Genomic DNA, 71,797 nt, shown 5'->3' on the forward strand with positions numbered 1-71,797 from the left:
AGTCAAAGGGGATCACCAAACTGTTTCTGCCTGGGAAGATACTGGTGAGAGGGAGAAGGGGTCATTAATCGGCTACTGCCATCAACCATGACATCACTCTCCCCAGTAGGTTTCTTCATTCATGGCACTTCATACCCTCCCACACCTATTCTAGCTTTGGGGTAATCCACTTGTAATCTGATAAGATGGTGTGGTTTCAAGTTCCAGAAACCGACTGTAATTATTTTGAATGAAAAGGGAACTTACTGGAAGAGTGCCCTGACATTTCAGGGCATTACTTTGGAAAGGGCAGAGCCTAGTGATAATCGTGGGTCCTTCCTTTCTTCAGCATGATGCCCTTAGTGTCACACAGTGGTTGGGGAGGGTGTGCATGTGGGGAGTCGTTGAATGCAGCACTTTACTCTCTGTCTCTGGGACACTAGACATGTTCATGGTTATGGTTAAGCGCTCCTTTTATTTAGCCAACTTCCAATTTGCCCTGTCTCTTCTTCTGGCCTTGAACGCCAACCTCCCCCCTGCCCCCCACCCTCGCCTTGAGTACCCCTTGTCTATACCTGTAGATACCTACTTTTCAGGGTTATTGCTCCTTGCTTTGGCCACAGAGCACATTTCCTTTGGTGTGACTGAGGATATGGAGTGAAGTCAAATGCTCCATACTCAGGGAGCCACCAAGTCTGAGGGAGGAGGCACTGGCTCTGGCTGGAGCCTTTGCTTTGGACCTGAAGAGGGATAGGAGGGAAGGCCTCCTGGAAGCCCCTCAGAGGCTGAAGTCGGGGCTCAGGCAGCTGGAAGGTCAGCTCAGTTCTGGGGGGCTGAAGAGTTCTGCAGACCCCGGGGGTTTCTGTCTTCTTGGTAAGTTAGGCTTCCCTAAAACTGTCAGTGGGTGAGAAGTGGGAGAGACTATGGGGCCCAGCCATAGATAGAGGCCAGAGTCTCTGAGGCTCCTCTTACCCAATCTGTACTTGAAACAAAACTCAATGTTTCCATGGTGTCTTAGAGTGGCTTCTTTTCACAATACCACTTTTCTGACATTATCTCCTCTGGGAATAATCAGAATAGTGTTATCTGTCTGCCTGCCTGCCTGCCTGCCTGCCTGCCTGCCTGCCTGCCTATCTATCTATCTATCTATCTATCTATCTATCTATCTATCTATCTATCTATCTATCTATCTATCCAGCCATCTATCATCTACCTTCATCTATCTATCTATCTATCTATCTATCTATCTATCTATCTATCTATCTATCTATATGTATTAGAGATTAGTTCTTTTTCTATTATCTAGGCTTGGCCTTGACCTTCAGGGCTTAAGTGATCCTCTTGTCTCATCCTCTCAAGTAGCTGAGACTACAGGTACATAAATGCATCAGGGTATATTCTCTCTCTCTCTCTCTCTCTCTCTCTCTCTCTCTCTCTCTCTCTCTCTCTCTCTCTCTCTCTCTCTCTCCACTCTCTCCATAATTTGCAATCATTAGAGAAAGCCTGAGCACACAGGAACCTGGCTAAGTCATTCAAGGTCACACTCAGATCCTGCCATCAGTTGCTGTTGTCTCTCATTCCCTGATGACTCTTTCCTGTCAGTGTGCCTGCACCTAATGCATGACTTTGCATCTCATTCCCTAAGTGCTTGGTCCCTGGGTCACAACAGTGTTCTTCTGCAGCGGTAGGGCAGGTCCCATCTGTGATGTCTAGTTGCATCTCTGTTCTGTCTGCTCGGGTATGCTCTTTCCCACCTCTGCCTGACTGATGCCCATCCCAAGCCACCGGGGGCCTCACTCATGCTGGGTCTGGCTTCACACCAGCTCTTTGCTTCCCTTCTGGGTTTGCTTGTATTCAGTAGGAGCAGAACTTGCTCTCTGAGGTGCCAGTCTGGCATGGGCTCTTGCTGCTCTGCACTAAGGCCTTTATGGGGCTTACTGGCTAAGGCTCTTTTCCTTGTGGAGAGTTGTCTTCCCATGGATGCATTCTGGTGCCTACCACAGGGTCTCTCACAGCCCATCCAGTAGGTGACTTTCAGTGGCATTGTACAGGGCTCTCAGCCCTCCTTATTCCATGGTCAGCTCACGGCTCTTTTGAACTTTTCCCATGAGGCCCCGCTGCAGGCTGACTGTCCATCACAAATTCATAGCTGCTTATTCCTGCAGGCCTTTACTCTCTCTTTCTGGAACCTAAGCCCTGACACTGGGACCTCACAGGGAGCACTGAGTGGGATGTCCTCATCAGTGCAGCCTTGGTAAGCTGGTCTCTGAGCCGCCATCTTGAACAGGGCTCTGGCTCTGCCTGTGTCTGGTGCAGCTGTCTTGACAGCCTTAGTTATCCTTCCAATGTCTTCATTCCCAGTTCAGCTAGAGACCGCATGCGATTCCCATCACCCTCAGCTCAAGAGTTCATTCCGTTCTGCTGTGAGATCCAGGGTAGGTGTTACCTCAACCTTCCCACTGAATGCTCTGCTCTCACTCCAGCCTCCCCAGGTCCTCCCAACCATCACTGTCAGGACCGCCCTCCATCATCTCCTCACCCAATCACAGTCAGGCTTTTACTCCAACTTCATCTCCTCACCCAGTCAGTGTCAGGGCCTCTCTCACTCTCTCACTTCCTTCCTTGCTGGTGTTTGCCTCAGCCTGAGGGTTCTCTCTCTCTCTGATACTCCTATTTAGCTCCCTGCCTACCAGATGTCACCTTGACATCAATTCTCTCCTGAAATGCCATTCTAAGTCCTGTGTCCATGTTTTTTTTTGTGATGAAACAGGTCACGTACATGTGTGTTTTTTTTTTGGGGGGGGCAGTTTAACTCTTCTCCATAGATGACAGTGATTTTAACTGAATCAACTCGCAGGGGCTTCTTTCCCAGAATCTCAAATGGGGAGGCCCAAGGAGGCAGGAGCTAGAGACAGCTGGTCACACTGTATCTCCAGGCAGGGCGCAAAGGGAGACGATGCCATGCTAGTGTCCAGTTAGCTTTCTCCATTTTATGTAGCACACCATGTCCACCTACCGCCACTGAATCCATGAACGACAGCCAGCACAAACCCTTTATCTTAAGTTGCTTTTGTCAGAGTATTACTACAACAGGAAATTAAGATAATTGTGAGACACATTTCTTGTATTTGCCTCCAATGGCCTTGAACTCCCATTTACCCTGCATGCAGCAAGTGGTTGAGGAAGAGGTGGAGTCAGTTAAGCCACACCCCTTGAGGGCCATGCATGATTGCTTATAAGTCCCTCTCTCTGATCTTTGGGGGTCACAGAGCTGGAAGAAATGGCTAGAGTCTGGTCTCATCACCTAATATATTCAGTTCAACTTCCAGTTTTCTCTAACATTGAGAATTAAGTAAAATGAAAATGGCAGGCTGGTGTTTGGGAGAAGAGCCATCATGCAGAGGCCTTTAACATTCCTCTGTGACTGGACATCTCACAACTCTAAGAAGATTTAAAAAAGAACAAAACATTCAGATGGTGCTCCAGACTGGGTGCACCATAACTTGTATTTACTGGGGGGAAACTACTGTTTTATAAAGTACTGTGGTGGTGTACACCTTTAATCCCAGCACTCAGGAGGCAGAGGCAGGCAGATCTCTGAGTTCGAGGTCAGCCTGGTCAACAGAGCGAGTTCCAGAAAAGCCAGGGCTACACAGAGAAAATCTGTCTTAAAAAAACGACACAAACGCCGGGTGTGGTGGTGCACACCTTTAATCCCAGCACTCAGGAGTCAGAAGGAGGTGGATCGCTGAGTTAGAGGGCAGCCTGGTCTACAAAGAGAGTCCAGGATAGCCAAGGCTACACAGAGAAACCCTGTCTCAAAAAACCAAAACCAAACAAAACCAAAACCACAAAACTAAATAAGAAAGTACTTTTAATAGGGCTAGAGAGATGGCTTGGTGGTTAAAAAGACTGGCTTCTCTTCCAGAGGACCAGGGTTCAATTCCCAGCACCCACATGGCAGTTTATAATCTTCTGGAATTTCAGTGCCAGAGAATCCAAGGTAAGACACCACCCTACACATAATGTAAGCAAAATAAAGTACTTTTGGGGTGTTTTTTGGTATGTGGCTTTGGGTATGTTATCTTCAGCTCCTAAGTCAAGCAACCAACCAACAGCTTCTGTAGGAGTGGCTCCCCTCTGCCGTAATGAGGCTGAGGAGGTTTGCCCAGGGAGGAGGGCAGGCCTGTGAACAGTGCTCAGGATCTGTGGGTTAGAGGGGAGCCCCGGCCATTTGCTCACTGCTGTGCTCTAAGTCACCACGACGGTCCCAAAACATGGCACACACTACTCAAGTATTTGTTGACTAAGTTGGTGGCAAAACATTCATATCAGCTGTGCTCTCTTCCTGGTTCTTAAGTGTGCAGCCCCACCAGCCCCCCAACCCCCAGCACACAGTGGGAGACTGTCACACCTCACAGGCTGTTTTTGTGCTGTTGTTTCTTCCTTTTGAAAAGAGCAGATGGTGCTTTATGATTTTTTCTAATAACTGAAAATGATGATTTAAAAATTTTTAATGAATAATCTATAATAGGTAAATGAATTAACAACAAAAGAAAACAAAAACCCTTTACATTATTTTCTCCCTCCCCCCTAAGTATGCCAATGGTTTCTAATGCCATTGTTAAAATTTTCTTGATGACAAGGGAGAGTCTTGGTCTGGGACAGCGTCGGACACCTGTAAGACATAAACATGCAATATATGAATCAATGAAGGGCAGCCATTTGTTGAAGAAAGCTAAGTAGTGGTCAGACAACGTGATCTCCCATGAACCCCACTCCTCAGAAACTGGCATCCAGCCATGAGCTCAGTGAACAAGGGTGAGGGGATCCAGCCTGGTAGAAACAGCACACGTGCAGCACAGTGGTGACTTGTGCCTGTAAACCACTGTCTGGGAGACTGAGGCATCAGACGGTAAGGTCAAGGACAACTGGGCTGTGAAACAAGACCCTCCCTTCTTGAAACTCAAACCTGGAAACAAAAGGTAACGACTTACACTTTGTGAGTGACTAACAGTGAAGCGATTCTGATGAGGTAATGAATGGATCTCTAATACCATTGTAAACTTGGCAATCGTTCTTATTAATTCCACATTTTGTGGCTTTGTTAGGAATAGTTACAGCAGGCACACACAAGAAGTAAAACAAGGCTAGAAATAACAGATTTACATACTTTACATAATTTGCAAAATTTAAGGCTTTTTTCCCTTAGAGAAAACAAGATTGGTCTATTTGTCTGTCTGTCTGTCTGTCTGTCTGTCTGCTTGCCTGTCTGCATACTGCTTTATTTATATAGTGATCAGAAGTAGGTAAGCCATTTCAGGCAAACTCTTGCCTTTATTAATTAGAGAAATAGAGACCTTTAATCCCAGCACTTGGGAGGCAGAAGCAAGTGGATCTCTGTGAGTTTGAGGCCAACCTGGTCTGCAGAGTGAGTTCCAGGAGAGCCAAAGCTACACAGAGAAACCCTGTCTCAAAAAACCAACAAAACAAAACAACAACAACAACAAAAAAACCAAAAAACAAAAAACAAAAAACAAAAAAACCCCAAAACCCAGACATTTGAGACTTATGGAAGTGTGAAGTGAGGGGCTGGGGACAGCTCAGTGAACAAAGCACCTACTATGCAAGTCTCCATCCCTGGCTCCCATATAAAACCCAAGATAGCACTGCGGCCAGCCTGTAATCCCAGTGCTAGGGAGGCAGGGACCCAGGATCCCAGGGCAGCCGCTATCTCTAGGTTCAGTGAGAGATCCTGCCTCAGTAAATGAAGTGGAGATGAACCAAGGAAGAGTCCCTCCACAGGCATGCACACACAGCTATAAGCACCCCTACACACATGAACATCCACATGTACATATATGAAGTTTGAAGTGATATTCATTAGAACTAGAGACATTTAATTTACAAATACTTCTTAGGAAAATCCAAGCATAGCAACTCTGTTGTTGCAACTACACACAGAAGCCACATTTTTTTTCTCTCTCTCTCCCTCCCTCCTTCCTTTCCTCCCTCTTTCCCTCCATTTTTCCAGATGGTGTTTCACTATATAGCTCTATTTGCCCTGGAACTCACTATGTAGACCAAGATGGCCTCAAATCAGATACCTCTGCCTCTCAAATTCTGGGATTAAAGGTGTGTGCCACTTTAATATGTGCCAAAAGCCATATTTCATACTTTTAGACCAATGGGCGCTCTCTCTCCTCTCCACTCCTCCCTCCCTCCCTCTCTCTCTCTCTCTCTCTCTCTCTCTCTCTCTCTCTCTCTCTTTCTCTCTCTCTCCCTCTCTCTCCCTCTCCCTCTCTCTCTCTCTCTCTCTCTCTCTCTCTCTCTCTCCTCTCTTTTTGAGACAGAATTTTTCTATGTAGCCTTGGCTGTCCTACAATTCACTCTGTAGATCAGGCTGACCTCAAACTCAGAGATCTGTCTAACCCCGAGTTCTGAGCTTAAAGGTGTGCACCCCTGCCTGGCTGGAATGTATCTCTTAAAGGCGTGCACCCCTGCCTGGCTGGAATGTATCTCTTAAACAGAAACCCAGATTGGCCTCTTCCTTTCCTTAAATTCATTCTTTAGATATTCTGACCTAGAAATGGGGGAAAGAAACTGGATAATCTAGGGTCCCTTTTCAACCTCCATCACATTATCTCTTTGCAAAGTCTCCTTTTCCATGAGCTCTCATAGTCACAGATTCTGAGGATCACAAAATAGCTTTGAGGGACTCTGTTCACAGAAGTTTCTTCTTTGGAGCAGTTATATGGCAGAAAACAAAAGGACAACTCTCTCCCAAATGACATATTAAATACAGCAGGCACTAAATAAACCCAAAACACCAAAACAAAACAAAACAAAAAACAAAATGGAAAATCCCCACAGCCACTAAGGATTTCCTGCTGAAACTGGCAGCCTTGACACGCACTCATGGAGAATATGATCTTCCTCTTATATTCTGGCAGACTATTATTCCTCAAGAGCTGCTGCTGCCAATCACCACCATGGTCCTACTCCTCATCCTGTTCCTCTTAGTTCCTGCCTGTTGTTCGTCCTCCGCCTGTGCTTCACCTGTATTCTACAGCTGTCCACTTGTGGCTGTCTCCACTCTCCCAACCTCTGAGGTTTCATCTCATCCTTTCTCTTCTTCATCGCTCAATGTCCCGGAACCAACCTTGTGTCTCTTGCCCAAACACTTGTCACTGAGCAGTTTACTTCCTCATGTATGGACTGTTTTCCCACACCTCAAACCCATCAGGGTCCAAGATGGCAGCTGCTATCTTCCTTCCCTTGCAAGCTAGTTGCTGCTGTCACTGTCATCAACACCCTGTTCTTTAATATCCCACTGTCTCTGCTCACAGCAGGGATGGAACTTGGCTGTCCCCAAGTGTCAGCATATCACTGAGGGTGGGACCCAGGTCCTTTCTGATCACTGCCATCATCTCAGAAACCAGAGGGGACATTCCCAGCTTGAGGTGAGCGCACACACACACACACTTAAGGCACCACAGACAGCGAGCTGCCTCTGTACCTGATGTGCCTTTTGTTCTGGCACACAGAGTTTTAGGGAAAAAATGTTTAAAGCACAAAGTAACCAGCACTTGCTTTTTGCTTCTGAAACTACAAGGTCATCTGACTGGCGTCTGTTTTACTGACCGTGAGGCTTCAGAAAGGAGAGGACACACTGTCACATCTCCACTCCTGTAGTGCAAAGTCAGACACGTTTAGAACCCAGTTTATTCACCAGAATTTAGCTTTGTCTCCCTATCTTGTCTCATAAATGACCATATTTCCTTTCCTTCCACTGTGTCTCTGGTCCTGGCATTTGGCAGCACCTTACCCTTGCAGAGCCTTACCCTTGTGCCTCAACAATCTGAATGTTACCAAATTAGCCTTCTTCTTTCCATTCTTCTCCAAAATTTTATAGATTTGCTATAATTATCCATAAAAAGTATAAATATGATGCCATTTCCTGCTCAAGATCTATCCCAAGTGTCTCTAGAAATGTCAGTCAACAACACAAAAGAGAACAAAATGATTTTTTCTACTACTCACGAGGACGAGTGAAACAAAAACAACTTGAGTCCATATACATTTTCAATTAGTCATTATGAAGTAGCCAATCTTTGAAAGAACTGCTACTTCTACACTTAGCTATTTGAAAAATACAACTCATCAAATGGATCCATTTAGCTGTGTAGTGGACTAACAAAATCTGTAAGTTGCTTAGATCTAGTTAGTCTAAAGAGGCAGCAGTTCTTATGATAAAAATTAGCATTTCTAACCATATACAGTGTTCTGTAATAGTCTGCATAATCCATCAGAGATAATACTGGCATATTCCTAGGCCTTGTGGAGATAAAACCATAGTATTTTATGACTTTGCTGTTTGGATAATGCAGGCCACGTCTATGACACTGGCGGATGCCGTGTTTGCACACTGGTGTTGGATTCTTATGATGTGACTGCAATCTCAGCATGGTGGTTGCCTGGCCTGCATCTCTGGGCTCATGAATGTTTTTAATGTAGTTCTCTTATGGTCAGATCTCAGAACTTAACCCTTAAAGTATCATTTGTTCTTGGAGAGCCTCAGTTACCTTCGTTCCTGCCTATGACCTCGGGATAATAATGTTCCATTCAAACTTTAAAAACAACATAGCCTGGCGTAGCTCTACAAGGATAAGAAATGAAACTCCTCAGCTACGTGAGTGAGCTCAGCTCAGCATTGTGAAAAACGCTCCGAGTCCCTGTCACGCAGGGGAGTGTCTGAACCTCTATGGACCGCCCTAAAGGAGTCAGGGTATGGGTGAGAAGCCGCATTTGGTTTCTCCCATGGGTTACAGTGGCTTCAGTTATAATCTGAAAGGGCCTGCTGAGATACTGTTGGATGCCAAGGGTTAAAGCCTGCCATGGTAAGGTGGTAGCCTGGTGGCATCGTCTGTTTAGGAACTCAGTGCTCTGTTTGCCCTTTGTTTGGATTATATTTAGAGAAGATAAATGATTGTGAAACAAAGAACAAAACAACAGATGTCAGTGTGAGAATTTCACTTTTATCACTGGCTGATGAAATCACTTTGTTCTACATGGAGTGCTCACATTATTGGACAGGCTGGACCCCAGAAGGGCGTTGGCAGCAATTTTGACCATCCAGAGAGCTGTTTCCTTGTTCCCCTTAGATGAAATCTTAGACAGATTCTACAACTTTTTTGGTTATTTAAAAATTATGGTAAAAAGCATAAATAAATAAACACAAAAGATACACATAAAAAACACAAACAGCACACCCAACTCTCATCTGGCTAGAATCCCTTCTCCATCAGCCAGCTGCAGCCAGGTGTTGCCTACCCTTCCTCTTTCTGCTTCGCTGTAGATGCCTGCTATTTCTCACCGCGGATGCCAGTGGGCCAGAGGGAGGGACAATCTGCCATCAAGTTCCTTTAGGTAAGGTGGTAGGCATACCACAATCTTGGCTCTTGGCTCAAAGACAATGTCTGGAACTCTGTGCATTGTCCTGGCTCTTCCTGTTGGGAAGGCACTGTCTGCCCGAAGCAGTGGGGGAGAAGGCAGGGCAGGGTGAAGCCTGTTCAAGAGCTGCCAGTGTTCTGTGCCTTGTCCAGCCACGGGAAGCTTCAAGGGTAGTGCTAAGTGTGGGACAAGACACAGCTGTGTATCTTTTGGCCCCATGAGCCTCGGCTCCTGCGGGGAGCTGGCTGAGGCTCTTTTGAATCGCTCACTGATGTCTGCTCTGACACTAGCAGCTGGGGACCTAGTCCCTTTGGCTACCAGGGCTGATGAATTTCATGTGGTACCACTGCTGGCCCCTTGGCGCAGCAGCCAGCTCTGCCATAGTGCCCATGCTATTTCCTGAGAGATGGCCAAAGCCACTAGGGGACCATGGGAAACAGGAGGTAGCTGTGTGAGACAGAGCAGCTGAGAGGCCCTGCTGTGGAATGTCCTGAATGACTGCTGTACCGTGGTGCCTGGCCACTTCTTACCCAGTACATAGAGCCATTGCTTATTGTTGGGCAGCACTTTAAGCCTTTGTAATAAACATGTTTAAGGCAAGGAACTGCGACTGCAGAGGATTAGGTCAGACCCCTAAGCACTGTCCTTGAAGCCTCTCCCACCTGGACACTGCTCAATACACAGACACTCCTGCACAGGCCGTACCCTGCTTTCCATCTCTCCTGCTGCCTCAGGTCGCCAGTGCCTTCCTGTAGGACAGGGCAGCACAAAGCACACAGCTGCATGGTGCTTGGCCTCTGGGACCTTTGAGAAGGTAGCCTCATCTAAACGCCTGGAGACATGACTGTCACGGGGATGGAGAACCCAGTAGTGGTATGCAAACACCTTTACAGCACTGAGCAACTTGGTTCATTCCAGCAAGGTGACTAAAAAGGGGGGCATGAGTTAACTGAAAAATTGTTTTTGAGGAGCTGGAGTGATGGCTCAGAGGGTGGGAGCACTGACTGCTCTTCCAGAGGTCCTGAGTTCGGTTCTCAGCAACCACATGGTGGCTCACAACCATCTGTCATCTAATGCCCTTTTCTGTTGTTCAGGCAAACATGCAGGCAGAGAATTGTATACATAATAAATAAATAAATCTTAAAGATTTTGTTTTTGAAAGAACTTTAAGATATGAAGTGACGTGTGAAATAGACCGTTTAGTAGTAGTAGTATTGGTATCGAGGCACGGTCACACCTAGGCCAGGGCTGCCTAGATGGCACTAAGTTGCTGAGGATGACTTTGAACTTCTGATCCCACACTACATCTACTTTATCCAGTGTGGGGAATCAAACCCAGCGCCTAATGCCTGTTAGGTAAGCACTCTACAGACTGAGTGACCCATTTCAAAGGAGAGCAAATTCAAGGAGAATCAAAGTCATGGGAAGGACTTGAGAACCAGGCAGACACAACAGAACTATGAAGCAAAAAGTAAGCGAAATGGGCATTTGAGCAGCTGTCATTTGTAAGCTAAAAATGAGATTAGTGCAGGAAGCTAGAAGCCCTTGTTACCTGCAGACCAAGAAGCTAGGAAAACACAGAAACAAATGAATTAAGGTCTGACCACAGTAAGGTCAACATCACCTGGCTAACCCTCCTTTCGTTTACTCATTCAACATTATAGATCCCTTTTGTGTGGATACTGTGAATTCAAACAAAACGCGTCTTGGTCCTCTTGGGCCTCACAGGCTAGTGAAACTGGTAAGAACTGGCAGATAAATGTTGATAACATCATGGAACAGACTACTGGGAGTGGACTTAAGGCCCTGAAACTGAGCAGGTCACGCCCATCTTGTGAGGATGCCACAGGGTGCCCTGTAGCAGCCCATTCTCATGGTCTCTGGGAAGCCAGCTATATTCAGCTTCACACACTAGTGTCCACTAAAGGAAGAATGGCCACTGGCTGTTTCTTCTGGCTCTACATGGTTGTCCCTTGGGCCCACTGTGGCCAAGCAACCTCCTTTGTCATGGCAGGATCTTCTGCTGGAATATGGAAGACCCCTCCATTCTAGGAGTGGCTTCTTTCTTGGTTCTATGGACCCCATGGCTAGTGAGACATCCAGTGGATTGGACTGGCCACTTGTGACTCAGGGCCAGTCAGGGGAGTGTCCGTCCTGCCAGGTTGGATATGGGTCAACATCAGTGGCGAGGAAGAAAAACCAGCTTGCCAAACAAGGAGTAAAAAAGAAGGCTGGACGAGGCCGCACAGACATCCTGGATGGCTGTGACCACACAATTTCAGGATCTCAGTGCCAAATGAAACACAGTGCCCCTGACTAAAGAATAAGAATTTTAAGACACTGGCACATTGTTGCACACCTTTGATTTCAGCACACGGGAGGCAGAGGCAAGCATATCTCTGTGAGTTTAAGGCCAGCCTGGTCTACAGAGTGAATTCCAGTACATCTAGGGCTACAAAGAAAAACCCTTTCTTAAAAAAAAAAAAAAAGAATTTTAAGACAATAATATAGAACAGTAAGGTTTGTTGAGAACCCTTACGAATACTGGATTCTATGTGGTTCTGCAGGTCACATACCTAGGAGGCTAGATCTCTGAGCTGTGTGAAAAAAAAAAAGTAAATTAAATGGCCATTGTGTGCAATCTTCAAACATCAATAGGAAACAAAACGTGAAATATGACATGAGATAAAAGCCTGGACATGTACAAATCGTGGAGTTGGACCCACAGGTAACAGTCAACTGAGGGATGTAACAGGCCCTGTGGTCACGGTCTGTCTGCCATGGAGCGCAGCTTTACAGCTACGAAAGGCCTAGTTGACGGGACATCTAGGAATGTGGCCTACCTACTTTGGATCTGGGGCTGAACAATGAGCTCAGAGTCAGCTTCTCCAGGACTCATCCTCTGCAGATGTGCGGTCCAGCGATGGGGCAGGTGGGCTAGCCTCTGCTCCACAGGTGCTGCTGTAGCCACCAGCCTGAAGCAGTCAAATAAACACAGGCGGAATTCACCAGGAGCTGTTTCACAGCTACAGCCACAACGCTTGTTGTCCCAAGACTTGACTGTGGCAAAGCAGGGATGATCGTGTCCTCCGAAGGGTGCAGGACCAAAGTGCCTCTCCTGGAATCAAAAAGGCCTGGCTCTGTTCAGCCATAGCCACTGACTGCGGAAGTGAGGAAACTATCCGTGTGTCTGTTCTTTCTGTAACCAGTTTTCCTTCTCCCCATGAGCAGGAAGGCTTCACAGAGTAGCAGTCCTTGAGCTCAGTGGACGATGGGAGGCTGGCCCTGCTTTTCAGTTGTAGAATACCAATTGGTTCTTTCTTTAATGCTGAGATTATTTTCTTTCTTTTCTTTTGTTTTCTTTCTTTTTTCTTTTCTTCCTTTCTTTTTAGGTTTTTCGAGATAGGGTTTCTCTGTGTAACAGCGCTGGCTGTGCTGGAACTCACTCTGTAGACCAGGGTGGCCCTGAACTCACTGAGATCTGCCTGCCTCTGCCTCCTGAGTGCTGGGATTAAAGGTGTGCACCACCACCACCCAGATAACACTGAGATTTCTTATTTTTCACTTCATTTTGTTTCTAATAGCTGTTTAAAAGTCACCATTGCAAAAAAGCCAAAAAACAAAAACAAAGAAAGTCACCATTGCTAGTTCCAGGAGCTGGTACTTATTGGCATAGGATGCGTTTTTTTTTCCTTCAGAATATATCTTCAGAATATATCCTTTGACAGGTAAGTTTATGTCTTATTGACATTAAATTACATATCTATGGGAGGTGGTATGATAACTTGATACACATACATGATCTGTAATGATCACATTAATAATTAATATTTCTATATCCTTAAACATTTAGCATACCTTTGTGTTGGAAGCTTTTAACTAACTTTATTATTATATATATTTTTTAATATTTTGGGGCTGGAGAGATGGCTCAGAGGTTAAGAGCACTGTCTGCTCTTCCAGAGCATGGTGGCTCACAACCATCTATAATGTGATCTAATGCCCTCTTCTAGCATACAGGTATACATGCAGACAGAGCACTCATATACAATAAATAAATGTCTAATAAACTGTTACAATCTATAATTTCCCAACTGTGCTGTGTGAACCCTAAAAATCCCCACAGCTGTAGTTGGTATCCAATAGCCAGCCTTTCTCCCTCCTGCCCCTTTATCCTTCCGACCCCCCAATAACCCTGGTAGGGTCGCTTCATTTAGGAGATTAAAACTTCAACTTCTTTATCTTGAAGACATGTACATATCTTCCTGAGCCTGGTTGCATGTAACATGGTACCTCTAATACTATCCATGTGACAGGGTTTCATTCTTTGTGTGGCTGAATACTATGACATTATGCATAAAAACCCTATTTAAAGAATCCCTTCTTCCTTCAGTGGGCCCCTAGGTTGCCTTGGCATCTTGCCTACTGTGAGGAGGGCTATAATAGGGGTGCAGGTGATTCGTTTAAGATTCACCTCATCAGGCTGGAGAGAGGGCTCAGAGGTTAAGAGCACCATCTGCTCTTCCAAAGGCCCTGGGTTCAATTCCCAGCAACCACATGGTGGCTCACAACCATCTATAATGAGATCTGGCATGCAGGCACACATGCAGGCCGAATACTGTATAAATAATAAATAAATGCATCTTAAAAATTTTGGATGAATACCCAGTGTCAGATTGCTGGCTCATCAGGTAGATCTGTTTCCCCTCCCCCTCTTCCCCCCCCTCCCCCCGTGGATCCTCCAGTCTCTTCCTATAACATCTGTAATAGCTTACCTCCTCAGCAAGAGTGCACAAGAGCTTCCTTCTGGTTCTCTCCTCTGCCAGCACTTATCTCTGTCTTTTGGTAAGGGTCACCTTACTGGAGTAAAGTGCCACCTTACTGTGGTTTGGATTTGCATTGCGCTGATCATTAGTGGTGCTGAGCATTTTAGTAAATGTGTTGGCTAACACAACCCCCCAAATGTTGTGCATGGCAACATTTTTTTAATATTTATTTATTATTATGTATACAGTGTTCCTGCCTGCATGTACACCCACAGGCCAGAAGAAGGCATCACATCACATTACAGATGGTGTGAACCACCATGTGGTTGCTGGGAATTGAACTCAGGACCTTTGGCAGAGCAGGTGGTGCTTTTAACCACTGAGCCATCTCTCCAGCCCCCATGGGAACGTTCTAAGACTGTAAACTCAAGAGTGAACTCCTGCAGGGGTCTGTCACAGCGATGGAGTCTGTCAGCAGTCTACAGTTGGTAGAACTGCTCCAGCTTGGGCTTGGTATCAGTTTTTGTGCCGTTTTTCATGCTTTTACCTTCAACTTATTTGTGTCTGGATTTCAGGTCTTTCCTAGGCATGCACCTTAGACAGAGACTGCCCAAGTGTGTCAGATTAGGGCTCTTATAGACAGTATGGTTGATTTACCCTATTTTATACTCTGCTGGTTGTTGCCTTCTAACTGGGGTGTTTAAATCACTGATTGGTCATGACTTCCGCTGCCATTCTGCTGTTTCCCTCAGGTCTTAGCATTTTTATGCTTCTATTTCCCTGTTATTGCCCCTTTTGCATTAACTTCGTGTCTTCCAGGACACAACACAATACTTTGCTTCCTTTTTACTATTCTCTTTAAATATTATTTTCTTAGTGGCTGCTCTGGAGATTGCAGCCCACATTTTAATTGAATGTAATCTACTTCAGATTAATACAGGCTGAATTTTAATAGCATAGCACATGTTCCTCTGAATCATCCTGTTTCTCCACCTATCTATTGCTAATCTTGACCCATTAGGGGGCCACTGGTAGTTTTATGGTGACTGCTTTATCATGCAGTTTCTTTTCTTTCTTTTTTTCGCCTTGATTCTGGTTTCTCTGTGTAGTCCTGGCTATCCTGCAATTCACTCTGTAGACCAGGCTGGCCACAAACTCACAGTGATCCACCTGCCTCTGCCTCCTGAGTGCTGGGATTAAAGGCATGCGCCACCACGCCTGGTTTATTGATACTTTTTATTTGTGTGCATCTGAGTTACTATCTGTTCATTTTAGCATTAATATTTCTTACAGGGTAGGGCTACTAGTCACAGCTCTTTTGTGAGCATGTGCGTACATATGTGCAGTGTGTCCATGTGGTGTGTTGGGACTGATCAATTTTTTACTATCCGGCAATGTTTTTGTTTGTCTTGTTCATCTTCAAGTGCAGTTTCACTGTCCTTTAGACAGAATTCTTGACTCCCAGTCTTTATCTCTCGGAATACACCCATGCCTTCCCTGCCCTCTGACCCACATGACTATACTGTGAAGTCAGTTGATACTCAGAGGAGCACACGCACATGAGTCATGTCCGCCTTGCTTCCTTCACCATTTCCTTGGTCTCCTGGAAGTTTACGGCACATCGGCACACGATGTCTCGTCTATGGAGAGGTCACCAAGCCTCTTAGATGTGGGGAAACCCAGTACTTTCTACCACGTGTAAGGTTTTAGCCATGTGCCTTCTGGACTCTTTCTCTTCCGTCTGGTAGTCCCTGTTCACATCTTGGTATGCCTGATGGTCTTGCTCAAGTCTCCCAGATTGTTTATTTTCCTTCACTCATCTTTCTTCCTGTTCCTCAGAGTGGATTTATTTTATTTGGCATAATTTCAGCTTCAGAGATTCTTTATTTGCAGATCAAACCAAGACTTGAAGAAAAGTTTTGATTTCAGTGTCTGTATTTTTGAACACCAGAATTTCCTTGTTCTTGTTTCTGACTATTTATTTTTTAAGATTTCATTTTTATTTTCTGTGTTTTGCTTTCATGTACCTCTGTATACCACATGTGTGCCTGTTGTCTGAAGGGGCCAGAAGGTGGCATCAGATCCCGTGGGACTGGTGTTGCAGCCCACTGTGAGACACCATGTGGTTAGCTGGCACTGAACTGTGGGCCCTGAAGAGCAGCCAGCACTGTTAACCTCGGCACCATCGCTCCAGCACCACTGCTTCTGACTTCTCCCTAAGTTTACGTGCTGAGCCCACACTCTCATGCTTTAGTTCTTCAGGGTCTCCTCCAGCTCTGTGAACATGTAGACAATTCAAGCATTTTTTTCTGGTGACCTAAAATCTGGACTTCCTCCCACAATTTCTGCAGGTAGACCAGATCTTTGGTTTTTTGTTGTTGTTTTTTTTTTTTTTTTCTTTTCGTTTGTCTTTTTTTTTCTTTTTGTTTGTCTTTGTTTTTGAAGGATATACTTTGCTGTTTTTGTATGTTTTGTTAATTTGGAGGGTGAGTAATGGACATTTTGAGTAAGGATAATGTAATATTTTGCAAGACAGATTCTTGTCCCACCTTTACTTTTGCATTTTTGTTGCATTAAAATTTTTTAAAATTATTTTTTATAATAACCTTCCTGCAAAAATGCTGTCAAATTCTCTAATGTATGGCCACTGGGGTCTATTGAGTAAAGTTAGTGGGTCAGCAGTTAGAATACATATTAAATTATTCCTGTCAAAGATATTTCTAATTCTTATATAAGTGTGTGCGTGCGTGTGTGTGTGTGCATGTGTGTAGAGGAGTGCATAAGGGAGGTCAGAAGACAACATGCAGAAGTTAGTACCCTCCCTCCACTAGGTGGGTCTTGGGGAACTGAACTCAGGTCACATGCTTGGTGCAAGTGGCTTTACCCACCAACCCCTGGAGACTTTCTTCCACCGTCTGCTGAGAGCCTCTGCACGGGCTGGAGCATGCCTTCAATTCCTACTTGTGTCAGTCCTCAAGGTCAGTCATGGATGAGTGATCCTTGCCATCTCATGTCTTTCCTGGGCATGCACAGTCGCCCAAAGCTCCCCGTGGGCATCTCCTCACGTGCTCTTTGCCCTCTTACTGCTCCTGCTGCTGTCTCCATCTTAGGTAAATGTCATGCTACACTCACTGCAGTTAATTTACTTAACAACAATGCCCGGGTGTTAGAGCCTTTGTCAATGAGCAAACCCTGAGTCAAATCAAATAAAGTCAGGCCCTAAAAAATGGGCTTTTCCAGGGAGCTGACCCAAAGTCAAATAGTGACAAGTGTCTTTGGAATGTGGCTTTGAGGGACACTGAACCTATTTTGCTCCCTTCAGTGGCTGCTAGGCTACTGAGTCTGCTGGTCTCCATGACCGCAGGGCTGAAACAAGACTGAGACAGGGAAAATGCCATCGAGTTTGCTGTTTCCAATGACAAGCAGGCCCACTGCTGCAAGTCTTCCATTACAGTCCAGTCTTTCAAAGACGTTGCTGTGGGTTAGTTTTGCCCGCCTGCTACCATCGCTTTTGTGGAGGAGCAGGTTTTGAGAGGTCCTTATACCAGCATTTGAGGTGGTGGTGGTGGGCTGCCCTCCACATGTGGTAATTCCTGTCCTGTGCTGTGTAAAGGTATGTTTAGGGCCAGCTGAAGAATGTTTTGTTATAATTATATAAATACATACCACTACATATATTATACTTTAAGACATATCTCCCCATGCCTTTTCTCTTGCGACTTGTGGCTCTATGGCTTGCTCATAGCAAACACTCTCCCTTGCATGTCACTGTCTTTAATCTGCTATGGCGTTATTACTGAGAGCTATCTGTTAGAGTGCCACTAGGGTTCATGGCTCTGTGTGCGGAACTTACTCAGGATGATTTTGGCCGTCTCGCTATGTTATAGACTGGTGGTCCTCAACCTTTCTGACACTGCAGCTCTTTAATACAGTTCTTCATGTTGTGGTAACCCCCAACCATAATATTATTTTTGTTGCTACCTCGTAATTGTAATTTTCTACTGTTATGAATCACAATGTAAACACCTATGTTTTCCAATGGTCTTAGGTGACCCCTGTGGAAGGGTCACGACAGGCTGAGAACCACTGTTCTAGATGCTCTGTTTGTAAATAGTGGAGCTAGAGGATGCGAGTTGGTGCTATCTAAATCATGAGAATAAGAGTCTTAGAGTACTCCTTAGTGCGCTAGGTTAAAGCTACAACAGCACCTGGCTCAGACACTTGAGAGGAGCGTGGATAAGTGCGAGTCTCCTGGCTGTAGTTACAAGTAGAGAGCGAGAGGCTGCAAAGCTGTAGGAAGAGAAACTGGGAAGAGTGATATCTCAGAGAACACTCAAGGACAAAAGAAATTTCCTAGGATCTATGAACATGCTGACACAACCAAACTAAGGTGAGAAATGGGAAGGCTTTAAACATGTTATATTTAGTGTACATGTGTCTGTGTGCATGCACACATCACAGTACCTATGTGGAGGTCAGAGGACAACTTGTAGGAGTCATCTCTCTCCTACTGTGTGGGTCTCAGAGTTTGAACTCAAGAGTCTTAGGCTTGATGGCAGGTGCCTTGACCTGGGCTTTGGGATAGCTTTTAATATTTTATGAGAGAACTCCTCATGACAAATGTCAAGAGTAAATAATTGACTAAGCATTTACAACTGCCTAGGCCAGGAGACACAGAACTGAATAGGAAGGAACTGTTTTCTAGCTCGTGAAAAAAAAAAAGCGAATAAAGAAAGATTAGGGTTCGTGAGGTAACTCTGGATGTTAAGGTGCCTGCCACCAAGTCCCTGGGACTCACAAGGTGAAGGGAAAGAAATGACTCCTGTAAGCTGTGCTCTGACCTCCACACAGGTGCCCACGGCACACCCTATACATGTGGTAATTCAAAGAGAGTAGCTGACTAGAATGGCCATCTGTTAAGGATCCAGCATCTGGGCGTGGTGGCGCACGCCTTCAATCCCAGCACTCGGAGGCAGAGGCAGGCGGATCTGTGAGTATGAGGCCAGCCTGGTCTACAGGGCCAGCTGCAGGACTGTCTCGGAAAATAAACAAAACCAAACCAGGATCAGGGAAAGACTGAGGTTAGTGAGTACAGCAGAAGTCCAGTCTACAATAATCATTGTAAGAGTGAGTCTGTCACCCCAACAGAGCAGGCAGAGAACATTAGAGTAAGCTAAGTATTCAATGCAAGTCTGGGTCTCCAAGGACCGCAATGTGTTTTAAAATGATTTTCCTACAAGTTACTAAATCAGCAAACAAAACTGTGGGGCTCATCGCGGTCTTTTCAAACATTTATGTCTTCGTACACTGTTCTTACTCACTCTTCCTACACTCTCCTCCCCTTGTCCCGCTTTGCTGGTCTCCTCCTTCCCACAGATAGTGTCTGTCCTCTTCTGCAGTCACCTCTCACACATCCTATCACTCTTTCCTCACTCCTGAACCTCTCTTAAAATCACTTCCTTGCCTCTCAGTGCCTTTTCTACAGACACGCACGTGCGCGCGCACACACCCACACCCACAGGTAGATACACACATACACAGACTTAGATGCACATACAAATTTAAAGTAAGAGAAAACCCCCAGCATCTGACTTTCTGAGCCTGTCTTATTTTCCTAACAGAGTAATATCAACCAGCTGCATCCCTTTTCCTACTGCTGTGATGATTCCGTCTCTCTCTATGGCTGAATCATGTGGTTCATTACACAATGACATTTTATTGTGTACTAAGCTTTCTTATGGACTTATGAAGTTGAGCTCAAGTTAACGTTGGCACAGGGCTTTACTGGCCCCTAGTGGTAAATATGAATATTAATATAATCTAAACTGTTAGAAGACTATAATTAACACACATTAAAATGCTTATTTTCTAAAATCCACAAATCAAAATATCGACAAATATTTGTTTTGAACTCTACTTTCAAAGCTGAGTAGAATGGTGAGACTCTGACTCACTCTAGGCAGCAGGTAGGAAGCACTGGTGCTGATTATTGGCTCCATCAGTGAGGAACTGACACCCAAGCACAGGCTCTGCAGAGGCCCTGACATGGCTACTGAGCTACAGCACACACATAAAATGGGTAAGGGAGAGCACATGAAACTTCCTATCAGAGGCAGAGCACATGGAATCAAAATTAGATAAAAATGGCTGAAGTGGTTGATGTTTTGCCAACATAAGAAATTGAACCTTTGCTGGGGTAGAAGGAATAGGTACATGCCATTTTGGTGTGTGTAAAAGTATCCCTTTCTCAGCTGTGACCCCTCATTGTGGCTTTAAAAGGAATCCTATGCTTCAAATCCTATGTTTCTCCTTAACATTTAACAGAAGGCTAACAAACGAGTTCTTTGCCCCATTTTACAAAGGAAAACTCTGGGAAAAGGAAAAGTCTCTCTCTGGGGTGAGGGTTAGTTCCTTGCAGAAGGCCTGGATTGAGCCATTTTACACCCTGCAAGTTCTTGGAGGGACTCTCAGACCATGTTAGTCTCCCGCACATAGCTCAAACCTAATGGTGCTGAGTAGAGGAAAATGAAATTGTAGCTTGTCTCTGTTTGCTTATGTGGGAATTAACGCCGAGACCCCAGTCTCTGCATGGTGAGCGTACATTTACCACCACCTCAGTGCCGGCTGACAGAGGGGGAAGACGGGTTCATTCAAGGAGCGTAAGCAAATGTTGGTCAAGCCAGTGGCTGAAGGTGTCCACTCATCCACCATTTGTGCAGCTGCTTATGGTTCTGGTGAGTTTGAGCTTGGTCCTTGTCCTCAGAGTACCCTGCATGCGCCTGAGGTAAGTCTTCATGAACTTGACAGAAAGGCAAACTTTTCACTTAAAACATTTGTTTCCAGACTATATAAACCTATTTTCTTTTTCTGTCAGGTACAATACTTGACCTCTCACTTACCTTGTTTCTCCCTAGGATGGAACAGGGTGATAACAAGGATAAGACTATCTCAATGTGGGGTCTCTGGATCTACATATATTTCAATAAATTATGGAATTATACAGCATACCTTGTATGTCTAGCAAAACATCTGCAAAGCAGTCAAAGGCACGTGGCGGGAAGTCATAAGCCCTAGAAGGGACTGACTACTGTTTCTTAGTTGAACCAGCAGTGTTGTACTGTCTTTGTTTATGCCCACAGACGAGACAAAGGGCACTCAAGCTTTATCAGAGAAGCCTCTCTCTGCAGAGAGTGAAGTAACTCTGGACTGCTCAGGGGCTGAGAATAACTGACGGTCGAGAGCTCAGGCCTGAACAAGACATTATACCACGCCAAAGGCTCAGAGGCCTTACAGAAAAGGGGCAGAACGAGCGGAGGAGCTGGAGGACAGACAAAGGCTGTGACATGCCACCTTCTGGGCACAACACCGCTATCCTAACAGCTGCACGGAGGCTGCACAGGACTGGCTGGCCCTGTCAGCAGTCACGGAGACCCCAACTGGCTACCGAGAGACTCTGGAAGCAGGGAAGTTATTTCTTCAGTTGTACCCAATGCTGAGCCCATCAGGCTCCAACTGACAGTTCCAAACCCACGGCCACCCAGTGCCCTTGATAACCTCTGCCTCACTAAACAAAACAGACGTGAATTTGGGAGGAATTTATAGGGAAGAAGAGAGGGCTGACGGGGTGGGAGGGAGATAAAAGAGAGTGAGAAGTATTGCTAATTATAATGAATTATATACAAGTACGAAATTGTCAAATGTTGCAAAATGTTGCATAGCCTAGATTTTATAAAGGACAGCAACCTTTGTAGAAAGCAATTAGCCTTAATTTTAAATTAGCTGTAAATATTTTAAAATTAGTAATAAATTTTAAATTATAAAAATAAAATAGTTTTGTATTTACAATTAAATTTACTTAATTTCTACCAAGAAGAGACTTGATACCCTCTGAGCATATAAAGGGGGAGGAAGTCCCTCACAGTCACAGTCATAGGGGAGGGGAGTAAGGGGAAAATGGGAAGGAGGGAGGAATGGGAGGATACAAGGGATGGGCTAACCAATGAGATGTAATAAAAATAAATTAATAAAATAAAAATTTAAAAAATTTACTTAATTTAATTGCATATTTTATTAGAAACAGCCCTAATCAAAGTTTTTGGGTTTTTTGCTATAATCAGTATGTTATAAATTTTAGAATGATAATAAAGACTGTTTAACATGGCTAAACTAACCCAGAGGGGGAAAGCAAGTGTGACTTGAATGTTTAAAGTTTTACAGAGCACCAACTCACTTAAATTTGCAGCCTGTGCCCCACAAGGGCAGAGGTAAGAGAAGGATGCTTATCAGGTTAGGGCCCTGGCTAGGGTTCTGGTAACAGTCTTGTAACTACACTTGTTGCCTGCTGCAAAGCCACTCTATATTTCCTAGCTCTGGAATCCTCACTTTTAGCATGTACTGAAGTCAGCTGCATTACTAGACTGCGAGAAAGCGAGTGTGTCTTATTCAGGACTGTTTACCCTAAAGTCTGTGTGTCTCACTTGGTACCCAACACATAGCAGGTTCCTGCTCATGTCTGCTGGCTGACTAAAGGAAGACGGAGATATAAACATGATCACATGACAGTATTGTGATGTAATGCGTGGGCAGCTGGGTACACTCGTTTTATATTTATAATCACATACACACTCTTGTACTGGTCCTAAGAAGTGACAGTGGATATGCAAATAAGTCATGACTGCTGATTCTCTCCTCCAGCGTTCTAAGGCTAGATTGAACGCCTGCATGGTGACTCCGACTTCAGCTACTGCCAGTAGTCACGGGATTGAGATGCTCACCTGTGCTCCTCACTACTGCAGGAAATGGTCTCACAGAGCTAAGAGTCAAGAGTGACTCCCTTGGACACCACAGCCATCTACAAGACCTGACATCTTGCCACACTTTTAAGAGACAAGCAATTTATGTAAACTAGTATGGAAACAAGGCGTACTACTTGGTAAAGAATAAAATTTGTAAGCACATATTTATTAGTTACAAAGTAAAAGTTTATATTTTCTAAGTGTGGAAGCATGCATGAGCCTAAATGCCCACAAAAGGCCTGGGCACTTCCAGCCAGCTGACAGAGGTTGTGTGTGGTGGATGGAGATGGCTTTTATTTTTATTGGTGCTGTCTGAAAAATTTTCATGGGTGAAATTGGAAAAAAGAGAGCTGCAAGAAGGTAGCCTGTGCAGAGCAGTGAGCAGGCCTTTGTCAGATGCTGGTGCTGGAGGGGTGGCTATTCAATTTTATACAAACAAGGACTCAGTGTTTGCTCCTTACAGGGGGTGGCACCTTGGCCTTCAGTAACACTTAGGTACTCCTTACCGAGTGAGTAGGCTAGTGTACTACAGAGAAGACAAGCTTATTGGCTGACAGCACTATTAGCTAACATGAGACATGAGACTTAGCAAAAAGGAATTAATCCACAAAATGAGAAGGATTAAGAAAAGATACACTTACTAGTTATAAATGACAGTAATGGGAAATGAGTGACTAGGCAAGAATCTTATTAGTATGACAATATGGCCTTTGGATATTGTTAAATAAATGAAAAGTGTCATTTTTATTAGCTTTATTTTTTTTTTAATCATAATTGATTTGTTCAGCCAATTAGACAAAAAGATTTGGTGTCTAAATATCACATAATTTCTAAAGTCTGGCTCACGTGCACCAGTGCCCTACTTGTGTTACTACTGACCAGATGCTGAGTGGCTCCCTGGCTCCCATGATCCTTCTGGTTGTGGCAGCTCCTCCCCTATAGACTCCTTCAGTTCTGCTTGGACACTCTGCCAAGAAGCAGTCCTCTCTTCCACGGGCTTCCTTTCTTGGGTTGGTATTTTCTGTGAGGAGTCTGTGTCTATAAGTGGCTTCTGGGTGTGGGATGCGGTTGGCTCCTGTAATTCTAAACTCACCGAGGGATCTGTCAGGGTGTCAGGACCACTGAGCACATCATCCGACCTCAGAGAGGGCTGTGTGTCCTCCTTACGCTCGTAACTATTTAGCCTTCTTTCAACAACTTCACGGATCAACACTGAAAAGTTCAGAGGTCAGTGTGAGTTTCCATACTTTCCTGCTGGATGAGCAGAAGCATCACCTAGGCCTCTCCCCTTCCCATTGGCCTTCATAAATTTAGCATATACAACAATTATCAATCAATGCTCTCAACAGGTTACAGTTTTTAACCCTTTAAAGAGAATGCCATGGACAAAGCAACAATAGAAGACATTATACGATGAAATCACAGGAAAACCAGAACAGCAGAGGGTGAAAACCGTACCCGTGTTACTACAGCTGATGTCCTCAAAGCTTAAGAGCCATCACTGACACCAGCGTTTTCTCCCCACTGAGCTTTTACATAAAATAACTTACTGTCAAGCACGGTTCTTCCCACCATGCTGTGCTCCATGGTCTTTTCAACTTCATTCATTAGCCATGGAAAGAATCCGATCTCAATGTCTGCAATAAAGAAGCTCATTAAGTCATCTCTGCAGATCCTCCAGACAGAATGTGCTTCCGCTAAGGCAACGCTGCGCAGCAGCACTGTCTCCTCTACACAGAACCTCAAACAGCCTCACGGTGCAATCTCTGCCACCACATTCTTTACATACGTGCTGCTCCACTTCCCTTCTACTGCAGCAGAAGCAGCTTTTCCACTGAGTCGAAACAGAGCTGGGCCACAAGGGAGGGAGGGAGGGCAGAGAGAAGGTGCTGCTCTGGGAAAACTCTGCTCAAGTGGGATGCAAGCCTGGGGAAAACTAGTGGGGTGCACTGCTGGGAAAAAGAACACCTCCCTTGCTGCAGAAGGCAGATGGACATCGATCAGCCGAAAGGGTATCTGAGAAGGGGCCATCTGGAGAGCACCGCTGATGAAGTAGGTGCCTCTATTAGTAGAGACTTTCTCCTGCTCCAGTGGAGCATCGCTGTGCAAGCCCTTTAGCAAGACTGCCCACAGGGATCTACACTGTTTTTAGGGGCAGGCACCACATGGTTACTGAATAGGGGGATAGTGGAGAGTGAGGAATATTGTATTTCCTATTATATATGACACATATCAGGTAAGATTTTCATTTTCAAGTTTTAAACTATGTAACATAAACATTATTGTTCTCTGTGACCAATAGTAAGATGTCTACTATTATGGTTTGGATCTTAACTAAAGATCCCCCAAAGCTGACGTGCAGACAGTATGTTGGGGGTGGGGCCTGGTTGAGGAAGTACATTATTGGGGGTGTGTCCTCTTGATGGGCATGCTGGGAGCTGTCCCTTTTATTTACTGAAACAGCCCTGACTTCCCAGGTGGTCCTCATCCAGGTCCAGAAACAATGGCGTTAAATGGCTACCTTTGGTTATGTATTGAGATTCCTGAAACCTTGAGCTAAACTCAATCTTTTACCCCTTTAAGCTGACTGTTCCAGCCTTTTGTCACAGTGACACCTAGCTAGAACACAAGCTAGAATGGCAGCAGAGCAATGGCGCTGCACCTCATGTCAGCCTGAGACCTGGACATATCTGTGCTGGCTGTTCTTGGTTGTCAACTTGACTACATCTGGAATAAGCAAGAGCAGAAGCAGTGGGCACACTTGAGAGGGGTTTTTTTCTTGACTGGATCATTTGCGGTGGGAAGACTCACCTTAAATCTGGGCCACACCTTCTGGAGGCAACACATTCAGAAGATATGGAAGGCAGAAGCTTTTGCTTTTTTGCCTGCCCTCCTTCCCATGGCAAGTGCATCCCTTCACGGGTATTAGAGCCTATTTCAGGATTCCAGTGTATACTGAAGACAGCTGAGACATCCAGCTCAGTGGACCAAACTACTTATTGGATTCTTGGACTTTCCACCAGGAGACAGCCAACTGTTGGAATAGCCAGACCACACCCTATAGCCACTCTTAATAAATCCCATTTCTATATACATAGATGCATCCTACTCATCAGTTCTGCTTCTCTAGAGAACCCTGACTAATACAGATTTTGGTACCTGGAGTGGGGTGACTACTTCTGCGAAGGGTGGAGACTTTCTCAGGTGAGATAAATGCTTGAGTTCTAAGTTCTCAGCCTCAGTAGCTTCCTCCCACACATCTCCATCCCAAATTACAGGATGTTATTCTTTACCCATTAATGCCTGTGTTTTAGCCATCAACACCCTGAAGCTGAGACCTGAATTTTTGCTGAGTTCAGTGAATCTTATAATGAGGGCTTCCATTTGATTTTCTGCAGCTTGAGCTCTGTGGCTGCTGGAGAAAAGCTTAGAAATCTCTAGACTTTTATACATATCTGGATCCAGTCATTTTTATCAGAGCCAATCAATTTTTTTAAATTCATTGTTATCCTTTATCACCGGAGATGCTAGCAGTTGGTTAATCTTATCATGGAACTCATTGTTTTCTTTTGTCAGTTTATCCAGAGATGCTAGAAGCAACCAACCAGCATAGTTATTTTTCTTATTTTCCACAAATTGTCAAAGTTTTACGTGGAGAGTAACTAAAATCCTTGTTTTCTCACAGTAGGTCAATCAAGAGACTCAGATGCATTTGTCTAAATAAGTTTGTCAAGTAGTTCACACCACAAGTTTTATTGCTCTCCATCTTCTAGGAGAGCATTTAGTAACCTTGGGGGTGGGGTTAAGGACAGAGCTTTTCTTGTGTAGCTCTGGCTGTCCTTAAACTCAATCTGTAAACCAGGCTGGCTTCGAACTCAGAGACATGCCTGCCTCTGCCTCTTGAGTACTGGATTAAAGGTGTGTGCCACCACTGCCTGGAATGTTCCAGATCCTTAAAAACATTCATCTTTATACTTTTGTTGCTCTAGAACTACACCTAATGCCAAAATATGTGATGGCCAGGTTCTCTAGAGAAACAACTGGTAAAATGAATCTATACATATAACATTCCATGTTACTTTATGATCTAATTTCTAAAAAATTCGTTTCAAATATGAGGAAACTGGACCTAAACTCATGTTTTTGACAGCCAGTCTTTCTATTATAGTCCTGCTTATCAAGAAAGAGATGCTAATATCCTAAATTAATTATAATACACTGCTTTAAATATTTAAACTTTTGATATCTAATAATAGTAATATTTAGAATGCATGATACTTATTATAAACAATACTAAGGGGGCTGGAGAGATGGCTCAGAGGTTAAGAGTAATGACTACTCTTCCATAGGTCCTGAGTTCAATTTCCAGAAACCACATGGTGGCTTATAACTGAGATCTGGTGCCCTCTTCTGGTGTAAACATAGTAAATAAATAAATCTTTAAAAAATGAAATGTTGGGCTGGAGAGATGGCTCAGTGGTTAAGAGCACTGGCTGCTCTTCCAGAGGTCATGAGTTCAATTCCCAGCAACCACATGGTGGCTCACAACCATCTATAATGTGATCTGGTTCCCTCTTCTGGCCTGCAGGTGTACATGCAGACAGAGCACTGTATACATAATTAAAAAAATGAAATGTTTAAAAAAACAGTACTTAACTACAATTGTCTTTTTGTTTCAGAAATATAAAAGTTCTAATTTGAAATAAAAATTGCCAGGAGATAGGGCATGGTGGTACATACTTGTATTTCCAGCACCCAGGAGGAGGAGGAGGAGGCGGCAGAAGAAGGATCATGAGTTTGTGGCTGGCCTGGCCTAGAAAAAAAAGTTAGGGCAGTGATCCCACATGTGAAATATATTTGAACCAGCTAGAACATGCTCACTATAAAAGAATGAATCTAGCAAAAGTTTCCACACACCTCTTTCAACTGGGTCATAGAAGTAGCCGCTAGTCCTGAGACTGTCAAAGACGGATGGGAGAAGATCAGCCAGGTACCGCTGAGCAAACGCACGAGCCGAGATCTTTTGTGCTGTCTCGTTGTGCTTATGCACGATTTCCCACTGCTGTTTCTTCCGGCGTTCCTGCCAAGAGAAAGATGTCATTGCATATGGAGATCTGAGGACTTTGTCCTTCAGCACTGGAACTAGTGAGGCTGAGTATGTGGACGAGTCGGCAGATGCAAAACCACGGTTAGCAAAGTGTCTGTCAAGGATTCGCCATGATGTAATATGCTTAAGCAATTAGTGGGCATCGAGTTTATGAAGAAATAAAGGAGCCTAAGGTGAAACTCCTTACTCATTTTCAAGTAAAATAATTTCTTTGCTTAACTGCAGGAATGCCATAAAAAAGATAATGGCAGCTGAATTCCTGTACTTGAAAGACTGAGGCAGGAGAACGGCAGGTTAGATGCTATCCTGTGTTACATGGGAGGCCTTGTCTAAAAAGCCATGCTAGATAATGACATGTATGTTTTATTAGTGACATCATAAAGTAGTATTTATACAAAATTATTTCTTATGTATCTTCCATCAAAGAACACAGACTAGTGATTTGGCTTGTTTTTAGTAACTCTGACTTAATAAAGCTGAATGGCTTTGGAGACAATGAAAGCTTATTTTTTGTGTGTGTTTGTCTCCGTTAGGTCACGTAACATCTATAAAACTGATGAATGCTTTTCTATATGCCCATATAGAAGTGGAAACATTAACATATTTTTCAAACAACGTTTAAAAACTTCAAGGTTTAAAAACTAATATGAACCTAGATAACTTATATTCTAGGTTTTTCCCCATGATCTGCTTCCTGACAGAAAAGATTTTTATTGATTATTTCAACAGAGCTTCTGCAGGCAGTGTCTATTTTATATGTAAGTAAAGACCTACACAGGAATGTTTCTCACTAGGAGCAGTGTGTTCTTACATTAACAATTATTAATTTTGGAGGGAAGTATAAAATCCAGTAGATTACTATTGTAGTTTCAACAAATACACATTTCCTTTTCAGTAATTTGAGCTCTGTGGAAAATCATTCCCACTGGTTGAAGTGTTCTGGCACTACTTTTTGTTTATCCAGTGTAAAAGAAAGAGTGACAGCCATTGTTAGTACCAGAAAGACCCTTTAATATGATCAAGTGTAGCCTGTTCCAGCTGTAGGCTATTGATACATTTATTAAAATGAGTTACAAAACTTTTCTTATTGAAGACTCATAAAACATAATTTGGAAACAAGGGCCTGGCCACAAACAGACATGGCCTTCTCTTCAGACCTCTGCTGATTATCCCCTTTAAGCCCCAGCATCTCCTATCTCTTTCCTTATCTTTTTGCTATGGGATGATGGCAAATCAAAGTACTTCTTTTCTTATTTTGTTCTTTTGAAAGTTTTAGTTATGTACTTTATATGAGAGCTCTATCTGCAGTTACACCTGCTGGCCAGAAGAAGGAATCAGATCACATTACAGAAGGTCGTGAGCCACCATGTGGTTGCTGGGTATTGAACTCAAGACCTCTGGAAGAGCAGACAGTGATCTTAACCACTGAGCCATCTTTCCAGCTCAAATCAAGGTATTTCTATCCCTAGTACTTCTTCCAAGCCCTTGGTATTTAATAGCACCATCCAGTGGGACCCACATAACTTAGGAACCTGCATTTCGCTGGGAGCCTTTGAAAGCTGACTCAGATACTTAATAGAAGTCAACTATAAGAGACTTATGACGTACAGGAGAGACCTGAGCAACAATACTGTAGGTCTTTTCACAGAAACATTTCTCACTATGCTATATTCTTCCTATAAATAAGTATTTATTTAAAAAGATCCCTAGGTGCTATATATAAATTTTAATGTACTAAGTGGCCAAAGACTAAGAAACTGTTTTGGGTATCATAAATAGAGGATGGGACCAGTACACATAAGGCCTTGGGTTCAATCCCAAAGAAATAAGAGGAAGTAAAATACCAGGACAGACAAACAGACAGCTCTACCTTTTCTTCTCGGTGCCTTCTCTCTTGCTCTTCCAGTCGCTGCACTTCAGCCAGCTCAACATTCCTTATTTCTTCATATGCATACTGACTGGCCCGCAGCTTGGCTAGCTCTTCTTCTTCCATCACTTCTAAAAGGGCCTGCTCAATGGTTTTCCCCACCAAAACTTCTAACATTGGTTTGACTTCAAGGTCAAAGTCAAAGAGCTTAAACACAAAAGAAGGCAAACAGAACTTTAATCACGAACCAGGTGTATATATAATAAGAACGTAAAGGGGAATGACAAGAGAAGCTCGAGGCCAGCCTGGTCTACACAGCGAGTCCAGGACAGCCAACGCTACACAGAGAAACCCTGTCTCGAAAAACTAAAAAAAAAAAAAAAAAAAAAAAAAAAGAGAGAGACGATTGCTGTGTCAGACACTGCACTGCCACTGTGTTTTTAACTCTCAAAGCAACCCTATGAGGCACATAGAAGGACATTTTGGTTATAGGAAAAACCTATTAAATTAATGTAATCAAAGAAATCTATGTTTATCAACACGAACTTTAACACTCAATGGTTTTGTGTGTGTGTGTGTGTGTGTGTGTGTGTGTGTGTGTGTGTGTGTGTGTTTGAGACAGGATTTTTCTGTGTAGCCTTGGCTATCCTGGACTCTAGGCCAGGCTGGCCTCGAACTCACATTCATTTGTCTACTTCTGCCTCCCAAGTGCTGGGATTAAAGACGTGCACCACCATGCCCAGCTTACACTCAATAGTTTTAAGACAGAATTCTGAAACTAAAGGAAAATGTCCCTGTCTTTCATATTGTCTTTTTTCTGCTAATCATTGACTGACTGGTCTTCAACAACAGCTGGATGAACTAAAGACCAAGAACAGTATATATCTAAAGTGACTTGAGTCAAAACTTTCTATGCAAAGCCTGAAAACTTACTTTATTTATCAATTTTAATGAGTTTTTTAAGTTCCTTTATTCTCACTTCTCTACATCATTACTCATGTGGTCATTGATTTTAATTCCATAAACTGTCCAATTTATGCATTCCACATGGAGATGAAAATGTCACTCAGGTTTTTAAAACATAAAGTCCCTTCATAAAAGTTATGTACTCCACAGGTGACTTGTGCAGCCACTGAGAGTGGACTCTTACATAAAAGGTAGTTGTCTTCCTTATCTGGTACAAATCTTAGATACGCACATTGAGTAAACATGTCAGCAAGAGTGAATGTGTAAATAAAGTGTAATGATTATATTTTTTAGTCAGAAAGTAGGCACAATTAAATAGCATACTTAAAAACAATCAAAATAGGGTATTTAAAAGACATATAGAGTGCCTCTTACTAATGCTGAGATTATGTCAATGTGGTTAATCAATGAAGATTGGCAAGAGCTTGTCAATCTACTTGGGAGAAATTAATAACAAATATCCCAAAAGCAAACATATACAGTTTATAAAATGAACTCTATGTGTTATAAAGAGAACACCAATTCTAGAGGCACCAACATTCTATATTGATGCAAAGAAGATGGGAATGGCAGGATGTAAGTCAGATAAAATAACCAAGGTGATCAAAAGTCCATATACCTCAGTTCAAGAATCAGAATTGTATGCAATCTGTATGTGCTGTTAGATTTTCCTGAATCTCTTAATATAATTACTGACTGTCAATATACAGAAGGAGTAGTTTTGCATATAAACTGCTGAATTTACTTCTGATAAACTCAGAATTGACTTTATTATTTATGGAATTGCAACAGGTCATCAGAAGTAGATGGTATTGGTCTTGTTGGGCAGTAGTGCATGCCTTTAATCCCAGCATTTAGGAGGCAGAGGCAGGTGGATCTCTGTGAGTTCAAGGCCAGCCTGGTCTACAAAGAGTCCAGGACAGCCAGGGCTCTGTTATACAGAGAAACCCTGTCTCAAAAAACCAAAAACCAAACAAACAAACAGAAGTAGATGGTCTCACACAAGTTTACCAGGTCCACTGGTACAAAGGAAATAAGGAAATTGACCAATTGCTAATAGAAAATGTGTTAGAAACCTCAAAATTTCATGATATTAACATCATATTAACAATAAAGGTTTAAAGAAAAAATTCCCTATCACCTGGCAACAAGCCAAAGAAATAATTAAAAATTGTCCTACATGTTTTCTGTAAATCAAACTCCATTGCTTGCTGGAAGTAATACCAAAAGGAATGAAATCTGGCAGACGATGTGTTTCATTTTGCAAAATTTGGAAAACAAAGGTATGCACATCATTCCATTGACACATACTCAGGGTTTCAATGGGTAACTGCTTTAAGTTCTGAAAAGGCTGATTGTATGATTACACACTTATTGGAAATAATGTCAATTACGGGGACATCTACATAAACTAATACTGACAATGCTCCTGCATATGTATCCAATAAGATGCAGACATTTTTGGCATATTATAGTATAAAACACATTACTGGCATACCCCATAATCCTACAGGACAAACAGTTGTAGAAAGAGCTAATTATACCTTAAAAGAGATGCTTATTAAACAAAAGAAGGGTAAAGACCTCCAGGGACAGATTAAATAATGCTTTTTGACTTTAAATTTCCTTAATGTTGGTGAAAAAGGGACAACAGCAGCTGCGAGACACTGGGCTATAGAGGAGACTGAGGAACTAGGACAATCAATGCACTATAAGGATGTGCTGACCATGGGCTGGAAGCCTTATGCAGTTTTGAGATGGGGACACGGTTGTGCTTATGTATCTACAGGGAGTGAAAAAATATGGTTACCAACCAAACTTATAAAGATGAGATCTGACCAGGGAAGACTTCCTACTATCTGAAACATGAATGTCTTCACATAGCACGAGAATCTTATGGCTACCTGGCCCTCATGAGGAGGATCCGTTCTTTATCTACATGATCAAAGCACTATAGGTAATATCCGGAAAGAAATCCAAAAGTCAATCTGAACGTGGAATGGTTCTTGCCTCCATGACGCTCTACCTGAGCCTACTTTTCGTGCCGTTTGAAGGCAGGGGGATGCCAAAAGGATGCACTGTACCTCTCCTTCTAGTATCTGAGTGGCTACATCTTTGCCCGTCTTGGCAGGAATGAAGAGGGGTGTTGGTGGTCGGTCCAGAAATGCATCTGTCTGGCATTCCATGTCGACTTCAATTATGCGGTCAGCAATTTCTTCAAGGTATAATTCTAGAAGGAACATTATGTACAAGTGGGCTTATAATTATGGTCTATTTTAGGCATAAACATGTATTTGAAACGTACAGAATTAAGTTACCAGGCATGGTGGCACATGCCTGAATCCCAGTTCTTAGGAGGGTAAGGCAGGAGGATCTCACATCTACGGCCAATTCAGGGTCAACAGTGAGCATGAGTTCAACTCAAAAATTAAAATAATAAAATAACCCTGAAACTAAAACATTATCAAACTAATGGACTAGAAAATAAACCTTCGAATGAAAGTGCTCAAATATGGGGCTCAATTTACACACTGAGCTAAGAGTCATACATGTTAAAGTTGATAGTCAGCTAAGAACATTTACTCAATGGTTAAAACCCACTGAACTTTTCCTTGCAAAGTGGAACTACAGGAGAGTGTGAGAGCATAGGTGCGACTGAGATGCAAAGTTGACAGCACCTATAAGAGGCTGCGACAGTGAGTGTGATGGGTGCCTGGGGGTGTTAAGAATCATGCAGCAAACCACCTTGCTCTTTGGTACTCTCTATGCATACCTAGAAACATGCTTGCAACCACATTAGTAACTTGATGAGGCAGGGCAGTGTGGCACCATGTGAGGAACTTGAACCCTAGTGTCAAACACTGAACACTGGAGCCAGCAGAGATAGAGCTCTCTGCCCTCAGTCTCCTCATGTGTAAAAAGGATCAAAGTTACTTGTCACATAGAATTGTTTTAACACAAGAGTAACAGGTAAAGGGCCAGAGGCAACAGTAAATAAAAAGGAATTCAGATGGAATGATGAAGTGCTGCTTCAGATCCACAGCCAAGGCACACACACGTGTACACACACACACACACGCACACACACACACGCACACACACACACACGCACACACACACGCACAATCAGCAAAACCTGTTTTGAGCTTGTTGGCCACACTCACAGCTTTTTGACACACCTGAGAGCAACACTAGGCCTTAGCCACTAGAATCACAAGGATGGCTGGTCACTGACATTCACTCACTCTAGGTTTGCCTTAAGATCAGGGTGTGTGTGGGGGGAGGGGGTAGGAGCAGTGTAGTTTATTCTTTTTGCTTTTATTTCAGAAATAATCTTGGTGAATCTGCTCATGGCCTTCACTGGATAGAAGAAGAATTCCAAGTTACATCAGTCTAAAAAAACAAAAACAAAACCAAAAGACAAGTGTTGTCAGATTACCAAGGTTCTGTCAACAGAAAATGGCTTGGTCCTGAAACCCTGACTGGGGCAGTGAGGGATGAAGAAAGGACTGACACACGTACAGAAAGGCTGGGGTCAGGTGGGCTATGCCCGCTCTGCTGGAGTGGCACCTACAATCACAGCAACCAGGAACACAGCACATTTGTTATGTACAGCATAGGGTGGGGTGCGAAGTGGTGAGCTAGTCTCTGTAGCAAGTGGTCTCAGCCATAAACACCTGCGAGGAGAAAGCCGCAGCTGCTAGTTCTTGCACATACTGGTCAATCCCTTGTAAGCACACTGTTAGCACTCACACTCAGAGCAGAAGTTTTGCCAGTTTCCCGTGGGTCTTAAGTATTAGTCCTTGAGGGGGCCGTGCCCGTATCAACAATACACACTTACTGAGAACTGCATCTGCTGTCTGCACATTCACTCAGGGCTCCTCTAGTTACTCACTCACTCAATGCTTCCTGTGTTTAAACATTCAGTCAGGGCCTCCTCGGCTCCCTATCTACCGCTGAGTAGAGTGAGACAAGCAGCAAACCCTGGAACCTGCTTTAGAAGCACCTGTGTGCAAAGTCATGGCGAGCAGAGGAGTGAGGCCAGTGACTAAATATGGGTGGGTTCACTCTCTCTGAAAGACAAATAAAACTTCCAAACAGAGCGGCAATGCCCTCTCAGTCTTGATGAAAAGAAAAGGAGTCATATGTTGGGCTGTGAGTAATAATCCTCCTTTGAAACTGGCTAATTTTATGTCAACTTGACACACGTTGGAGTCATTTGAGAGGGGGGAACCTCAATTAAGAAAATGTCTCTGGCCGGGCGTGGTGGCACACACCTTTAATCCCAGCACTCGGGAGGCAGAGGCAGGTGGATCCATGTGGGTTTGAGGCCAGTTTGGTCTACAAAGTGAATCCAGGACAGCCAAGCCTACACAGAGAAACCCTGCCTTGAAAAAAAAAATCTTTGTAAGATGGGCCTATAGGCAAGCCTGTAGAACATTTTCTTATTTAGTGACTGATGGGGAGGGCCCAGCCCATGGTGGGTGGTGCTATGCCTGGGCTGGTGGTCCTTGGTTCTATAAGAAAACAGGCTGAGCAAGCCATGGGGAGCAAGGTAGTAAGCAGCACCCTCCATGGACTCTGCATCAGCTCCTGCCTCCAGGTTCCTGTCCTGTTTGAGTTCCTGTCCTTACATCCTTCAGTGATGAACTTCAGTGGAAGTGTGAGCCAAATTAACCCTTTTCTCAACAAGTTGCTTTTGGTCACGGTGTTTTATCACAGCAACAGTTACCCTGATTAAGATGGGCATATAATCCATGGAAAAGAAGGGCTAAGAGAGACTTAGTTGTCAGGAAACTCTCTTATCAAATCTAAGTCCCCACTTCTAGCAATTCCTTTATGTATGTAATAATGTATGATCTATGTATTTGTTAACTAAACAGACCTACCTACCACGTAACTGGGGAGGGATTGACAAACACACCGATACATAAATAATATAAAGGAAACAAATATAAGTTCCGGTGGACTGACATGAACAGCCAGAGACATGATGTCAGCCTCATGGTCCCATACCTGTCTGCACATCCACGTGCTTTCTGCCCTCCACGGGCTCAGGTGTCCCTGGTCGGAGCTGTTCTTCGGCTCGTTTTCTGGCAAGCGCCCTCCTCCTGGCCTGCTGCTGCTTCTGAAGCTCTAGAGGGTCAGGCTGCCCAGGCTGAGAGGGACAGACAAGGCTCAGAAATATCAGACAGCGGTTCTCAAAGCAGGCAGGGACTGCCATAGACAAAGCCATCCCTGGCTAACACCTAAGCTTGTGTGAGCCAAGGCTCCTGATGATTGACGGTGTGACGATGGTGTGACGATGGTGTGACCAGAAGCGGGGATTTTGCTAGAATGTAGTCTGGTGATGCAAAGTTAACCGTGATCCCACACTGCAACACACGGGTTTAGAGTCTTAGCTAGTCATCTCGTTTTCCTCAGCACTTTTACTATCAGTTCCTCTGGTTCTTAGAACTGCTATCTTTGTTCTGTTACAGTCAACTTTTGTGGATAGTTAAGGAATTGAAAACCACCGGGAGTTTTAAAATCTGAATTCAATGGAATAGATTTCCCTCAAAATTGCTAGAAGTCCAGTTCAAAGAGGAAACATCCTGATTCCAAAGAAAGCTGCTTCTGGTACACAAAATAACTACATTAGAGGGCTGAAAACACTGCCTGTTTTAACTAATGACAATTATAAAAGGAAAAGGGAAACTGGATAGTATTTTGCATAAAAATTTTCAATATTTAAAATTTGAGATATAAACAAATTTTAAATCTTGTATGTGACTGCATATATTTGTATATGCACATGTTCATGCCTGTGAGTCTGGGGTTGGAGTATGTGAGCACATGTACGGAGGCCAGAGGACAGCCCTGGGTGTCATCCTCAGAAAGGCCACCACCACCTTTGAGACAGGGTTTCTCACTGGCCTGGAGGTCACCCATTAGGCTAGACCGGTGGGCGGCATCCCTGGGGATCCTCCTGTGTCCATCTTCACTGTGGGGATTCCAAGTGTGCCCCATTAGCCAAGCATTTTCAGGTGGGGGCTGGCACTCAAGCTCAGGTCCTCTGGCTTGCAAGGCAGACACTGTACTGACTGAGCATCTCCCAGCCCTCATGTTTTTACTTTTAATCAGCATAAAGTAACTGTGGGGATGTGCACATGTGGATGCAGGTGCTGGGGTTTGTAAAAGGATAGTGGACCCCTGGAGTTAGAGTCACAAGTGTTATAAGCCACCCCACATCAGTGCTAGGAACCAAGCTCAGGCCCTCTTAACTGCTGAGCCATGTCTCCATTTCCCTGACCCCACAACTCCGCCTTCACTGAACAGCACAAGTTGGTTGGATAGATACACAGGTTTGTTTTTTGTTATTTACCTCATGAAAAGATATGTTTTCAGCTTTTGCATGCTATGAGTGTTTATGCACAGGATCATATGTAGCTTCCATCTCTATTTGATACACATAAATGCAACTGTAAATTTAAGGGCATCTTTCTATGCACCCTTGTCAGGTTTCTCTTTTAGCTCTTATTGAATGTCTATTATTTACACGTCATGCACCAAAATCCCTCTCCTTCCCCCAGTAAAATAAAACAAACAGAAAAACAAAATATCTTGTCACAGAAGCTGTAGTGTATCACGCAGTGTAGCCTTTTGTCCACATATGTTTACTTTCAAATGTTCATTGCTACGAGTCATGGGTCTGGTTGGAGGCCTACACTATCGTTACAGGACCCTCACTGGGACTGCTCTCGGCTATCCCGTTGTTGCTGTGTGTCACGGAGATTCTTCATCTTTGAATCTGCAGGTCCGGCCCCTTCATGTGTTCCAGCAGGTTATACATGGGGTAGATGTTGGGGCGAGGCCCACTCAGAGCCCTGGATCAGGGCCTGCTCCCGTGTCATCATGGCAGGGTTGGCTCACCCGTAGGGGTGGGGGTGGCGTGTCCTCAGGGCAGGGCTGGCTTATTGTCAGCTTTTAAGTATTAGTGTTGTAATAGGTGTGCAGTAGGTACGTCACAACAGCTTCAAATTGTATTTCTCTAATGGTCAATGCTGCATCTTTTGACGTGTCTGTCACCAGGGTCTTTTCTCTAGCAAAGATCTCTGCTCACAACTTTTCACATTTCCTTGTCAGTTTGCATATTTTTTAGCCTTCAAGTTTTGAGAATTATATATTTTCAATATAAGACCTTTGCTAGACGTGCTGTTTGCCTGTTGGAGTGTGAGCTGTGATGTTTTGTAGCGTGTCCTTCCATTTCCTTACAAGGCTTTTCATCAGCCCAGCTCTGTTTCTATGCCTGCCAGCCTCCTGGGTAATACAGACTCTGCTCGGCCCATGATTACAGAAGGTTCACATTTAAATCCATGATCCATTTGCAAATTTTCCCTTGCAGTTTCCTTGAGACAAGGTCTATGTGGCTCAGGCTAGCCTCAACCTCATGCTCCTTCTGCCTCAGTCCCCCCAGCCCCTGTCCCCAAGTGGCCCTGCTTTGGTCCCTGTGATTACACAGGAATTTTAATATTGCTTTTCTATTTCTGTTAAGAATGACTTGGGATCTTGTTGAAAATTACATGGGGTCCTTGAGATCACCTGTGATGATCAGCATTTTTACATTACTTCTATGGCCGTCCATTACATTACTGATTACGGCAGTCCATGAGCACGGTGTGCCTTCCCATCTTCCACTGCTGACTTTTTTTCTTAACTGTAGACATCTTTCACTTCCTTGGCAATCTTCCTATGCTCTGAAGCTATTGTTAATGGAATTGTTTCCTGATTTCTTTCTCTGCAAGTCTGTAGTGCTTATGAGGGCTGGTGGCATCATTAGGGTCCCTGAAGTATCAGGCACAATGACTTGCTCCTTTCCCGTATGTGCTTTCTGTTTCTCTCTCTTGCTTCCTTGCTTTAGGTAAGACTGAGTGTTATACTGAGTAAGAATGGATATCCTTGCCTGGATCCTGTTTCTCCATTTACTTAATGTTGGCTATAGGCTTTTTTTGCATTTAGTCTTTGTTGTGTTTGTTATGGGCATGTTCCTTTTATTCCTAGTTTCGGGGATTTTGGCAGGAAGGGTGGCAGTGGCTGGGCTTTTACCAAAGGTGTCCTCTGTGCACACTGATCCTATGCGTTCTGTCCTCACACCTATTCATGTCCTTTTACAGTCACTCATTTGCACATGCTGGATCAACCTTGCTTCCTTGGGATGAAACCAACTTGGTCACAGGGTTCATCTTTTTCATGTGTCCCTGAATACAACTCAGGTGTGTGTTCCTCAGGGCAATGGGTTTGCAGTTCCCTTTCTTTGTTGTGTGCTCGTCTGGCTTTGGCAGCTGGGCAATCCTGGCTCTCTAGAGCAGGTCTGACAGTCTTTCCTTGTGCTCTGTGGGATACTCTGAGGAGCACTGGCTGGCTTTCTTCAGGGTCTGCAACACTTTGGCAGTGCCTCCACCTAGCCTTACCTTTCCTTTGGGGAAACTTTATTGTTGCTTCAATCTCATTACTTGCCATGGATCTGTTTTAATTACTCACTTCTTCATGACTTAACTTTGGTAGGTCATTAGTGTCCAGGAATTTATCCATTTTTTAGATTTTTCATTATTTTATTTTAATTATTTTTATGTATATGGGTATTTTGCCTGTAGTGCCCACTGTGTCATTCAAGAGTGTATTGTTCAGTCTTCAAGAAGTTGTTATTTCTATAAGGTTTGTTTTTTCTTTTATTCTACTATGATCTGATAAGGAATAAAAAATTATTTTGGCTTTGTATCTTTTTATGATTTAAAAATGTTTAATTTAATGAATGCATGAACATTAAAAAGAGAAATTCAAGACACAAAAGATCAGCTAGCACTGGAGTTAGGAGAGGCAAATCACAGCTTTAAGAATGCTTTCAAACTAGCTATATCATTGAAAAGCACACCTGTTCTCACTCATTAAGGCTTTCTTTGTGACCCAGAATGTGTCCATTTTAAAGAAAGTTCAAGGGGTTGCTGAGGGTGTGCACAGTCCATTTTGTTGGATGGAGTATTCTGTGGATGTTAGGTCCATTTGGTACAGTTTATTCCTGAAATTGGCTGATTTTTAGTTTGCATGACCTATCTAAAGATGAGAGTGGGGCATTGAGGTCACCATTATTGTAGTGGACCCATTGGGCCTTCTATGCCCTTTAGTGTTTGTTTTACGAAACATTTGGCACATACGTATTTATAACTGTTGCATCTTGGTGGATTGTTCACTTTAAAAAATATATTTATTATGAGTGCTGTCTTCACACACAACAGAAGAAAAAAATCAGATCTCATTACAGATGATTGTGAGGCACCATGTGGTTGCTGGGAATTGACTCAGGACCTCTGGAAGAGCAGTCAATGTTCCTAACCACTGAGCTATCTCTTCAGCCCCAATTGTTTGCTTTTCTAATGCACAGTGGCCTTCTTCTTCTAATTGACTTAGTTTTAAGTCTGCTTTATCATGTACCAGAAAAGCTATTTGTGCCAGCTTATTTTGCCTTCCACTTCAACTGATTTTGTTCTGGCCTATGACAAGTGAGCTGTTTTTTGGAAGTAACAGATAGTCGAAACTATTTTTTAAAAAATTCAATCAGCCAGTCTGTAGCTCTTTATTGGTGAGTAGAATCGATTTACATACCAGGTTATTGAGGGATGTTTACTAATTCTTGTGACTTTACTGGCTGTTTTGCTGGTCTTAGGTTACCCATTAGTATTAGGGGTTTTCTTGTTTAATGTGTTGGACACAAGGATTCCGTCCTAACTCTCCTTTGTTAATCTACTTCTGCTGTGAGAGTTCTTTTTTCCTGTGTTCTGGTGATTGAGACTGTCTTCCTCCACCGAGTACAGTGTTCTCTAAGTACCTTCTCAGCAGCTGTCTTGCTCGCAGATTTCCTGATTTTATCATCCATCTTAGGAGGCAGATTTCCTGGAGACAGCAACCGTGGCTGGTAGTTCTTTCTTTCAGGGCTTGTAGCATCCATGTTTCCTGGCCTTGAGGGTTGTTGATGAGACCTGATATTCTGCTGATGTTTCTGCCTTTGTAGGCAAATTGTTTTCCTTTTAGAGTTTTTCATACTATTTCTTTGCTTTGTATTTTTGATATCGTTAGTAAAACTGTCCAGTTAAATTGTGTATCTGTCTCTCTCTCAGGTGGCTCCCAACCACCCATACACATCTGATGTCTCTGGTCTTCAATGGCATCTACATGCATGTACATACACAAATCTAAAAAATAGGAACCTTTATATAAATATAAGAATTAATGTTTGCATATTATATTTTCTTTTACCTTTAACAAAATTTTAAAAAAGATTTTATTCATTTATTTTATGACTGTTCTATTTGCATGTACACCTGTTTGCCAGAAGGGGGCATCAGATCATACTACAGATGGTTGTGAGCCACCATGTGGTTGTCGGAAATTGAACTCAGGACCTCTGGAAGAGCAGACAGTGCTCTTAACCTCTGAGCCATCTCTCCAGCCCTATACCTCTGATGTAATTAAAGGGATTTTCCTTACACACAGAATGTAGTTGGAAAATGTTTATAATCTCTGCCAATGTCTGACTTTTAACTGCTTCATTCAGACCATTATGTTTAACAAAATCATTGATAAGATCATATGATATCGTAGGCTGCCATCTTTGTTTTCTATTTGCCCATTGTTTTAAATTTCTCTACTTTTTTCCTTGCATTTCTATGGGCACAGTGAGTGCCTATTCACACACTCACAATTTCATGTTGACTTGGCATCTGTTTTTGTTTTTCAGAGCCAGAAGTCAGATCCAGGGCCTCATGCATGTTAGCCAAGTGCTCTATTACTGAGGCGCACTCCCCCTCTGGCATCCACTTGTAATATGTCTAACTTTCAGGGCTCAGGAACTTTTAGCTGTTTTCAATATTATATTGATACTGAACAGCTCGATCCAGTGACCATGGTAAAAAAAAAAAAAAAAGCAGAGCTGCACCTAGCTGGCTACTTCTTTTAGGTGGGAGATTCAAATGTGTACTCTGAATATAGAGTGATCATCTCTCAAAATTCCAGGAACAAATGCCTTGAGCCCAAATAAATGGCTTGGCATTGGGCAATTAAAGCTCCCCATGGGAAGCCTGCCTGCTAACAGTGATTTTTCAGTTAATGTACCATTTCTCTTCAGCTCCTTTCAAGACATTTTAGTGAGATTTTGAGGTGGCTCAGTGCACATTTGATTTCTTATTTTCACAGGATAGATTTTGACACAGCTTGGTGTGCATTTGATTCCTCACTGGGTTTACTTAACAGTGTCCTGAATCTCGTGAATCTGAAATGTGCTGACAAGTCTGGGATTTTCAAACATTTATTTAAGTACATTCTGCTCCACATGTGTGTTTTCTTCTGAGTAGAACCATTTTTGATGCACCACTGTCTGTCTGGTGCATTTTTTTATTCTGGTTATTTTAGTTCATTTTTTATATTCCCCTTTCGCTACTGAGGTTCTTTTTTTTTTTATTCATTTGCATAAAGTACTCATAATTTTTTAATTCTGGCTAAAATATTTTTGACTGCTTTAAAGTCTTACAATTCCTACGTCTGAGGTGTCATGTACTGTCATCTTGATTGCTTTATCTCCTAAGAGACTGGCCTCTTGGTTTTTATTGCTAGGGATTTGAGCTTTCTGCTGTGAGGCTTCAGATGCTCCTCACCTTCTCAGTGGGCGCCATCCCTGCTGCAGTAGGTGCATGTTTGAGTGGATGGAGCCTAACTCTCTGTGAGGCTCTACTGACAGTGGTGGTGGGCGGTGTAGTTCTGCTGAGGCAGGGGGCAGGTGCTGCAAGCTCCTGAAGCACTGACTTTACCACATTGTTTTTCGTTGTTGCTATGAGAAAACTTAGCTCCCACTGGTTTTGTTACCAGCACTCAGCCTGTGTCCTCACTACTTAGCTCACTGTGGCTGGGTGAGGGTGGGCAGTGGGAGAGCAGGGGGTATGAGGATGGATTTGCACTCTCTTGCTGTGTATGTGAGATCTGCATCCTTGTCTTGCTCCATGTGGGGTGGGAGTGCTGTCTCCTAAGCCTAGTCTCACTGGCACTGGGGGGGGGGTGGGGGGGGGGGGGGGGGGGGGGGGGGGGGAGCGGGGAGGGGCAGGGCAGCGTTAGCTTTAGTGTCTGGCTGAAGTATGGGTCATAAGGCTGCCCTTTCTCCTTGGGGTTGTGTCTCAGGCTGGTATGGGCTTCTCCAGCATCCTGAGCCTGCTGTGGGACAGACAGAAAGGAGACACGGGGACACACAGCTGTGCTGCTTTTCAATTGAGTCCCACAGTCCCTGGCCACCCTGCAGCCTTCCATCCTTGAATCTTTCAGGGTTTCTGAGAACATCTTAGGGGATTTTTAGTCCTAAGGAGGAAAAGGAAGTTTCAGGGAGGATTTTTTAATAGTAAGATGCTGATTACTTGACTAAAGACGTTTTTAAAAAGGATTCTTTACTTTTCTACTTTTGTTCTAGGTATACTGTGCTCACTATACCGCAAAAGCGATGCACTGTGTCGAGGTCCCATATGTGGGCTTTTCCAGAGCTGGCTGCACCAAAACTGTCTAGAGAAGCTTGTTAACCAAACAAAACAAAAGAATAGTTCTAGCCAGGTGGTAGTGTGCACACCTTTAATTCCATCACTTGGGAGGCAGGCGGATCTCTGAGTTTAAGGCCAGCTTGGTCTATACAGCCAGGGATACACAGAGAAACCGAATCAAACCAAACCAAACTAAGCCAAACTAACCAACCAAACAACCTACCTCAAAGCTTATGCTCCCAAGGCCCCCAAAACAAAAACAAACAAACAAAAACAATGCACAATCCTGAGTTTTTGACTGAGTAAAGAAAAGATACATAATTCAGAGCTTTAGATTAAATGGTCTCAGTAGTAGATAGAGAATGAGACAATATAAACAAAACTCAATGTGTCAGACGCCAGGCAGAGTGGCCTCACACTAGTGATGTCTATAAATTGCTTAAATTGATCTGCAACAATTTAATACAAAAATCCAAAGCCAAAGATTTGAAACTTTTCGATGGTCCACTAGAATCTGTTAAATAGAAAAAAATTAGGGCCTATTTATTAATTATTCATATTGTAGAAAATATGTATAATGTGAAAGTTACCACTTTTCTTTTCTCCTGCTGGGGAATATATTGGCTGGTGAAAGGATTCATCCTTTAGATCGGAGTAAAGAAAGCAGGGTTATTTAGTACACTGCAAAGAGAACAGCAGGCAAGGCAAAAACAACAAGCTGCTGCCACATCCATCATCCTTAAGTACACAGCTCCACGGCAGAGCACATCCACACCACTGTGACTGGACCACTGCTCCCCCTCAGACTGTTCACTGCCTCAACTGAAACTCTGGGCCCATCACGCAATAACTCCTTTCCCTTCTAGCTCCTGAAAGTACCACTGGACCCACATACACATGTACCCGCACACATATACATACATATCTAATGCATGCACACATATGCACATATATACAAACATACTTGGGGGAATGTAATGAGGGCCTTGTGCATGCCAGGCAACTGCTCCATCACGGCCTATACTTCCAGCCTCTATGCCTTTAAAGTTTCATTCTTCAAGTAATTTATTTCATTTTATAAATGTTTTAGGTGACAGATTAAAATCTGACACACACACACACACACACACACACACACACACACCTGATCTTCACCACAAATTACATGAAGGCTGTTAGACAACTGTCCTGGTTAGTACTTACTGCCAACTTGACACCAAGCCAGAGCCATCTGGGGAGAGGGAAGCTGGACTGAGGACTACCCAGTTGGATTAGCCTGTGCCCTTGTCTGCAGTAGACTGACGTGAGGGCTCGGCTCACGGTGGGAGGCACCATACCTAGGCTGTGTAGGAGGGCTGACTGAGCACGTCAGATGGATGGCAGCATCTCTCCATTGTTTCTGCTTCAGTTCCTGTTGAGCTCCTGCCCTGACTTCTCTCAGTGACGAAGTGTAAGCCAAACAAGCCTTTCCCTTTTCTAGCTGCGATGTGCATAGTGCTGTTGCAGCTTTATAATTACCCCAGGACAAGGACTCAGCCTGCTTACCACTTGTCCTGTGGGCAGTGCATAGGTGTTGCCTCGGATCACCCTTCTGTCGTACATTATGTTTCCATAATTCAAAGGCTCTTCAGCTCTGTAAAACAGAAAATCCTAAGTGAATGTTACAGTATTTATATCATTAAGTCAACCCATTTCAATAGAATTTGGATTAAAAATATGTTACAGGGGCAAGTGAGATGGCATGGTGCTTAGGAGCAGTTGCTCTCCCAGAAGACCCAGGCTGGTCCCCAGCATATGGCCCCTGACAACCATCCGTAAGTCCAGTTCCATGGAACCTGTGTCTCTTGCATCATGTACACATACACATTGAAATAAAATATCTAAAAATGTACACAAGAAATTGTGGCGCAGGCCATAAAATACGGAGACAGAGCTACCATTGATGTAATAGTTACTATATGGCAGGACCTTACGATTTTTTCCCTTGTTGGTTTTTTGAGACAGGGTTTCTCTACAGAGCCCTGGCTGTGCTGGAACTCACTCAGTAGACCAGGCTGGCCTCCAGCTCAGAGAGCCACCTGTTTCTGCCTTCCAAGTGCTGAGATTAACGGTGTAAGCCAACACCACTTGACTACAAATCGTGTCACTCACAATGATTTCATGTTGGGAACTATTACTCCTTTGAGCAGAAGAGAAATAGAAAGGACCTGCTCAGACGCCCCTTGCTGTTAAGATGCAGAGCTGGGTTTATGCTGTAAATACTTAAGACTGTACAGCAATGTGGATAGAGTGCAGTGAACCGGAAGCTGTAGCCCCATTCAGGGATTAGAAATATACATTTAGTAAAAGAACCACGTTTTAAAAAGAAAGTCAAACTTTGAACTTTTCTTTCAGCCCAAAGGAACTATTGAAAATAATGAGTTTTTTGTTTTGTTTGTTGTTGTTGTTTTTCTTTTTGTTTTAGTTTTTTGAGTCAGGGTTTCTCTGTATGTAGCTCTGGCTGTCCCGGAATCATTCTTTAGCCCAGGCTGACCTTGAAGTCACAGAGATCCACTTGCCTCTGCCTCAAAATGGTAACAAATCTTAATCGTCAGGAATCATAAGGTTGGCAAAGAGCACAAACCCACAGCTGATCCTCTGGAGTCACTCAGCACCGGTCTGTGTACAGCTGTGCGGCCCACCTCACCCACACCCACGACATGCCGTCACAAGTGCCTGGGTGGGGCTGGGCTGCTGACACATCCCCAAGCCTCTCCTGAACAGGAACATACAGGCATGTTTTTCTGTCCATGCTACTCGGTCTCAGCTTGTGCTCTGCATGGGAACACACTCCTTTCTAGTCTTCTGGCTGTTTCCCAGCTACTTGTCTGTACTTCCTAAAGGCTCAGCTTTCTCTTGTCCATAGATCTGTGACCCTTTAAAACAGTTCCTCTTGTGGTGGTAACCCCAACCACAAAATTATTTAATGGCTACTTCCTAACTGTAATCCTGCTATTGTTATGGTGTATATATCTGACATGTGACCCCTCTGTGAGGGTCGTGACCCACAAGTTGAGAACCCTTGTCTTAGCTGATCTCATCTATGTGCAAAGCTTCAATTACAATCTACAGACCAATTTTATTTTTTAGCTTAGTACTTTCAACGCCAGGAATACCCAGCTGCCAAAGATGATTTCACAATTGAACTATCCTCTCATTCTGACTTCAAGTTGATTAAATGGGTCCAATAAATACAGCTGTGACTTATCTAAGATCGCTGGGAGTCACCTGTGACTGCTCGCCCCCTCCCATCCTATAGCTAGCAAGAAGCACCGACTGCATACCCCAGCCTTCCCGAGACCCACGCAGTGCATGCTGCCATCACCATCTTTTACCTGGACTGTCAGAGAAATATCCAAGTAGTACTGACTTGGTTAATGCCTCCTACTGTAATAAAAATAATAAGGGAAAATACTGGGTTGACACTATCAAACAATACAATCCCTGACAGCAAATGTTGATAAGGGGGTAATATGTATGCTTAAATATTCTTGGAGGACAGGTATATTGCATTTGCTCACATTAAAAATGTATATGGCTTAATAATTACACTCCTGAGAACCTTCCTAATAGAAGCAAAGGGGCCAGAAAACACAGTTGTTTGCCAAACCTCACTCTCTGTAGCAGAAGCTGAGCATCAGTGGTGCCAGGTTCTCACGATGGTCACAGCCATACTCTACATGAGCACGATGCTATGGACATCGACTGAGCACTCCAGTTATTAAGAGGGCAGAAGAGGTTTGGACCTGTGTATGTTACTGTTGCTATGAAATAAACTGTGATGGTTATCTTGTCGACTTGACTGGCTTGGAGATCAGTGATGTCTGTGAGGGTGTTGCAGAGCTCTCTGACTCCATCAAGAATTTATAGGCCACAGGTGAATTCAAATTTGAACAGACTATGGAGAGGTGCAATCATAAAAAGCTGGCTTTAACTGGATGGAATGAAGTTACTAGAAGTCCGACGCTGAAGGGTATGTCTTGGCTCTCGCTCTTTCCTGTTATTTTCTCCTCTGCTTTCTGTTTCCTCACACACTTTCCACCATGATGCTCTGCCGCACCCCCAGAAACATACAGCCAAATGACCACGCAAGACCTCTGAACTGTAAACTAAGATAAATCTTGTCTCTCCTCTGCTAGTGTTCTTGGGCTCTCTGTTCGGTGATGGAGAGTACACACACACACACACACACACACACACACACACACACACACACAGAGCTGTTGTGGGTATCCATAAATAATAAGCTATGATTTTTAAAAGAATTACAGGAAAATGCATAAAAAACTGATAGCATGGTTTGCCTTATGGACAGGAGTGGGTCAACAGGCAGAAAGGGAGGGTTGAGGTATAAGTCATAAGAATGCCCTAGGCACGAATGGATTCTTTCAGATTCTCCTTATGAATATGTATGTGCCTGTAAAAATATGGAAATAGGAAGAAATATATTTAAAGCTTATTTAATAGGAGGACAAAGCTAACTGCAGAATAATATATACTACTTTAATTATATTTTGGAAAGAAATCTCTCCTATATATACGGTCATTTATATACAAAGAACACTAGACAATGGCTAAACAGTGAAGAAGAAAAGTGAGCAGGAGATAATTCACTGTTTTTAGTTCACTATTTTTATTTTCTGTTGTTTCTCTCTCTCTTTTTTTTTTTTCTTTTGGTTTTTCGAGACAAGGTTTCTCTGTGTAGCCCTGGCTGTCCTGGACTCACTTTTGCAGACCAGGCTGTCCTCGAACTTACAAAGATCTGCCTGCTTCTGCCTCCTGAGTGCTGGGATTAAAGGCTGCGCCACCATGCCTGGCTTTTCTGTTGTTTCTATAAAGATGTTTTACTCTATAAACCACCAACAAGGATAATTTTAAAGCTCTCCTGACCCCTGCTATCACCTTTCCTCTCCCTCTGTCTCCTCTGCTTCCAGCACCACTAGCACAGAAGGGAAATCTGACTGTAGCCCCTACCCTCACACAGCTTGCTCTTGCAGCTTTCCCATGTCTACTTGGGTCCCTTTCTTCCTTGGTCTTCTGTTTTCTAGCCACACTGGACTTTCAGAGTTTTCAAACAGACTTGATTTCTTTTTAAAAAATGGAAGTTTTGAACATGTGATGTCTTTTCTCTGAAAAACTTCTCTTTCCTATTCTCCAAACTCATCTGCTATTTCCTCAAGTCCCACCACACTTCCTTTGTGCCCCTGCAGGGATGGTGGCCTTCGTCTATGCCCTCCCAGAATGCTTTGCTTCTCTCTTGATATGAAGTACTTGTCTTTCTCAGTATTTGGTAGGCTCCTATGTGCACTGCCATCGTCTACAGCATGTGTGTCAACATGCTACAATCCAGCACTGCACAGACTGGCTTAAACAGAAGCTAATCGCTTCCAAGTACAGCTAACTGGCCCACAAGTGGCCTAGAAAAAGGAAGAGGAGTCATGGGACAGACTGTTAAATTGATCTTTGTATAGACTGTGGCTCGGGAAATGACAGCAATGTCACCTATGTCTTGGAGCTATAGTGAGGGCTACCATATCTGGCACCGTAGCAGTGTCTAATAAAAGGGAACAATTCCCATTGCACAGGTCTTTAAATCTGAACATGTTAAACCTTACAGGACGGATGGAGCTTCAATTCTTTGCCTGTCTTTTAAACTAAGAAAACTTATTGTCACTGGTATGAGAATGTAAAGATGAACTAAAAACAGTACAGAAGAAAAGGCCTAGTTTAGGGAAGGCAAAGAGAAGGGGTGAGGCAAGGCAGAAGGCAAGGATGAGGCCTTTGCTAGCCCTTGGTACCCCCAGCCAGTTGGCCTCTTGCAAAAGTACACCCTCTTTCCCTATCACCTCCAGAGGTGTGAGAGAGCACTGGATGACGAGACCTCGTATCATTCCGTCTGCTCTCAGAGAGGACGACACATGCCCTCTTGCTGCTTTCCTCTAGCTACTTGTCTCATACGATTAGACCTTAGTGGCTAATAAAACTGTAAACTCCTGTTATTTTGGTGTTGGTGTCTGGTGGTGGTGGTGGGGTGTGTGTGTGTGTGTGTGGGTGTGTGTGTGCATGTGTGTGCACTCTTCCCTTCTTTTGGTTTTGCTCCTGTGAAATAATTTCCTGTGTTTTCATGGGTGTAGTTAACGTCTTTGGGTTGGAGTTTTCCTTCTTGTACCTTTTGTTGGACTGGATTTGTGGAGAGATACTGAGGATGGCATCATTCCACAGTCTGGGGGCCCATACCGAATAGAAAGGGGAAGCAAGCTGAACACCAGCACCTGTCTTTCTCTGCTGTGTAACTGCAATGTGATGTCAACTCTCTGCTATGATAAACTGCATCCACTTGTACCGGAAGGTGAAATAAACTTCCTCTGTCAGGCTTGCTTCTGTTCGGCACTTCATCATAGCAGCCAGAGAGAAGTAACTAACGGAGCCCCACTCTACCCTCTGCTCCTGTCCTCACGCCATCTCTGACTCAGTCGTCCTGCCTCCTTTCACTTGTATTGGTTTCCCTGACATGGCCCCACCTGGAGAATTCAGGACAATCGCCTCCCTTTAACCTGGAAATTTAACTATACTGATGCGTGCATTTGACCATCCAAAGCCATGCATTCCTGGGTCCTGGGCACTCTGTGAGGACATCTCTAGGGAGCTGTCAATATTCTGTCGGCCACGAAAATGCTAAGCTTCATTTCATCAGAGTCAAATAGAAGGTACAGGGCAAGTTTTTCATTTCTCTGAATTAAAAACACTAGAAGGTTTACATGCTCTTTGCTAAAAGACTTGTAAAACAAGGGCGTCCTGCCTGGGCTGGGCACAAACCTACAGGTGACTTCAGCCATGTGTACATGCTTGTAATCACTTCACTAACAGCAAACACACAAGGTGTGCACGGCTGAGTGGCCTTCCCCGCAACACTTGGGATAGAAGTACTTCATATTTTCTCTCATGGTTCAGAATATTTGCACATAAATGACTTAAATGTAAACATGTTTCATATATGCCTTGCATACACAGCCCAGAGGTAATTATATACTATATTTTTACTGTATTCTAGTTACATAATGTGGCATCGTGGCATTCAAAGACCTTCAGGTTTGGGGACTTGAAGGAAAGCTCAAGGGTAAAAGCTCTTACTGCTCTTGCAGAGGACCAGAGTCTGGTTCCCAGCACCCATGGTAGGCAGCTCACGCCCCTCTGCAACTCCAGCTCTGGGGCTCTGATGCCCTCTTCTGGGCTCCACTGACACCTGTACCCTCATGCGCACACACACACACACACACACACACACACACACACACACACAGACACACACCACACACACACCACACACAGACACATATACCACACAAACACACATACACAAACACAGAGACACACAGACAGACACATTAAATAGTTTTGGGCTTCCAGATTAGGGGTGCTCAGTCTGCTAAAAACCCCTTATTTATGAATGAGAAAACCTGTGTTGAAATGCTTTCAGTTTTTACAATTTATTCTGCTACAAGAAGGCAGAAGCCTCCGAACTACACTGGGCTTGTATTAACCTTAAAACTTTCAGTTTCTCTGAGAGAGAAATGAAATATTCCCATTTCTGTGCTGGTGAAACTGGCTTCTCATACCTAAATATAAACTGGGATTCAGTCCAGTCATGCATCTAATGAAGATAACTTGTAATCTTGATTCCCTTTAAACGTACTGTTATCCAGTCTAGCTATGTGTTATCTGGGAAAGTTATTTACTATGGTCGACATAGAAGCTTTTGAACAAGACTGGACTAAAGACCTTGTAGAATAGAGTCAGATAGACCTAAAAATACTCACTCTTTGGACGTGGTCATATAGTCACTCACCAGCCACTTTAGGTAAGGACACCCCCAGTATATGTTTAGCGTAACCATTCTATGGTTAAGGGTCTCAATTATTCTTCTCTGTAAATAACTACTACATATCAGTGGTTTTGCATTGCTTTGATACATTGATTTAGTCAACACCTTATTTCAACATAAAAATCAACTAGTTATTTAATTAAAAAAAAAAAATAAAAGTTTAGCCATCCTACTGCGTCTGCGTCTGACTGAGCTAGGGTAACAGGCCCGTGTCACCACTCCAAGTTAGGCTGAGTGCTTCCTATGTTAGGCAGGGTTCTAGGTGAACAGAAGGTGCAGAGTTCCCAGCTACCACGAAGTCTGCACTCTTTTTTTTTGTTGTTTGTTTTTTCGAAACAGAGTTTCTCTGTGTAACCTTGGCTGTTCTGGACTCGATTTGTAGATCAGGCTGGGCTTGAATTCACAGAGATCTGCCTCCCCCTAGTGCTGGGATTACGGACGAGGCACCACGACCTTGGAAGGTTGCACTCTCTGCCCTGCTATTCTGAAACTTGAAGCTTACGGAAAGCTCTTTAAGAGAACCACAAACTCTGTGGTCTTTATTACGTATATAGGCCTGAATATTTGCAAATATTCACTAGGGCAACAGTATGTTTTGTGGTCCTGCATGGAAGGCTAACCTAATTCCACCCAGGCTGCTGTGAAAAGAACTTTCTGTGGCTAGCTGTCTCATTTGGTACATGCTATCTGCGTCTGCATGATGGAGAGATGGAACCACCCCAGAGTGCTGTTTGGTGGCGTCCATAACCATTCGTGTACATGTCAGGGCTTGGACCAGCTGTGCCTTTTAACTACAGTTGTGCTGTTTTAGGGCAGGAAGTTTTGACTCAGTGTAGACTAGGGAAAGCAGATGGGATGCAAAGTGGAAACCACACAGCAGCTACTTTGGTCACTCACGGCTGCAAAAGGCTGTCCCGGTAGCGGCGGCGCTGGCAAGGCACAGCCCGGGGCCTGCTGGTGTAGGTGTAGGTGCGGGAGGCCCGAGGGTTGTGGTCTGTCATCGCCGAAGCCATGTCAGGGGTCGAACCGCCACCCCTTCGGTGGAGGGGGACTCGGAAGCAGGTGGGGGTTAAGGAGTCGTGGGAGCCGGAGACGTGTAAGTAGTGCCAAGGGCAGGGATGCCGCGACGCGCGGGGACGCGGCTCTCGGGGAAGCGGGCGCGATGCGAGGAGGTCCGCGCAGCTGCTCGCAGCTACAGTAGGCTTTCTCCCTGGAGCGTAGAGCGAGTCTGGCGCGCCCGCACCGGTTGCCCAGCGACGCGAAGTTCCGTCTGGAGGCCGGAACTCCAGGCAGTTACGGCCCGCCGGGTTTCCGGAAGGGCCTGTAGGAGAGCACACTTCCGGCTCGTGACCCCGCCCACCTGCTGGTCCTCGGGCGCGCCTGCGCAGTGGCCGCTTCTCGGCCGGCAAGGCGGCCATGGCGGTGTTGGTGGTGGCCACTGGGGCCGAGGTAATGCCATCTGGTCCTGCTGCGGGACGACGCCTGGTAGGGCTGTTGTCAGCGCCATTCTCGCAGGCCCACGTGCTCCTGCTCTTTGAGGGGCGTCCTCGGTTGTTTCTTCTCAAGCCGCGCCGCCACGCTTCCCGCTAGCCGGGCGGTGACAAGCCCTTTGCAGTTGGACTCCCAGCTCTGTTACGCGCTGGGGGCAGGGGCGGGGCGGCCTGTCTCCTGTTTCCCAGCTCCTCCTCCGCTACCTGGCGTGAATTGCCGCGGGAAAAATAGAATCAGAGTTCACCTGAAAGTGGGAGTGAGGACTGAGAGGAGGGTACAGAGACGCGAGAAATAACGAATCAAGTCAGGAAATTTCTGATCAAGACTCTCTTTAATGCAGACGAGTAAGACTTTATAGGATCTATTCTGATCCCTCTCTCCCTAACTCCCAAGGCAAGAAGAACACAAAAGCTTGAATAGCTCCCTGTAGAACTTCCTAGTTCTCTGGGTAGTTCCCCTTAAGAACTTCCTTGATCTTCTGGGTGGTTCCAAGTTGGGACTTCCCTACTTCTTTCAAAGGTAAATATTCTAAGGATAGCCTAGAACACAAGACCTCGTGAGGCAAAGGTCAGCAACTCGAAGGTCACAGCATGCAGCCTAGGCACAGGATTTCTGACACGGCAGAATTTGGCATGGCTCCCCACACCTTCTCCACTCAGTGCCAGCACGTTAGAGGACCCCTGGGCTCTCATAGCGACTTGGGTCACCTTTTAGACTTTGGGAATGGGCTGGATAGGTTGCTGATTTGTCTGGGTTCCCTTATACTTTCATCCTTCAGGCGCCCAAGAGCAGGAACGTTTTAAGATCTAATTTTAGAACTAGGGAGGTTAAAGGTTTTGTTTAAGTGTATGCATACTTTGTGATTAATTTCTTGGGTTTGCAGTTACACCTTCAGTGCAGCGAAGTGCAGCCTAGGCTTTAACGGCGCGTCTCCAGTGTGCTAGCCCAGCAACACGTGGGCGAGTGGTTATAGATTTTTTTGTGCGTGCACGCTTTTATTTTTCAAGTCTACAAAATGGGAGCACCAGAATCTATCCCTTTGGAGTTGGGAGGAGGAGTTGAAAGTATTGATGAAGCTTTAGTATTTCGAACTGTACCTGGTAAATGCAGCTAACGGTTTAAAGCAGGGACTCACCATTGTATAAGTATACTAAAAAGTGTATAGCAAATGCCATCGACAGACACTGCTAAAGACTTTCGATCTGACTAGTTTTGAGGAAACTTGTGAGAAAGTGACATTAAGTGAATATAATGCTGAGGTTAGCGTCTGGGAAAAGGAACGTTTAGAATGGCTCTGATGGGGCGGTAGCTCAGAGGCGACAAGCAAGCGAGAGTCTGAGCATCGGAGACCACAGTAAGAGAGAGAATTCCTGACAGTTGTTCTCTGAGTTCCACACATATGCCTCAGACACCCACACACTGACAAAATTCAAAAGTGGTCGTGATCAAAGCCCCAAAAGTCTGAGATAATAGAAACCCAGAAGCGTGTGTGTAGATGATTTGTAGAAATACTATAGGAAAGGTGGCAGTATTTCATAGAAATTTTGAACAGCTTATCAGAATGTTTTTATGCCCCCCCCCCCGAAACAGGAAACCAATTCCAAACAGCCAAAATAATACAGCATTCTTTCACTTAAGTTCAGAGATAGAGTGGTAACTTGGGGTTTCAGCACCTGGTCTTCCAGGAGGAAAAAGGAGCGAACTGGTTGCGTACATGGGGAGAAATGGGTACTGAGTGGGTAGTCTTGCCACAGCTGGGAGTGATCAGTTATGCGATAGCTACTAAAAGTTCTGTAGGTTTGTGTCCTCAGTCTGGTTCCCTTTGTTTGGCTCCGAGGGAAACCTCATTTCCTTCTTTGCTTACAGAAGCACGTATATATTTGTGATAATAACAATCTATCTTTTGTGTAGCATCTCTCTCTGGTAACAATCCCAGATATCTGCGTGTTTGTCTTGGATGGCCTGAAATGCAATGATCCAGCTGGAGGATTTTGAGTATCTGCTACATGCCGTGCACTGGCCACTAGAAACTAGAGGCAAAGAAGTAAAAGAAAAATAAACATACCATTCTTGCCTTTGTGGGATTTATATTCTAGTAGATGAATCATTAAAAACAAGGGAGTGAAAATTGGACGTTATAAGAACCAGAAGGAAAAAACAAAAAACAACAACAACAACAAAAAAAAACCCAAAAAACAAAAAACGCAGCGCGGAAGGCCAGGTCTAGGGAGACAGGAATTTTAGGCTGGTTAGAGAAGACTGAAGGAGGATGCAGAGACAGTGACATCCCAGCAAACATGAGAAGGGGATGAAGCAATGAAACTTGAGACTGGAGGAATATTCTAGATCAAGGCAGCAGCAAGAATAGAGTTCTCACATCAGCCATGTTTGAAGACAAGAAAGTAAGAGTGGGCAGAGCAGCGAGCAGTGAGAGCAGAGAGGAAATGAAGTCAGTTAACCAGATTGTGTGTCCCGCTGAGTGCAAAGGCTTGGGAATTAATTCCAGGACTAAAAGCCCTAAAGAGTTTTGAGTAGAGGTTTGACAATTTGATTTAAAAGATCCCACCCCACTTCAGTTTCTTCAATGAGAATAGACTGCCGTGGGGCAGCGACAGGGAGACCTGATAGGAGCCTATTACCCAGTTTGCCTGGCCAAGAGGTGGCAGAGATGTGAGAAGATGCCGCATCTATCTTGAATGTTGAAGCAGAGGGACTGGACATGGCCAGGAGAGAAGGACAGCAGCCAAAGATGACCCTTAGGGTAAATGTTGCACAATGTGTAGAAAAACTTGCCCAGATGCCTTGGCTGACACTTTTGTCCAGAGAAGATTAGATTAATTACTCATTTTGATGCTGAGGCTCAACCCAGGTCCTCACGTATGCTAGGCAGGCAAGTGCTCAAGCCCGAGGTGCCTCCCCAGCTCGCGGGTTTGATCTTACTGTAGACACCCCTGTTGCAGGTAGAGTAGGAGGTGACCTTACAGGCAGGATTCAGACAACTGAGTCTGTGTTTTTTTTTTTTGTTGTGTTCTTCCTGGTTGCTGTTATCCTAAAGCATAGATCCTTTTGTCCTTCCTCAAGAAAGGCAAGGATGGTCAGCAGGCCTCCATCTTTGCATGAACTTGAAAGGGAGTGGTCAAAGAGATGGAAGGCATGCAGGAAGTCTGGCTACCTGGGAGCTTAGGGAGGAAAGTGTTTGGAGCAGAGGGAAGGAACCAGGATTTCTAACATTCACAGGTTAGGCTGTAAGACTGAGACCTCTAGAGAGATCTCTAGTCTATCCCCGGAGTCCCCACTAAGAGACGGAGTCCATTGTCGATGTAAATGCATAGGAATAGGAATTTATTGAGCCATCGCGATGGGGTCTGTCCACTCTTTCAAGCTGCAGACCCCGAGAAACAGAGACACAGGCCTTTTATAGGTTTTAAACAAAGAAATGAGTTTTACAGTACATGATTGGTTGGCATTTGGGTAGAAAAGCTGCAAGCAGGGAGTTACAAGCCTTGGCATTTGGTGGTTGAGTAATGGGTGGAGGGGCAAGCTAACCTATGGGAAAGATTTGGTTGAAGCAGTCACAGGGGGCGTTTAGGAACTTTTTTAGTTGGGGAGGGGTAGTGGAAATTTTAAACACAGCTGGTTGTCCTTGAGTCCAGCTGGACTCTGAGCACAGACTGAGACTTGGGTCAAGTTGGACTCTTCAAGGTTTTTCCTGTTTCTGCCATGCACATACAGTGATCTGATATCTTTCTGTCCTTGGTTCAAGCTGGACCCCCTAAAAATGTACATGCTTTGGCCTTAATGGGGGTCTTTAAGGGGGCTGGTTCCTTCAAGGCAACATGAAAGGGGGAAGTGTCGATCTGTGTGGGTATGCATGAGAAAGCTCAGTTGTAGTGTGTTTGGAAGGGAGTGAGAAGAGAGAAATTGCGGCCGAGCAGACTTGCTATGAAAGAAAAGAAATGGTCCCGTAGACATAGACAAATTGGACCAAGAGAAAAGTTTCTATTTTCAACTTGTTTGTGTGTATGCTTATAGGATTGACTTGGGGGTGTCATGGAGGATGAGGCCCAGGAAGGGAAGAGTTGGAATGACGTAGGGAGGAGGGGGGCCCTTTTGCTCAAGCAGAACGGATAGCTCCTCCATGGTCAGAGGTGGTAGTTTTGAAGTTCAGTAGTAATGGGGATTTTAGCACAGCAGACACTATGCTCCACACTGTACACATGTGAACTCATTCAGCTGTAAATGATGCAAATTCTAGCATTCCCATTTATCAGGCAGAACTGAAACCTTAAGGTACCTTAGCAAAGGCATAAGCAAGAGCATGACTGGAGTAGGACTCAAGTGCTGGTCTGTTTGGGCCTAGCACCACCCCAAAGTGTCCCGTCCTGGAGCCTTCTGGCTCTTATCTTGCACTCTCTCCTTTTCTTCTTCCCATCCTCCTATTTCAATAACCACAGGTCCTGGATCCTTTCTTGCCTCCCAAATAGTTCTTTATTATTCTTAATATGTTCCATTTTTAGAGATAAAGTCTTTCAATCTCACAGTCCTCCATCCTCAGCCTCTCAGGTGCTGGGACTACAGGTGTGTGCCGCCCACAGCTGCATCTTCTCAAGTGCTGGGACTGCAGGTGTGTGCCGTCACAGCTGCATCTTCTGTTTTTGCATCTCTACTGTTCTTCCCAGCCTTTGCTTGATCATCTTAGTCCTTTCTGCCTTGGAGCCACAGAATGTCATAACTAAAGCGGGACTCTGATGATGCTGTTCCCTCCTCGAGTTTACGTTACCATATTGCTTATGGGTTCAGGGTCCTTCAACTGTGTTGCAGACAGCCTCTGTCTGCCTCCTGCCTGCTTCTGCTCTCAAGTGCTGTAGCACTGCCTCCCCGAGTTGGGCACTTGTGTCTTCTTGGCCCGTATCATATGCCCCTCCTCCCTGCCGTGTTGCTCCCCCTCCCAGCCGTGTTGCTCATTGCTTTCTCCTTATTCCCTCTCCTGGATAGTTTTTGGCCCACATTTCAACTCTCAGCTCCTCCTGTTGTTTTCTCCATGAAGACATCTCCAATCCCTCCCTCTGGCTTTGCTCATATAGCCTTTAGCCACATTTCATCTTTTGCTCCCCATGGGGCATTGAGTAGGGCCCATGGACATGTTTGCCTCCATATGCATTTTACTCAGGAAAAGGAAGGCGCATCTCTTCTTCTTTTTATGTGTGTGAAGAAGTTGAGCAACTGGATATACCTTCAAAATGTTTCCAAGTACAGATAACAGAAGACAGAAGAGAGCTTGGGAAGTTCGCTGCTCAGCAAACACTGAGCACCAGACATAGCCATGAGCCAAACCTGGAACTTTCTTCCTAATATGGGGGCGTGGCAGATAATCGGTGAGTAACCCTGAGAAAAGGAAGGAGATGTTACTGAAGCACTTGCGCCATGGTGAAAACACGACGAGATGTTAGAGGTGGGTGCCCAAGTGGCTGCCTTGGATGAAAAGTAGAAAAGGCCCAAGGAACTAATAGTTAACAGAGACCTGCGTGACTAGGAAGGACTCAGGCACATGGCTTTTGCTGGGAGAGCAGTCCGGGCAGAAGGTGATGGCCAAGTCACTGTTTCTAAGCAAGCCTATTATGCTGAGCAGCCAAAGGAGGGCAGGCCAGCCAGAATTAGGAGTTCCAAGGGAGAGGAGCTGGAAGTGAGCTTGGAGGGTGTCAGAGGTGGTGAGCAGTCAAATCAGCAGGACTTCTAGGACGGGAGGTGTGGGCACAGGAAAAGATGAGGTGACCTGAGCTGGCTTTACAGAGCTGGTAATGGCTGTGTGAAGAACGGATTGCCCGGGGTGGAGGCTAAGATACTAATTAAGAAGGTGTTTTAGTTGTTTAGAGAAGGGAAGGGCCTGGAGTTAGAATAATAGTAGGAAAAATAGACGAGGTGTGTTTGGAATATATTGGAGATTTAAGATAACACAGTGTCTTAGCTTTAACTCGTAGCTTGAGATGACAAGTTTAGAGTCATCAGAGAAGGTAATCTCAATCAAGGGGTTGCCCGGGTCACACTGGCCCATGGGTGTGTCTGTGGGGGATTGTTTTGGCTGCCCCCACTGACGGAGGAGGGCTCAGTCCACGATTGGACCATAACCAAGCCAGCAAGCAGCATTCCTCAATGGTTCCTGCCCTGGTGATGGACTCACCTTTAAGATGGAATAAGCCCTTACCTTCCCTTAGTTGGTCCTGGTACTTGTCACTGCAGCAGAATGAAATGAGAACAGGTGATAAAGGCCCAGATGTGGGGTGAGGAAAAGATGGATACAGGATGGTCACCACATCTTTGGCTTGAGTGAGATGACACAGCAATAATATAATTCACCAAGATGCAGTCATCTGTGGAGTGGGAAGTCAGGAGTTCTGTTCTGGATTTGCTAATTCTGAAATTCCTGTGCCCACGTGTTGCTAGGTTAGATGGCTGTGAGAGAGCAATGCCACAGAAGGGCGAGATAGAGAGAAATTTGTTATTTAGATAGAGCCAAAGACATGAAAGGCCGACAAGCAACAGAATGTGGTCTGTGGAATGTTTTCCTAGACTTTCCAGCTCCTGTATAAAAATGCATGACAGATTTTTCCACATTGATGATCTACATTACATGTTATTACCAACTTCAAAAGCTAGAGCACATTAAAAAATCCCCTAAGTTTATAATGTTGGAAGAAACCCTGAGTACTAACCATGCTGAAAGAAAACAGCTGTCCTTTCTATAGGAAACATTTTAGGAAGAAATGGCTTAAAATAGTGTTTAGTTCAAACATACAGAAAAAGGAGCCTTAGAGAGGTGTACTGGGAGGCTGATAGAAATGTATTCTATCCAGGTGGAAATTTTTGTGAAATTTTCAGTCTTCTTAAGTTTATTATTCAGTTTTTTTTAAATCCTAGATAGGCATCTGTGTCTGTGACTTAATTTGATTTGCAAGCATTTCTTTTTCCTATGGAGAAACTCCAGAATCATGTAAACATCGGGGCCTTTGAGCTTCATTTTGGCCCAAAGGAACCGCCTTTCAGGTTGATGTTCTGCCCAGTTCCTTGAAGCCGGTGGTAATACTCAGAACTGTAGACCTGGTGCTTTTCAGTTTCCTACAGAACTGAGAGCAAGACAGGCTGTTCCGATCACTTCCTTTTGATCTAACGGTTTCAGTGATTCTCTCTAGTAAGAGCCAGAGGGAGCACACACTCACCAGTCAGAGCCAAACCGTGACTCAGAGTCTGCAGCATAGCTCCCAGCTTCTCAGGAAGTTTTCACTACCAAAACATGTTGTGTTTTTGAGTGAAAAGTAAAATTTACATCCAGTGGATGGAAATTTCTTGTAAGAAGACATAAAACCCCCCTTAACACTTTCGATTCTTGAAAATGAGAGTTATTTTTGTCAAAGAATCTGAGACCTGAATGCATTTTTCTTTTTTTTTATTGACAGGCTATGACAAGGCTGTGACTCTGGTGATTTCATTCACTGGCACTCTTCTCCTATAGACACCTCAGTGCAGCCCTCAGCTGTGTGCCTCAGTTTAACAACACAGGAAACACAGACAGGGAGAATGGAAGTGCTTTCAGGCTTGGGAAGTCTTAATTTAAGGCCATGAGTTTCTTTGTCTTAATATCTGATAAAACATTGATGGGATTATTCTGTGGTTTAAAAAACACTTCAGATTTGTAAAATATAGCAGACTTGTTACAGAAGGAATATATGATCGGGGTCCAGCCTAGAATAGCACCCCTTTTCTTCAGGAACATGCGCAGGGGGCCTGTGCTGTTAGGGGATACGGCAGTGATCTGATGTTTCACCAACAATTCCAGCTGTTTCTATCTGAGTATTTGCAGCAAAGTGTTACAAGGTTTTCATTGCGGTTGGAAATGATTTATAGTATGGTATGGCACTTGAATTGGATTGTTCCTAAGAATATTTATAAGACTCAAACAGTAAACTTCCCCAGGCCTCAAAACTCACTGAAAAATTTACAATTGAAATCTGTTCCTTTGGGACTGCCCAGTAACTCATTCAAACATAGGGATCATTTGTCTGGTCAACAAAAGTGACAGCAGATCCTAGTAGTGAAAATAACTGCAAATTGTAAATGTGTGCATCGTGCCCTAGAGGGGTCCCTAATCTTCTATGCTGCTATGGCTAATCTAGCTGTTCTTGCCTAAGAACTGTCCCAGGTGTTGATTTGCATGTACAGTAGTCCTTCTGTTACTTGGATTTTAGACAAATCATTTCTAAAATGGTTTCAAGTCCAGTTTGTGGGGATTGATATCTGACTGTACCACAGGAGAGAGAATTTTTTCCCCAAAATGTCTTGTCACTCCTGGAGACTAAAGAGATTTGTGAATAAATTTGATAATAAATGTTTGCTGGACATGGAAAACCACAGATAATTTCTGAGAGAAATTCTAAAATGGCCAAATGAGGGCTGGGGTACAGGTCACTGTTGCACCAATTGTCTCACATGTTTGAGGCCTTTGGTTCAGTTCCCTAAACCACTGTTTTTTTTAAAGGGCATGAATGAATAGAAAGATACATTATTTTCATGGAATGGGAACATCAACATTTTTGAGGTACAAACTCTCTCAATTGACATAGAAGTTAAATTAAACTCCAATTGAAGTTTCTAGAAAGTAGGCCAAGGATGTGGCTTAGTTGACAGAGTGCTTGCTTAGTGTGCATGAAGCCCTGGGTTGGGTCCCCAGCACCGTGTGATGCTGGTTGTGGTGGCACAGGGCTGTGACCCCAATTCTTTGGAGATAAAGACAAGAAGATCAGAAGTTTAAAGTCATTTTTGGCTGTATAATGACTGCTGTACCAGCCCAGGCTACAAGATGCCTTATCTCAAACAAATGTCTCAAACAAATGTCTCAAACAAAACAAGACAAACCTTCCTAGATGTTGGTAAACTTCACTGAAAATGTATGAGGATAGAAAGTCTTAGCCTAGTCAAAAAGAAGGAAAAGGTTGTGACGTAGTTTAAATAAACTTCCTTTGAAGTTCCAGTATCAGCACACTGTATACAAACAGGATAGTTATATAGGTTGAAGAAATAGAATACAGTCCCTAGGGAGCTACTTATCTATAAAGCAAACCGTTTACTTTTGGTGGATGGGCTGCTGGACCTCTCTCATGCGAGGCAAATGTTCCGTCACTGAACACATCCATAGCCCTCTATCAGTGTTTTGGCAAAGGCGCGGAAGCTAGACAAAGGGAATGTCTTGTTTGCCTTTTTATTGCTGTGATAAGACACCACAGGCAAGGCAACTTAGAAACATTTAATTTGGGGCTCACATGACCAGCATAGCAGGAAGCAGGCAGCAGGCACGCAGGTGAGCATGGCCCTAGAGCAGTTGTTGAGAGCTAATATCTGATCCACAAACATGAGATCGCGCTAACTGGGATGGGTTTGGCCTTTGAGAACTCAAAGCCCACCTGCAGTAATATGAATAAATAATAAACAAACTACACACTGTGACAAAACCTTACAACCCAAAGACTTTGTAGAACACACATGCCTCTTGTTACTTACATTTTAAGGCAAATGGGCATAAGATTGGGTAATTTAAAAAAAAAAGATTTATTTATTTTATGTATATGACCACTCTGTCTGCACATATACCTGTGTGCCAGCAGAGGGCACCAGATCTTATTAAAGATGGTTGTGAGCCACTATGTGGTTGCTGGGAATTGAACTCAGGACCTCTGGAAGAGCAGAGAGTGCTCTTAACCACTGTGCCATCTCTCCAGTCCAAGATTGGGTAATTCTTAAATAGCCAATGAACACAGGAAGAGATGCTCATCATTATCTAGTCAATGAAAAATTGAAATGAACCCACAATGAGATACTCGTAATCCCCACTATGGTGGCTAACTAGAGTAAACTAGTCAACCAAACCAACCAACACCAACATGGCAGCACCAAGTATTTACTGATAACACTGTGCTCCATGATTTGATTGTGGCACTGCTCTCTTAGGTGTCTATGCAAGATAAAACCAACCACCTTGTGCCTTCTGAATAGACAAGGTTTATTGTATGGCTACCTCAGGAAAATTGACCAAAATATAAGCCAATGTAAGAATAAATTAGTTTACTATCTTGACAAAGGACCAAGGATATGCAGATGCATAAGCAGTTATAAAAATGAAGTCTTCCTAATACATAGAGTGAGAATCAGACTTAAGTCTTATCCCAGATTGGTTTCCTTCAGATTAGACCACACTGGTGAGCACAGAAGGTGAAAATAAAGGAGAAGAAGAACAAAGGGAAGTAAATGTTCTGAGAACTGACCTCTTGCTAGCCAAGAGGTCCTCGGACTCACTTCAAATGCTTATGTGAAAATACTACCCCAGCATGCCTAAGACAAGTCTTTATGAACAATCTCAATATTTTAAAATAGCTTCCTCATTTCCCCTTTTTCTAGACCATCAATTTGAATTCTATACAGGAGTTACATATTAAAAGAGAAAGGTGAAATGGCATACACCATTTTGAATGGGAACCAAGAGCTCTGAGTTCCTAGAGCTCGTCCTAAAAACTTGTGCAAACACAGCAAAGGATTTGTTTTGTTTCATTTTTTTCTTTCTTTCTTTCTTTCTTTCTTTCTTTCTTTTTTTTTTTTTGCTTTTAAAATTATATAGTTAAACTAAAACCAAGAATTAGGGCCACTCTAACAATGCACAGAATGTGTGGAGCTAATTTTTTTTTTTTTTAAGAATTAGTGTATTGATCTCTCAACATTTTTTCACTGATTACTTTTAATATTTTTGTTTCCTGTATGTTTCAATTGAGGGGGCTGGAGAAAGGGCTCAGCAATTAAGAGCACTAGCTGTTTTTACAGAAGCGTGGGGCTCAGTTACCAGCACTTTCATGTTGGGAGGCTCACGAGGGATCACACATGCTCTTCTGGCCTTCATGGGAGGCAAACATTCACACACACACACACACACACACACACACACACACACAGCATTAACAACAGATCTTTTAATAATTTTTAATTAAAAATCTTATAAAGGAATTTTAATGTTTTTTGCCAAAGGAGAATTTTATAATATTATATTTGATATCTACTTTTATTTTCTTTTAAGATAGGGCCTTTCTATGCAAGCCTTGTTGACCTGGAATACACTATGTAGAGCAGCTTGGCCTTGAACTCACCAAGATGCTATCTCTACCTCTTTCTTCAGTGCTGGAAGAGGGACATTGGGCTATCTTTGATATTTGTGTTGAGATTACCCTGTGAGAGAAGAAATTTACCTCCTAGTTGTGTGACTTCTCCGCCTTTGCTATCTAAACAAAGTTAAATACTCCCTCTTTCATACTTGGGAGTGCTGAATTGTGCATGAAGCGCCTGAGCCATACAGGGTGCACTTCTGAAGCCTTAGGTTGAAATGGCAAAAAAAAAAGCACTACTTTGTTTGGGGAATTACACAGAAAGCAGACAGTCACTGAAGACCTAAGGGGTTCTATAAACCCTGGTTGTGTCATTTCAGTCAGCATCAAAACAGGCCTGCATAGTTGTCACCCTCTAGCAGCCGGGGACGCGGGCACAGACTGCGGACTAGTGTCTCCAGGGTCAGGTGGCAAGGGGCAGGTTTCAGATGTGATCCCAGGCGTCTCTCTCGGGGCCTTGGGCCTCTACTGTTACATGCATACATGCCATGCCCAGTCCTGTCCCCACATCAGTTTCCAGCAGAAGGGGATGAGGCCAGACTCCCCCACATTGTCACTGGCACAGACCATGGAACTAGGGTTGTACTTATTGGCAGAAGAATATGGTTGTCTTCACCTTTTAAAGGCAAGAGCGAGTTTAAGGGTTGGAGGCTCAGGGCTAAAGCACATATTTATGTATTGTTTTCCTTATCCTTTAATAGGGATGGACAGCAGGGTGTGGAGATCTCCTTTTTCTGTCAGACAAGGTACAAACTATTCATTAGTTTTTACTGGTTTACAGTAGTTTACAAATATTTTTGTTTTTTAAGTTTTTAACGTATGTTCTGTGTCTTTAAATTTTAAATCATGTTGTAAAGGCCTGTTTTCTTTTGAGGTTATCTAAGAATTTTCCCCCCATTTATTCTGGAACTCTGACTTTGTCACCTCCCATGCTTAAATCTTCACCCTTCTAGAATCCCGTCTGGCCATGCACTGTGACATGGTGTCCCAGTGTTCTGATGGTTTTCCTTGGACAGCCGTTTGTGTTCACCTCAAGCCGTGTATGAAATGCTTTTGTGTTTCCTGCTGCTCCACTGTCAGTGCCGTGTGCTGAGTGCCTTGCCTCTGCTCCGCTCTGTTGCTCCGGTTCTAGTTGAGCCGCCATCCCACCTGTTTTCTTGCACATGGCTTAGAGTAAGTTGGGTCACTTTCCTATCATTTACCTTTTCTTCAAGGCTACGGATTTGTGCTGAGATTTTACAAAATAGAGTCTTTATGTATCAGTTTATTGCATTGTAGTGAGCAACAAAAAACCCAGAAAGCCAACCAAACAACCCCTTGTCGGGGCTCAGGAGCCCCAGCAATCCTGCCTCGGTTCTCCACAGCTCTGGGGTCACAGGCAGAGGTAGCCTCACCCAGCTTTGTATGCGAGTGCCAGGCCTGAGCTCAGGTCCACATGCTCATGCAGCAGGCACTTCTGCCCACCGAGCCATCTCCCTGGCCCTGTACTAAACTTGTATTCTGTAGAGGACAAAATACAGTGTGTCAGCCTGCCTTCAAGATGTTGCTAAAAGCGACTCATTGCCAGCTCTGTGTACACTCTGGCCTCCTCAGTATCTCTCCTTTTATAAACAAAGAGTTAAAACCACCACATAATTCAATTAGTGAAGAACCTTCATCTATTTGAGATCCTGTCTGATGTGGCTTCCTGCATGGTTGACCATTCCGAAAGAGAGCATATATTGGCAGCTCTCCCAGTGAGATCACAGTTGGGCATCTATCTAGTTATCCTTTTAAGTGTGCACTAGTATAGACAGTGTTTGCTGGTCCCATCCCCGGCTCTGGGAAGCACTGAGCCCATCATTCATTGCTTGGCATATTCATCTTGCAAAACCCAGCTGCGGAGTCAACTGCTGTGGGACCTACTGTTGTGCTGTGTGTTTATTGGGTTTAAGATTTAGGAAATTGTTCCTGTCTCTGGCAAACATTCCCAACTCAGTTAAATTTCCCTAAGCCAACTTATCTAGGTCAGATGCCATTTATTACGTCCTGGGGTTGGGGACATAGTGTGTCTTTGGAAATAATTACAGTACATTGTGTGTCACTCCCCCTGCCCCCTCTTTATAGGAGGAAAGATAATTTCTCAGGAAGAGACACAAGGCTGACCATTTAGGTCAAATAGGAACATGGAATAGACCATGCTAACACCTCAGTCTCCAACTTGCAGTCTCCAGAGCCATAGACAAGGCATCTCTGCTGGTTAAGTGCCCCCTTCCAGCTATACTGCTCCTGTGGCAGCTTCTGCGAATGAACATACTTGGAAACAATTAGGAAATCCAATTTGGAAACAGCAGTGGATGATCACATGGAAATAAGTGGGTCCACACCAAAGTAATATTTGAAATGGCCGCCGTGCCTTCTCCTCTCTGGTCAAGGACGTCAGCAAGAGTGACATGCACGTCACCACCAGAGGGTTGGGAATCTGACCGCGAACTGTGCTGCAGGCCTTCCAGGCTCATGCCACTGCCTTATGGGCAACTAGCCAGGCAAGGTAGTGCACGTCTCTAACCCCGGGACTTGGGAAGCAGAAGCAGCGGGTTCTGTGAGCTCCAAGTCAGTCCAGTCTACACAGTGAGTTCCAGGCTCCACAGAGAAACCCTGCCTTAAATAAAGTAAATAAGTGCATAAACAAATAGACATTTGAGGAGGGTTTTCAGGACCTGAGGAAGGGTCACACAGAGGTCTAGTCACTAGTAAAGTGGGAATACATTCAAAACTTGGCAACTTGTCCTCTTGGGTAGCTACTGGAGGCAATGCTCTGATTCTTATTAGCAAGTCACTAGGAGCCATTGTGGTAATGCGGCCGGTAATCCCAGTGCTCAGCAGGCTAAGGCAGGAAGGTTTCACATTCTGGGACTGCTTGGGCATCATGGAAATCCTTCTCAAATAAATGATATATTTATATTTGTGTTTAAACTGTCATCTATTATCTATCCAATTATCATCTATTAATCATCTATCTACCCTATCTATCTATCTGTGCGCTCATCTATCTCACTAAGAACCTGGTGGGAGATGATTTTTTCCCAATACTGAAAGACTCAGCCCAGTGCCTGGCTTGTGGCAGGTTAGAGTCACACTTGTGCTAGTGCTCAGCTCTAGGAAGGGTTGCTCTTACTCACTTACCAGTCAGGGGATGGCTTGCCCTTTCAGGGTGATTTATTATTGGTGCTTAACAGAACACTAAAAATATTTCCTTTTATTTTAGGTATTATGTTTTGCCTCCATGTTTGTAAGCTCACATGTGCAGCCTGGAGGGTAGACGAGGCAGCAGATGGTCGTCCAGGCCATCCAGGCCGTCCAGGCCATCCAGGCCATCCCTGGAACTGCAGTTACAGGTGGCTGTGAGGAGTCTTGTGGGTGCTGAGAACTGAACCCAGGTTTTCTGCAAGAGCAACAAGTACTCTCAACTGCTGAGCCTCTCTAGGCTGTTAATAGGGCTTTTGTTTTTCTTTCTGTTTTTGTTTTTTGAGACAGGGTTTCTCTATGTATCTCTGGCTGTCCTGGAACTTGTTCTGTGGACCATGTTGGCATCCAACTGAGAGATCTGCCTGCCTCTGCCTTCTTAGTGCCCTGCTTATTAGGACACTTTTTTTCTCTTGGTTTTCAAGACAGGGTTTCTCTGTGTAGCTTTGGCTGTCCTTGACTCACTTTGTAGACCAGGCTGGCTTTGAACTCACAGCGATCCACCTGCCTCTGCCTCCCGAGTTCTGGGATTAAAGGCATGTGCTACCATACATGTTAGTTTTAATTGTGTCACTTGGGCAATCCAGTTTACAACACAACTAACAAAATTCTCAGTAAATCACCTCTGAGAAAGAATCAGGTCTTTTTTTTTTTTTTAACCTGGTAGCCAGACAACACCACAATCAGGAGTATCTACAGTGTTTTATAAAAATGAATGTATTTAGGAAGATTAAAGCCCAGTACTCTAGAATATTTGGATAGATGTATTGGTCGCTGACTGGTAAAATTCTAATATCACAATGACTGCTTGCTCAAAAAAAAAAAAAAAAAAAAAAAAAAAGTAGCTCAAATCCTCAGAGAACAGAGACTACATCTCCTGGACCAAGCTTCCCAAGGTGTGTGTGTGTTGACCTGGAACAGTGCCCATGTAGTGAAGAGATTCTGGCTAAATGGACTAGGGTGTGGATAGTGTTCTCATGGAGTCCCTCAAGGCTAAGGAGATGACAGCAAACAACCAACTCTCTGACTCTCTCCAGGAGGACAGCAGTTTATTGTAGTGAAACTGCGCTGGAGTTTTATATACGGCCCCCATGGGTACATCGCTCATGGCTGCACAAGCCCTCACTGAACCACAGAGGCGCAGAGCGTGAATTAATAGCAACATAATGCATTTCTACCACAGCCCCCACATTCCATTAGGTTACTGAAAGAGCCTCACCCAGTGCTGCGGACAGCTCACGCACTGAGTACAGTGCCTTTCAGCCTACTCCCTCCTGCTATGCTGATTAATCGTCACAAGCCACTTTAGGAGGACAAACTTACATCAGAGGTTTAGACGTTCCCACCTGCATGCAGCGCGTGGAAATGGGAGCACTGGCATGACATTCAGAAAAGATTTTTTTTCTAATAATAGAAACAAGCACCTGGGACAAAAACCCAACAATGTATAGAAAGTACACAAGTGCATGCATGAAGAGATGTATGTAGTACCCTTCGCATCTAATACTTTGCATATAATACACTTTATACATTTACTGCATATTGCACAAACCCAGTTACACAAACACACACACGCACACACACATGCACACACACACACACATACACACACACACACACACAAACTCTCTGGTGTCACTATGTAAGCTGTCCTCACAGAGGATGGCTGTACATGACATTCTGAATGAGCTTATTCGTGACTTTTTGGAAAATAGACTCAACAGGCAGTTCTCTGTGCAGTCATATCTTCACATATGAGTTATCCATGGCACAAGGTCTGCTCTCCTAAATGTAGGATTCTTTAGCACATTGGAGTTGGTCGACCTCAAAGACCACGTGGCTGTGTTGTCTCCCGAGACAGTCCAGCTTAGCCTTCTGCATGGACTCGGACATGGTCCTCAGTCGGTGCAGCTCAGCTCTCCCCTGAGTTTCTACAGAGACACTGACAGTCTGACTCTGTCTCCAGTGCTCAGTGATGGGAGACACGCTGTGTCCACTGGGCATCCCTTCGCTGTGGTGAGAAGGCAGAGGAGGCGATGCTGTGCTCCATTTGAGCATCCTTGCTCGCATACTCGCAACTGTCTGGCCACCGTAGGCCATGAGTCCACCTGTCTGGTAGTGCATGGCCTCTTCATAAGATGGTGGGCTCCCTGGTTTCCTCACATCAACCAGCTGGAAGATGTTGTCGACTGAGAGGGCCCAGGTTCCAGACAAGCTGAAGCCCAGAGCTGTTTGGCTTTGGATTTCCAACTCATTTTCCTGGATGATTCTGCCAGCAAGCTGGCTTGCTTTCCTCAAGTCTTTCCTGATTTGGTCTCTAGAAAAGTCTTTGGATTTCTCAGACTCAGTGTCTGAGGTCTGGGCCGGGGGTTTCTTGTGAGAAGCAAAGGAAAACGACATGGAGTGCTTTCGAATTTCTCTTTGGGGTTTGAGCTTGTCTGTCTTTGTGGTGAAACTCTGGTGTCTGGTGAAGAAGTTTCTTTTGGGACAGGAAGGAGAAGGCACATGTGAGCTGTGCAAAGATTCACCTGGGGAGACACTGGAGAAAGCTTTGGGTAGGGGTCCCCTTGGCAAGGCTAAACCTTGGTCTGCAGTCTTTATCTTCAGATCCACTGGTCTCTTGGGTTTGCCTTCAGCTGCTGGGAGGACTTCCTCTGCAAAGGGATCTTCAGCCTCATCACCTTCAAAACAGGCATCCTGGGGCATGGTGAAGCCATCCTCACTCTTTGTCAGCTTTTGCTTTGTCATCTGGCCCACGAGGCACTCTTGGGAGGGTGACATGTTGGGTTCAGAGAACCGCCTGTCTTGCTGGCCAATGGAGCTTTTCAACCTGGCTACCATGCTAAGCGTGGGCTCTGAGCTTGACTCACAGGTGTCCCGTGGGCCCAGGGTATCCTGGCCAACCACTGTGGCAGCAAAGCTCTCCAGCTGCCTGCTGGCAGGGGTGATGGCACTCGTGGGCTCCACGTCTGGGTCATTGCTGTCGTAAGCTGAGTCATTCTGCAGAGTTGACACATCTGGGGAAGTTAAGGAAGAGTTGAACATTTTGTCCAGGCTCCTTAACAGCAGTATTTGTTTCAGACAGACCACCCTATTTCTGCCTATGGTGATCTGGTAGAGGCGTGTTGGGGCATGATTTTGACAATAAATTGAATACATTAAAACTTTGTTTCTGTCTAAAATGATCTTTAAATGGTAAGAAAATGGAAAAATGAAATGGAGGGAGGAAGAAGGGAAAGAGATGCAAGGGAAAGAAGATGACAGTGACAGTATTCTTTAGTTTATTGATTTGAACTCACAAGATTGATCCTTTGGGTAGCTCTTGGATTGGATCAATTTCCACTTTACTAAACTCACATTCCATTGTAGAGCTGGACTTTCCTTACTCCAACCCACAGCTAACATTTACTTGGCAGAATCAAGAGTTATTCGTGACTTAGAATAGGAGGGAGAAAGTTACAGGTCGACACAGAGAGACGGCAGTGTAAGGGCGTGCTGCGGGTAATCACAGCGTGCTTCGTGGCTAACGACGTCCTTACAGAATTCTGATTTGTGAAGGCAAATCCTGCGTCTAATACAGGAGGCATGCTTTGCATCATTGCATGGAGCACCGGTGACTGGCACACACTTCTCCCCAGAGCCACAATCAAGTGACAGAATGTTCCATACCTGAACTGTCAGTGTGCTCCAGGGAGTCATCAGAAGTGATGCGGGAATGTGTCGGAATGTTCTCCCCAAATATTTCTAAGCAGTTGTCAATGAGGAATTCCACTAGCGTCTTAACCTGTGCGGGTTAATGCAGTAATGCGCTTTATTATTATATGGCTTTTTTGAGGCACACATTTTTTTTTTCAGAATTAAAAAAGCAACTTTTACTTTGAAGTAACTGAAGACTTCATTTAAGGAAGTAGTTGTCCAGACTTCTAGCTGAACAGGCAGAATGTGATACACAGGAGAAAAAGAACAATGTGTTTCTTCCAGCTGAGGGTGGGGGGTGGGGTGTGGGCGTGGGCGTGGGGAAGCCCTGCAAGTGTCTGCTGCTGAGATCTGTCTCCCAGGACAACAGAGCATGCATAATGTCTGCACTTCAGCAAATGCATGCACCCGAGACATGTCCTGCAGCACAGACCTCCACTGTGGCCCCTGAGTTACTTCAAGAAACTCAAAGCAGAAGCTGTTCAGTGCTCGGCTTTGCCAGGGGGTGAGCTCACGACCAGGGAGTTTCTCCTGTAGAGGCAGGGCGTACCTTACTGTTCAGGTCCTTCTGGGCCTGGAAGGACAGGCCGTGGTCATTCTGCAGGGTGAGCATGTTGGGCCCGATGCAGATGGCTAGGTTGCTAGAGTCCATCTTGTTAACCTCGGCGTTCTTGCTGATGAGGTGCAGCACGGAGACCAAGTGCCTGAGCAGGAGAAGATTGGGCCGCGGGAGGCGGTTGGCAACCCTGGAATAAAGTTGAGGGATGATGGTTTTCCTGTAGCTTTAG

At 44.2% G+C, this 71,797-nt stretch overlaps 2 protein-coding genes across 3 annotated transcripts in view; both read right to left on the reverse strand.

Annotated features, from left to right (window-relative positions):
• Positions 1-4,518: 4,518 nt before the first annotated feature.
• On the reverse strand, positions 4,519-53,040 carry Rsph3 (radial spoke head 3). 2 transcript variants are annotated; one of them, XM_051164244.1, is made up of 9 exons: positions 52,300-53,040; positions 45,027-45,114; positions 35,950-36,091; positions 33,018-33,163; positions 29,971-30,174; positions 27,911-28,073; positions 24,544-24,630; positions 24,087-24,205; positions 4,519-4,657 (listed from the first exon to the last, which is right to left on the reverse strand). In XM_051164244.1, the coding sequence occupies exons 1-9, from the start codon at positions 52,818-52,820 to the stop codon at positions 4,604-4,606; spliced, it is 1,524 nt and encodes a 507-aa protein (XP_051020201.1). In that variant the 5' UTR covers positions 52,821-53,040; the 3' UTR covers positions 4,519-4,603. The 2 variants fall into 2 exon arrangements, with proteins under 2 accessions (XP_051020201.1, XP_051020200.1); XM_051164243.1 differs by lacking the exon at positions 4,519-4,657 and having other exon boundaries at positions 23,613-24,205.
• Positions 53,041-68,274: 15,234 nt separating this feature from the next.
• Positions 68,275-71,797, reverse strand: part of Tagap (T cell activation RhoGTPase activating protein) — an 8,055-nt gene continuing 4,532 nt past the window's right edge. The window contains exons 8-10 of the mRNA XM_051164308.1: positions 71,560-71,755; positions 70,983-71,097; positions 68,275-70,330 (exon numbers count right to left, since the gene is read on the reverse strand). Coding sequence (XP_051020265.1) covers positions 69,099-70,330; positions 70,983-71,097; positions 71,560-71,755 — 1,543 coding nt within the window. The 3' untranslated portion in view covers positions 68,275-69,098. The remainder of the gene's footprint in view (positions 70,331-70,982; positions 71,098-71,559; positions 71,756-71,797) is intronic.

Source organism: Acomys russatus, chromosome 21 (assembly GCF_903995435.1).
Source record: "Acomys russatus chromosome 21, mAcoRus1.1, whole genome shotgun sequence".
Lineage (NCBI taxonomy): Eukaryota > Metazoa > Chordata > Mammalia > Rodentia > Muridae > Acomys > Acomys russatus.

What these genes read in the sequence shown, in the direction of transcription:
- Rsph3 (XM_051164243.1), bottom strand. Translation starts at nt 52,820, where the DNA reads ATGGCCGCCTTGCCGGCCGAGAAGCGGCCACTGCGCAGGCGCGCCCGA. An exon ending in CACTGCCCACAGGACAAGTG is followed by an intron (nt 36,092 to 45,026) that starts GTAAGCAGGCTG and finishes TGTCCCTCTCAG; the next exon opens with CCTGGGCAGCCTGACCCTCT. An exon ending in CTATGACCCAGTTGAAAGAG is followed by an intron (nt 24,631 to 27,910) that starts GTGTGTGGAAAC and finishes TCTTTATTGCAG; the next exon opens with ACATTGAGATCGGATTCTTT.